Raw genomic sequence first — 72,089 nt, forward strand, 5'->3', positions numbered from 1 at the left:
CCCACGCCAACTCCGGGCCTTCCTAGGTGCGAGCGCCACCGGGCCCTCCTTTGAAGATGCTATGGCAGGAACCTCAGGGGATTCCCCGACTGATGACATTACTTTGTCAGGATTCTTAAGCACCGCCTTCACCCCTTGCTAGATGAATTGGCAAAGAGTTCCATCGCTACCATTCTTGCTCCTGTCTCCTCGGACCTGTGGTGGCTGCATCTGATCTACCTTGGAATCTAGACTCTGGCTCGTGTACCCGCTCCTCGGGGGCCTGCTTGCGCTCCAATGCAAATGGGCCGGAGCAGACTTTCCCCCAAGGACTGACGCCGCCGCCAGCAGTCCAGTCACTGCCTGTACTGCGGCCAACCCGGACATGCCATAGCCTCGTGTCCAGTCTGTCCAGGAAACTCCCAGGCCTAGGTTCTGCTGGAGGATTGCTCCTAGGCCTTACTTCGCCATCTCCTGCATTGACTGTCCCGTCTCCATTAAAATGGATAACCAGGAGTTTCACACCCTGGCGTTGGTGGACTCTGGGGCTGGTGGGAACTTTATTTTAAAACAATTAATTGAGCACTTGCGGATCTCCACCATCCGCTCCCCAGAGCCTTTACTCCTCTAGTCCATCCTTAGAGAACCTCTTCCTAGTGAGGTTACTCACACCACGACCCCTATTCAACTCTGCACAGGGACCCTACATGTAGAAACCATTTCTTTCCACATTCTGGACAAAGCCATTCATCCTGTGGTCCTGGGACTGCCGTGGCTACAGCAACACACCCTGCAGTTCAACTGGGCCACCTTACAGCTCTTTCGTTGGGGTCCCTCCTGCTATGAGAACTGCCTGGAGTTCATCTCACCTCTGCATTGCTTGAAGCCTCGCTCTCTCCTACCGGTCTTCCACCGCAATACTCTTTATTTGCTGATGTGTTCTCGAAGAAGGCCGCAGACACTCTACCCTATGATTGCGCAATAAACTTGATGCCCAACATAGAGCCTCCTTGGGGTAGGATCTATCCTTTATCGCTAACTGAGACTCAGGCCATGTTAGAGTACATCTGCGAGAACCTGGCCAAAGGCTTCATTCAGCCCTCTAAGTCTCCCACAGGAGCGGGATTTTTCTTTATAGGGAAAAAAGATGGCTCCCTCCGTCCTTACATCAATTACAGAGGCCTAAATGAGATCACTCTAAAGGACCCCTATCCATTGTCTCTGATTTTGGAGCTTACATACAAACATAGAAATGATGGCAGAAAAAGACCAATCGGCCCATCCAGTCTGCCCAGCAAGCTCCCACACTTATTTTCCCATACTTAGCTGTTTCACTGACCACCAAGTTCAGGGCCCTTGTTGGTAACTGTTTGATTCAAATTTCCTGCCATTCCCTGCCATTGATGCAGAGTAATGTTGGAGTTGCATCAAAGGTGAACATAAGGCTTAATGGTTAAGGGTAGTAACTGCCGCATCAAGCAAGTTACCCTGGTGCTTGTTTACCCAGACTGCACAGATCAATGCCTTGTTGGATGTTGTCTGAATGTAAATCCTCTTTTCCACATTTCTCTCTGCCATTGAAGCAGAGAGCAATGCTGTATATGCATTCAAAGGGATGTATCATGCTTAATTGGTTTAGGGTAGTAACTGCCTACTCCCACGCTTATTTGTTTACCCAGACTGTGTAGTTCAGTCCTTATTGGTTGTTGTCTGAATGCAAATCCTCTTTTCCACATTTCCCCTTGCCGTTGAAGCAGAGAGCAATGTTGGAGTTGCATTATTGAGTATGGGTAGTAATAACCAGGCAGTAGCCTCCATTCCAGCAAGCCACCCCCATGGCTCTTCTCTTCATTCCCATCCTCTAGCTTTTATGGATCCACAGTGTTTATCCCATGCCCCTTTGAAATCCTTCACAGTTTTAGTCTTCACCACTTCCTCCAGAAAGGCATTCCAGGCATCCACCACCCTCTCCGTAAAGAAATACTTCCTGACATTGGTTCTGAGTCTTCCTCCCTGGAGTTTCAAATCGTGATCCCTAGTTCTACCAATTTTTTTCCAGTGGAAAAGGTTTGTTGTTGACCATGGATCATTAAAACCTTTCAAGTATCTGAAAGTCTTTATCATATCACCCCTGCTCCTCCTCTCCTCCAGGGTATACATATTTAGGTTCTTCAATCTCTCCTCATAAGTCATTTATGAAGACCATCCACCTTTTTGGTCACCCTTCTCTGGACTGCCTCCATCCTGTCTCTGTCCCTTTGGAGATACGATCTCCAGAACTGAACACAGTACTCCAGGTGAGGCCTCACCAAGGTCCTGGACAAGGGGATCATCACTTCCTTTCTCTTACTTGATATTCCTCTCTCAATGCAGCCCAGCATTCTTCTGGCTTTGCTATCGCCTTGTCACATTGTTTCGACGACTTCAGATCGTTTGATACTATCACCCCAAGGTCTCTCTCCTGCTACTGACATCAGCCCTTCATCCCTCATCAAATACAGTTCTGTCAGATTTCCACACCCCATATGCATGACTCTGCACTTCTTGGCATTGAATTTCAGCTGCCATATCTTCGACCACTCTTCCAGCTTCCTTAAATCCTGTCTCATTCTCTCCACTCCTTCCGGCATGTCCACTCTGTTGCAGATCTTAGTATCATCTGCAAAAAGACAAACCTTACCTTCTATCCCATCTGCAATGTCACTCACAAACATATTGAACAGGGCCGGTCCTGACACCGATCCTTGCGCACTCCATTTAACACCGCTCTCTCTTCAGAGTAAGTTCCATTTACCATCACACATTGTCTTCTGTCCATCAACCAGTTTGCAATCCAGGCCACCACCTTGGCATTCACTCCTAAGCTTCTCATTTTATTCACAAGCCTCCTGTGCAGGACCATATCAAAAGCTTTGCTGAAATCCAAGTAGATGACATTGAGCGCTCTTCCTCAATCTAATTCCCTAGTCACCCAATCAAAAAAGTCAATCAGATTTGTCTGACAGGACCTTCCCCTGGTGAATCCATGCTGCCTCTGGTCCAGCAATTCTTCTGACTGTAGATTGTTCACTATTCTTTCTTTCAGAAGTGACTCCATTACTTTTCCTACCACCAAGGTGAGGCTAACCGGCCTGTAGTTTCTAGCCTCCTCTCTGCATCCACTCTTGTGAAGCGGGACCATCACCGCTCTTCTCCAATCACTCAGCACCACTCCCGTTTCTAGGGATCTACTGAACAGGTCACGCAGCGGATCCACCAGCACATCTCTGTGCTCCATCAGTATCCTGGGATGAACCTCATCAGGCCCCATGGCTTTGTTCACTTTCAGTTTTCCTAGCTTTTCCCATACATTCTCTTCTGTAAATGGAGTTACATCTACTCCATTCCCCTCCAGTTTCTTGTTAACTAGCGACCGTCCTTCTCCAGGGTCCTCTTTAGTGAACACTGAACTGAAATATTTGTTTAATATTTCTGCCATTTCTTCTCCTCTCTCCACACATTGATCCTTTTCACCTTTCAATTTCACTATACCACTTTGGTCTTTTCTCCTTTCTCTGATGTATCTGAAAAATGTTTTGCACCTCGCTTTACTTCTTTAGCAATCCTTTCTTCCGCTTGACTTTTTGATGTCTTGATTACTTTCTTTGTCTCCCTCAGTTCTACCAGATATTCTTCCTTGTGCTTCTCCCTTTGGGATCCTTTATATTTCTTAAATGCTGTTCTTTTAGCTTTTATTTTATCAGTCATCTCCATTGAGAACGAGATAGGTTTCATTTTTCTCTTGCTTTACATTACTTTTCTAACATATAGATTAGTTGCATTGGTAATTGCTCCTTTTAGTTTGGTCCACTGTTGTTCCACATCTCTCTTGTTCTCCCAGCCTTCTAGTTCTTCCTCCAGGTAATACCCCATTTCATCAAAGTCCGTGTTTATGAACTGCACAACTCAGGTCTTCGTGCTTCTTCTCTGTATCCTATTTGTGATATGAAACCATACCATTTGATGATCACAGGTGCTGAAGAGGGCACCCAACTGGACATTAGAGACATTATCTCCATTAGTGAGCATTAAATCGAGTATAGCTCCCTCCCATGTGGGTTCCATTACCATTTGTTTGAACAGAGCCCCTTGCAGGGCATCCACTATCTCTCTACTACTGTTAGATTCTGCAGAAGGGATTCTCCAGTCTAAATCTGGCAGATTAAAATCTCCAACAATCACCACTTCTCCCTTCTTTCCCATCTTTTGGTTGTCTTCAACCAGATCTCTGTCAAGTTCTTCCATTGTATTTGGAGGCCTGTAAACCACTGCAATAAAAATGGATGCCCCATCATCTTTTAGGTTGGCCCAAAGTTCTTCTTTTCGACAGACTTCAGGGAGTGAAAATCTTCTCCAAATTGGACCTCCAGGGAGCCTACAATTTGGTCCGTATTTGCAAAGGCAACGAATGGAAGACCGCGTTTAACATGCATGACGGACACTTTGAAAACCTTGTGATGCCATTTGGCCTTTGCAACACTCCCACGGACTTTCAGAATCTGATGAACAAGGTTTTCAGAGATATGCATTACCAATGCATAGTGGTGTACCTTGACAACATCCTAGTCTTTTCCCAAGACCTACAAAGCCACCGCCAGGATGTCTCTCGTGTCCTCCAGCATCTACGGGACAACCAACTTTATGCCAAACTTGAAAAGTGTTCCTTTGAGCAGGAGGCTGTTCCTTTCCTTGGCTATGTGGTTTCCAGTCAAGGGTTCAGAATGGATCCTCAGAAATTGAAGAGCATCCATGATTGGCCTCAACCTATGGCCTCAAGTCACTACAGAGATTCCTTGGCTTTGCCAGTTACTACCGGTCTTTAATTCACCATTATTCTACCCTGACTGCACCACTCACGGCCATGACTCGCAAGGGGGATAACCCTTCTCAGTGGTCACCCGAAGCCATGACCGCCTTCCAGGATCTTAAGACAGCTTTTCTCCATGAGCCTTGTCTCCGCCATCCAGATCCCAGGTGGCCATTTGCAGTCGAGGTCGACGCCTCCGACATTGGAGTAGGAGCCGTTCTAAGCCAATACTCGACTACCCATACCTTACACCCATGTTCATTTTTCTCCCGGTGCTTCTCTCTGGCAAAACAAAATTACGCCATCGGGGATAAGGAGTTACTGGCTACCAAGCTGGCCTTTGAGGAATGGTGTCCCTGGCTTGAGGGAGCCCAACACCAGATCACAGTGTACACAGATCACAAAAACCTTGAGTATTTACACCGTGCTCAGCATTTGAACCATTGCCAGGTCTGTTGGGCCCCCTTTTTTACCCGATTCAATTTCCTGCTGTGCTACCGACCAGCCAATAAAAATTGCTGTGCCAATGATCTCTCCAGATCCTTCGTCACAGAGGATGTTTCTGATACCCCACAGCACATAATTGACCCTGCCAAGGTCATCCTGTCCACCACTTTTCCAGTGCCACCTGGGAAGATGGTGGTCCCTCGCCAATTATGACGAAGGGTTCTTCGATGGGCTCACGACTCCTTGACTGCAGGACATCCGGGCCAGTCTAGAACTCTCTCCACACTCCAGCGGCATTATTGGTGAACTACCATGAGAAAGGACACACAGGCTTATGTAGAGTCCTGTCCCACTTGTGCCTGTCATAAACCTCCGGCGGGAAGACCATGGGGACTCTTGCAACCGCTGCCTATTCCAAGTGAGCCATGGACCCACATTGCGATAGACTTCATAGTGGACCTGCCTGTCTCCAGTGGCAACAACACCATCTGGATCACCATTGACCGTTTTTCTAAAATGGCCCACTTCGTGGCTCTACCCGGTCTCCCTTCTGCACCGCAGCTTGCTAAGTTGTTCATCCGACACCTGTTCCGGCTCCGCAGCCTCTCTAAACATATCTTCTCAGACCATGGAGTCCAATTCACTGCATGCTTTTGGAGGTCTCTCTGCAAAAAATTCAACATCTCATTAGATTTCACCTCGGCTTACCATCCCCAAGCCAATGGACAAACCGAAAGGACTAATAGAACCTTGAAGCAATTCTTGCGGCTTACGTGAGCCCACAGCAGGATGGTTGGACTGACCTCCTTCCTTGGGCGGAGTTCATGCTAAACTCTCAACAGTCCGCTTCCACTGGTTCGTCTCCCTTCCAGGTGGTCTATGGACGTCAGCCTTTGCCACTGCTTCTGCTCCCTCTGTCTGCACTTTTCCAGCGGCACAGTCAACCACCCAAGAGTTGCATCAATTGTGGAATAGTACCCAGCAGCTGCTCCAGCACACTGCTCAAAGATCAAAAAGGTTCTTTGATGCACATCATCGTGAAGCACCCCAGTTCAAACCAGGCAATAAAGTGTGGCTCAGCACCCGGTTTATCTGACTTAAGCTGCCCTCGACTCACTTCGCTCCCAGGTATATTGGTCCCTTTCCTGTGCTCCGCCGTCTGGGTCCAGTCACCTACAGACTCCAGCTGCCTTCATCGCTCAAAATCCACAATGCCCTCCACATTTCTCTACTAAAACCTTTGGTACTATCCAGATTTTCTAAAAAAAAAACCACCGGAGCCTCAACCACTGACCTCGGAAGTGGACGTCACTTATCAAGTCTGAGATGTCCTAGATGTAAGGAAATGTGGTAGAAAGTGGAAATATCTCCTTTCATGGGAGGGCTTTGGACCTGAGGAGAACAGTTGGAAACCTGCCACCAATATCCTGGACAAAGACCTTATCCGGCAGTTCCATGCCACACATCCTCGAAAAACCAAACCCCTGGGGGGGGGGGGTCTTAAGAGGAGGGGTACTGTTATGACTGTCGGTCTCAGATGGCTGCGACCGCATCTACTTATGTCTTGTGCTGCCCTTCTCCCCTCTCCGGGCCTGCTCGCAGCGGGGGCTAGCCTCTACCGCCGCATACCTGAAAGTTCTTTCTGGTGGCCGGGACGCTGCTGCCATCCATGCCGACTCTGGGCCTTCCTAGGCACAGCCACCGGGCCCACCTTTGAAGATGCTACAGCAGGAACCTCAGGGATGCCCATGACTGATGACATCACTTGGTCAGGGTTCTTAAGCACTGCCTTTGCCCCTTGCTAGCTGACTTGGCAATGAGTTCCATCGCTACCATGCTTGCTCCTGTCTCCTCGGACCTGTGGTGGCTGTCTCTGATTTACCTTGGACGCTGTACTCTGGCTCGGGTACCCGCTGCTCGGCTGCTCGGGGGGCCTGCTTGTGCTCCTTTCAGAGACCTGGTCTCCTGGCTTCCCCCACTCCTCGGGCTAGCCCTGTGCCTTCCAGAGGTCCTACTCTCCGGCCACCCTGCTCCTCGGGGTTGCCTCTGAGAACTGCCTCACTACTTTGGAAACTCATCTCCGTGCTTCCCCGCTCCTTGGGGCAGTGCCTATGTTCTACATCAGTGACTATCTGTGCTTACCCGCTCCTCAGGGCAGTGCCTATGTTCTAAACCAGAGACTGTCTGTGCTTCCCCGCTCCTCAGGGCAGTGCCTACGTTCCACACCAGTGATTGCCTGTGCTTTCTGCTCCTTGGGGCAGTGCCTTCATATTACATCTGTGACTGTTCTCACACCTCCCCGCTTCTCGGGATGGTGTCTCCATTCCTCTACCAGAGGTTTCATTGTGCGCAGCTCTGCTCCTTGAGGTTGCTAAAGTCATTATCTGGAGACTCAACTCGGGCTTCCCCACTCCGCGGGATAGCCTACGTCATAGCATCAGTACCTTCCTCGCTATGCAGCTCTGCCCCTTGGGGCTGCCTCTGCAGCACACCTCCTGAACTTCCTGCCTCGAGTTTCCCGCTCCTCGGGCCTGCCTAGCGCCGCTCTATCGGAGGTCTCTGCTCAGGTACTGCTCTGCAGCCCAATCTGAATACTGTGGGGTTCCTCTGTACTGAGTCTCTCACCCCACTCCTCGGGACCTCCCCACAGACTTTTCTCCACAAGCTCCTGCTGCACCTGACCTCGCCTCCCAATGGTGAGGACCTCTGGGGCTCCTCCCCACAGGTGGTAACAACCCTCACCTCAGCCCAAGGGTACATGAAACCCACGAATCCTAAAAGTGTACCTGAATTTAAAAAAGGCTTGGATAAGTTCCTACAGCAGAAGTCCATAAACTGCTATTAATCAATAAGGATTAGTAGCTTGGGATCTAGCCATTTAATGTTTGGGTACTTGCCAGGTACTTGTGACTTGGTTGGCCACTGTTGGGAACAGGATACTGGGCATGATGGACCCATATTATGTTCTTATGTGAATTTGCTATTAGTTTATAAGTACAAATACATGCATACACACACACACATACAAATGTTCTAGCTATATAAACCCTTTCCTTTTGTTTATACTCCTATATTGCAGGCCCATCAATCTATTAAACTCAGAAGGGGCTCTTAAAAGAGCAATCATTTTATCTGAGTGCTTTGTTTTTCAGGCTTTTAGCTACATAATTGCTACTATGAAATTCAGAGTTGCTTCTTAGTTATTCTGAATTTTCTTTTTAGCAGTGTTCAGTGTGTTAGCAGTTTATTTAATAAGAATGCCCTGTCATACCTGAAATCACTAATATATTAATATGAATTTGACTCATTTACATATAGATATGTATAAGAATAATAAAGAAAATTTTATCTCTATTGAAGACAAATTAATGAAACACCCATTAACAGCAGTTTCAGAGATATAACTTTAATGCTTTTGTTCGCATTCTATTTAATGAAATCAAAATTCATTCACAAGGTGCATTCCCTATCTCAGCAGGGTCATGATTCATAATGGACACATTTGATGTAACAAAGTCAAAAAAGATGGGATCATGGAGAGGATTCTGGTCAAACTTGTTGATGGGATACATCCCCGTCCCCCCTCCCCCGCTCCCAGTGCCCACCCCTCTCCCCAGAATAGGCTGGCTTCACTGGTCAACTCTTCACGTTCACTAACAGATAAAGCAAAAGAGCCTCTGTCTCCTTTGCCTGACATTGTGCTGGGCCCCAGGGAGCCATCAGTCCAAGTCCACCAGGCCCACTTCTACCTGGAAGCCTCTTCCTTCAGTTCTTTGTTTTTCCGCACTTCTTCTGCATGCTTGTCCTTGATGGGAAAGAACAAGTATCAGAATTAGCACCAAGATATTTATTCTCTGTTATTTTGCATTAAAACTGGACTGGACGGTGGCAATACTAGCAATCAGAACATCTGCAGAAAAATCCACAAACCTGCTGCAGACAGAAGTGCAGCTCTTTAAAAAACATTTCACAACACAATATCATAATTCAGATTAAGCAAGCCATTAGGTTAGCCAGATCTTGCAGCTCCCATCAGTGCTGCTGTTACAGGAGTTGCTTCTTTGTGGGTTGAGATGCCCATGTCTCAAATAAAATTGCTTTCATTTTTACCACTGTTGTTCACCCTCTGATTTGTTACATAAATTCATTGCTGATCAGTCTGGTTCAGAATAAAGAACGATCACATTAATAACATTAGTATTTCATACAGCATCTAGTATGCTTTCCAAATAATGCAAAGCATCTGGGAGTATTTTTTTCGTAGTTCTTGGAAGGTGCCAAGACATTACATTTTGCCAAATGTCCTACATTTTTCATCGTGGAGATGTTTTATTTAGGGTCTGATTGGTTAAGGCTTTTTTTCACATTCTGTATTCATGGGAAAAGAACTTGAACTAAGACCTTAACTGGCAAAATATGACATAACTCCCAAAATATCACTTGTCTCTAACTTCAAAAAAAACGCTTTTAAAAATGAAACCTTGTGTTAATGGTGCTCAGAGCACAAACATGCACAATGTACACCAAAAGAAAAAACAAGCCAAGAATACCAAATCCAGGAAAAGAGACATGCACATTAATTCCTTGTGCTTCCAATGAGGAATTATTTATTTTATATTCCAAATCTTGTAAAAGCCCATAACTGATATAAAGTATGCATCACCCTTTGCCAAGTACAATTCTAAAATATAACAACTGCATATAGCAAAGCATTGATCAAATGGAGAACAAGAATTATACATGATGTGGTTTCCAGGCAGGGGTAACTTGGCTTGTTTTCTATATGTAACCTCCACCTGGACAGGGCACATAAAACGTGAGAGGATCTGGCTCCTGAGTGAACTGATACCCGTCTCTCAGGAAGGTTTTAGAGGGGGATGTGGGTCAAGTAGATGGTGTGGTGGACAAGGACCCAGAGGGCAGGGAGGGCGTACAGATGTCCTTAGCTATATAGGGCTCTCTTAAGGAGAATTCCCTCTCTGACTCCCTCATTGCTCCAACACTCACAGTTACCAGAAGAAAGATATATTCTAAACAAACATATCTTTTATTTTCTAATATTACCAGTAGTCAGAGCATGTAACAGATTCGGAAAAAATCATTGATTAAATCAAGATACATACACGTTCACATTTTTACACTTCTTCTCTTTAGAAGAAGAAGTGTAAAAATCAATCCAACAAAGTACTGTCTGTGAATTATCATTGCCTCTCCACGACCATTCTCCCTTTCCGCTAAAAGACCATGAATATCACAAAATCACCACCAAGTGAACATTATAAGTCATTTCCAGTCCTTACAGCTTGTCACATAGTATGACGATAACTTTCATACCGGCGCATGGGTGCACACGTGCTTGTTCATCGGTCCACACTCAGGGATGCGGCTATTTTATTGTTCTTAAAGGGAAACTTCACATATATAGGACATCAATCACTCTCTCAATTAAAAGTAGAAATGCCTCATGCAATTTTATCAGAACAAAGCATCTAGTGGTCATCCACAGTACCACATCTTCCAAATGCAAAAAGAAGGAAAAGAACTTTGGATATTCTACCACATTTTCACAAATCTATAGCAGCATCCAAGTGGAAACCAGACAGACGTCCCCACCTAGAATTCCTGCAAGGTTTTTTTGTGACAGAAAAAGGGCTCTGTGGTGGGAGACCTATCACAAATACAAAGGGAACAATCAAGTTCAGGTTTCTTGTTGTATGAGGCTGGTAGGGATTGGATGCATCGAAGAGCCAATACACTTAATCCTGGGGAGGAAGGGAAGATGGCTGCCACTACTGCAATGACGCCTGTTGGCCAGAGAGGGCTCCTGAGAATTAGTCTCAAAGGTGATAATTACAACCCACAAGACTAGGGAAGATAACTAGAGTCATCTAGGCATGCCACATGGACTGAGAATCATAAAAGAGGAATACAGAGAGGGAGGAAAACGACATAGATATTTTGAGGCTAATCATGGGTTTCTACCACCCCACACAAAAATGGAATGGGGGAAAGTACATCAGAGACTGCATAATCAAATCTCTGTGCATACTTTACGCCTGCTCCACAATTAATTTGCAGTCCCATGGGTACTTTGCGGGCTCACAGGGAGGCTCAGTATTGACATGTCCATAAACAATGCACAAATATAGAACATTTCAGAGAACACTTTAAAGCCACAGAACTAGCAAGCAATTACATTTCTATTTTTTAGTTAAAATTGTACACAAAAGCATAATCTGTAAGAATATGTAGCAATAAAGGTCAGCTAACAAGGTGTAGGTGATACCTTTTTATTAGACAATGCAATACATATGTCACTAGTTTCTTTAGAGCTATGGGTCTTTCATCAGCTTAGTGAAAAAACAGTGCAGTTACAATGTATTTAAATTTAAATCCAGCATGGCTGTGCTGTCTCTTCATTGACCTGATGAAAGGATATAGCTCTCAAAAGCTAGCCACAGTTATTCCAATAAAAAGGTATCACTCTTGATCCTTATTTCTACATATTCATGTGGACTAACACAGCAACTACAATACCTTGGAGAAAAATATGAAGGAAATTTAGCAAAGAAAGTTTGTATTAATTTATTTCACTTCTTAATTATTTATTTTATTTAATATTTTTTATTTTTATTGCATTTCTATAATAGAAATAACACACAAAGGAAAGCAATAGCATTTTAAATCTTTTAACAGTAAATATCAAGACGATTTTCCCAAAGTCCCCTTTAATTAAAAGAAAAAAGGAAGGAGGCACAAAAAGAATAAGAAAAAACCTACACAAGGAAAAAGAAAAGGTAAAGCAATAATATTCTATTGAATATAACTAATCACCACCTTAACCAAAACTATTCCTGATAGAAACATAGAAACATGATGCAGAAAAAGACCATATGGCAGATCCAGTCTGCCCATCCATCCAATCAATTTAGCATTATAATTCTCATCACTTCCTTAGAGATTCCCCTGTATTTATCCCATTCTTTCTTGAATCTGAATACTGTTTTTGTCTCCACCACTTCCACTGGGAGGCTGTTCCACACATCCACCACCCTCTCTGTAAAGAAATATTTGTAGACAGGTATTTGTGTCCTTATGTACTGGAATTACCTTCTTACGTGAGAGATTTGAAGGATATTATTAACACAATGGAACATTTTGATGGACCTTTTGAACTTGTTAGTTTGGCAACTATTGATGTGATGTCACTGTACAATAATATACTGCAAAAAGAACCAGTAATGGTCATTCAACAGACACTCGTGAATCGCCATTCACATATTAGAGTGCCATCTACATTTATTTGTGAGTTGCTGGCTTTTGATCTTTATGAAAATGTCTTTGTCTTCAATTAAACTTTTATAAACAAATCAAGGGGATGGCTATGGGGGCCACAATGGCCCCTGATGCAGCCAACCTTTATGTTGGACAGTTTGAAAGACAATGGTTTGTTATATGCCTTTTTGAACTCATATTGCCTTATGGAGGAGATATATTGATGACATCCTGGTGTTGTGGAAGGGAGAAGCACATGAATTTGGTGAATTTATGTTAATGCTTAACCAGCATGATGTCAATTTGAAATTTACCTAAACTTATAGTAAGGTTTGTGTTTCTTATTTGGACATACTGATTTCGACAGAATAAGGTCGTTTTCAATTTCCCATCTTTAGAAAGCAGACGGACCAAAATACTTTATTGGATTGTCATAGTTGTCATCCACAAAGTCTCTGGGATAACCTACCAGTCAGCTAATTATTTCAATTTAGGTGGTTATGTACACTGCTGCCCAATTATAAAGTTAAAGCAGCTCAAATGAAGTTATACTTCTGTGAACAAGGTTATTCGATGTCAGTGATTTATAAGGCTTATAAAAGAGCCTAGTGGATTAACTGTGATCTTTTATTACAGCCCCATTCTAGTACGGTGCAGAATCGCATTACTTGTGTATTGTCCTGATATTTATAGGGTATAGCGGAGTATCAAAAACACTAGGAGACTTTCAGGGTTATCCTGTTTTGGGGAATTACCAATTTTTGCTTTTACCCAAGACTGCAATATTTGTGACATCATTGTGAGATCTGAATATTGGGACACCACAAAACAGACCAAGTTAGAACATGAGGACATCATCCATGCAGGAAGTGTTCTGTGTGCCCACAGTCATTTGATGGAGATGTGTTACCATTTGACAAGTTAATCAAGCACCATCTACATGTTTGTAGATGGTGCTTGATTAACCATATATCAGGGTATTTAATATATGATGTGGTGTGCATGCCGTTTTGTATATATTGGAAAAACTAAGAAGCAGTTGAGAACTAGAATGATCTAACACAGGAGTTCCATCATGCAGCAGAGGATTGAAGTTGTGGTTCATTAGGTAGCTCTTCAACATTCTTTTTTTGATTTCATCTTTGCAGTGATAGAGAAAGTTGAGCATAGCCCACGTTGTGGTGATTATGATTCATTTTTAACAAAAAAGGAGCAATGCTGGATACACTGTTTGAACACTGTACAATCAAATGGTTTCAATAAAGACAGAGAATGGGCAGTTTCCTGAGATATTTTGGCAGTTTTTTGATAGGTTTCTTTTTGGAGTGAGATGACTGAAAGGTCTTTACTCATCAGTTTGAGTGAGACAACTGGGTGGGAGCAGAGGAGGAGTGTATTGCCCCCTTGTTTTCAATAGTGATGTTGTGTGGTGGTGGATGTTGAGCTAGTCGCCATTTTTTGAATTTTGGACTGAAGTAGTTTGTGAGATGTGGGTCAAGTATGTAAAATGGTAACCAATTAAAAACATGCAATCATTTATAGGTAGTTGGTGTTTATGTTTTGATAAATCAAATCCCTGAGGCAGGCGTTGTGACACTGAAACATGGGCCTCTATCTGATTGGGAGTCTGTATTGAGCACAGTAGTTTTGAACTGGTGTACTGCGTTGGACAGTACTTTGAGCTAAGTGGTTCTAAATGTTACTAGTAGGAAAGGATATAGGTACTAGAGTTTGTAAAATAATTTTTTGAACCAGGAAATTAATGAATATTTGGTGCATGTTTCTAACACCGTTTGAAGCCCATTGCATGACAAGAGACAGTAGATTGCACTTAAGGCACCTATTAAAATGATCTGATGCTGTATTCAATTGTTGTAAATGATTTGGGTTCACTGTGAGTAAACAATAGTTTTCTAATATTGGACCCCTTGATAGCTGGTGATTTGGAAGAAATATTTCCTAACATTAATCCTGAATCTACCCCCTTTCAACCTCATCTCATGACCCCTTGTTCTAGGGCCTCCTTTCCATTGAAAAATGATCACCTCCTGTGTATAGAAACCTTTGAGATATTTGAATATCTCTATCATATCACCCCTATCTCCCTTTCCTCTAGGGTATAGATGTTTAGATCTTTAAGTCTATCTCCATATGTTTTAGAATGAAGACCACTGACCATTTTAGTACCCACCTTCTGGACCGACTCCATCCTGTTTATATCTTTTTGAAGGTGGGGGTCTCCAGAATTGTACACAGTATTCCAAATGAGGTCTCACCAGGGACCTATATAGGAGCAATATCACCTCCCTTTTTCTGCTGACCATTCCTCTCCCTATGCTTTTACTGACGCTTTATCTACCTGTTTTGCCATTTTAAGAACACCAGATACAATTAACCCCAGATCCCACACTTCCTTTGTGCTTAGAAGAATTTTACCTCCAATACTAAACCTTTCCCTTAGATTTTGGCATCCTAAATGCACTTCACTGCATTTTTTAGTATTAAATCTTAGCTGCCAGATCTTAGACCATTCCTCAAACTTCACTAGATCCCTTCTCGTGTTTTCTACTCCTTCCTGGCTATCCACCTTGTTACAGATTTTGGTATCATCAGTGAAAAGACAAACTTTTCCTGACAATCCTTCAATTATGTCGCTCACAAAAATGTTGAAGAAAACCAGTCCAAGGACCGATCTCTGAGGCATGCTGCTAGTGTACCTTAGGGAAAAACTACTTAACACACTTACCATAAAAGTTTCCAAATGTGAGGAATCAATGAAAATAAACATATTATTTTGAAAAATAACAACATATTTACATGGAAACTGGACTCCGGGTCTAGGCCTGACCTTACGCCAAGGCCCTGGCGTCGGGACCCGACATCCATGCCAGGGTCCACTGACGGGCTTGGGTCCATATTGGGCTGTGGCATTGGCCCCATCCTAGCCTGAGGACTAGGCATTGAGACCCGGCCTCCAGACCGGGCCCCAGTGTCAGGCCTTGATCTGGGCCTAGATCGAGGCATCGGAATCTGGCTTCTGAGATGGGCCATGGCATCACGGGCACAAGCCCTGGCCCAGGCTGAGGCCCCAGCATCAGGACCTGGCCTCTAGGCCAGGCCACAGCATCAGGCTTGGGCCCAGGCCCTAACAGAGGTTGAGGCCCAGGCATCAGGACCCATTCTCTGGACCAGGCCTCAGCATCGGGCCTGGGCTCAGGCTTTGGCCTAGGCCAAGGCCCCAGCATCCAGCTTAGGCCCCAGTGTCAGGCCTTGTCCAAGCCATCAGGACCAGGCCTCCAAGCTTTGGCCTTGGTAGAGCCTAGGCCAAGGTCACAATGACCCACTGCGACCTCGGCTGTTATGTTTTACGGATCATTGGTAGGTCCATATGAGTTGCATCACTCACCTGATGCTCCATGTAGCTGGTTTTCCTTTCCACGGCAGGACACTGCCATTGGTGCTCCTTTTGCAGGCTCCACTAGGTGCACGTGCACTGGTCTACATGCTACTTAAAGGGCCTGAGGCGGAAAACTTCTTGCAGTACCCTCTAATGAATTCATCCCTTCTAGACCTATAAAGGGCTATCCAAGACATCCTATCGTCACTTCAGCAATGGGTCAATTACCTTGTAGTGTGAGTTGCTGCATCCATATTCCAGTTCCTGCCTACCTTGTCAATCCAGTTCCTGCTTGCTTTGTTGTTCTAGTTCCTGCCTGCCTTGTCATTGCAGCCTGGCCTGCCTCTTCTCCTTCAGTCCCTGTCAGCCTCTGGCCCTACTTCCTTTGCCTATCTTAGGACTGACTCCTGGACCTGACCAATGTTTGGACCCTGACCACTCTTGGCTTCTGCCTGCCTCTGACCTCAGCCTGAACATTGAACATTTTTGTCTGTTGCCTGCCTTTGACTCAAAATTGACTCTGGACCTACACTGTACATTCCCCTAAGACACTCTTGCCTAAGACCTGCCAGCCCCTGGAACCCATGGGCATAACCTAAGGGGAGAGGAGCTGGTATAGAGATGAGGCTCCTGATCAATCTCTTCCTCAGCCAGTTCCGTCAGCTGTCAGTGGGGACCTACAGGGCACTCCCAATAGGTTGAGCCAACCCTACTGCAGCAAAAAGGATCCATGAATCTTACATCAGCCTATGCAAGGCTGAGGCTTCAGCCTGGATCCCCACCAAACCAGTAAGTGTGGCCGGGGGGGGGGGGATCCTGGCTCCATTTTTATGGGTAAAAGGGATGGGAGGCCTTGGGAGACCCCCATTTTCTTTCTTTTTTTGTTTGTTTGTTTTTGTGTTGGGTTTTTTTTAGTGTTTGATTAGGTTTTTATTTAAACAAAACAAAAAAAAAAAGTTAAACATTAAACAAAACAAAATCCGTGGTGGGGTGGGGGGGAGAACTTCCCAAAAATGAAACAAAAAACAAAATTAAATTTTTATCCTTGTACATCCCTATTGATTATTCCTTCCCCCACAGCATATTCAGTAATTAGACATAAGTGTTTATAGCTTATAGTGAAGGAAGGCTCTACATTCTGGGAGAGAGGAATAGAGAATGGAAAATCCCAAGGCTTGTGCTAAGCCATTGTCAGATGGGAAATTTGACTGTTATGATTAATTGGCATTTATTGGTTAACCAGGACTAAATATGAAGGAGTTTGCTATAATAATGAACAACTGTGCCCTTTTCAACCGGGCACATCATAAACATTTTTTTGGAGGCAGTATACCAGAAAGTACAAGTTTGATATAAATCACTAATATTCAAAAAAGTCATTTCATTTATTTTCAGGGCTAGCTTTTTTCTGGAATGGCAGCATACAAGTAAAAAAACCTTCTAACTAACCTTCTCTTGCAGGCGTTCCAACATGGCGGCTAAGTGGGCTTCCCGGTTCTCCTTGTTGACCTCCATTTTCTGTGCCAGTTTTTCCTTGGCCATTTTGATGAAGTTATTGTTCTCCTCAATAGCCTTCTGGATGACCTCACGCTCATGTTCTCTCTTTTCTGCCAGATGCTTTAAGAGTTCAGCTTCCTGATACTAAAAAGGAAATGGTAAATCCCTCTAAGTTGCAGTTCTGAGTTTGGAAATTGTGGAGAACTCCAGCTCATAATACTTTTATTCAAACACACTTAAAGCAATTCAATTTTCAGCGTGGCCAGTAGTGTTTAGAGTCAGTCTAATTTCATTTTAATTTATTAAAAGATTTTCAATAAGGCACCCTATTGGCAATTAGCATGCACATATGTTTCATCCTGCTCAAACCCAGTCAATTTTTAAACGCAAAATATCTGCATGCAGTGTATTTTAATATATGCTAGTTGTGCAGCTAAAAGTCCATGCATACACCACTTGCATTATTATTATTTTTTTATTGAATTTAATATACCGCATTTCTAATATAATCAAGGCAGTTCACAATGTAAATCCACTGTATTGAAAAATGGTGCAAAGCATGCACATTAGCAGCATGTCTACTATGCATGAACATTTTTAAAATTGAAATGTACATGTGAAGCTTTCAATCACACCACTGACAGGTTCCTTCCCCACCCCCTTTAAGCCTCTTTTCTAAGTGGCTAAAGCAGTGGTCCCCAAACCTGTCCTGGAGGGCTACCAGCCAGTCGGGTTTTTGGGATATCCTCAATGAATATGCATGATAGAAAATTTGCATGCACTGCCTCCATAACATGCAAATTTTCTCTCATGCATATTCATTGTGGATATCCCAAAAATCTGACTGGCTGGTGGCCCTCCAGGACAGGTTTGGGGGCCACTGGGCTAAAGGTTGGATGTACTTTCTGATGGCAAGTTATTGCAACTTTTTCCCATAAGGAAGATGCCAGAGTCTTAGCAAATGTATCCCTAAATATTTTTATAGTGCTAGTGGCATGCTCAGTGCTAAACAATATAAGGACAAAATTCAAATAAATCAGAAAATGGATAACTTAGTAGCTAAAGTTAGCTGGATAAGTTATCAAAGATATTCAGCAGGATAAACATATAGCTGAATATCTTCAAACAAAGTTATCTGGATACACATGTTCCCAGATAACTTTACTTTCATTGGCTACATTCAATACAGCCGCTTAAGTGATTATACAGAATTTAAGAAAGAAACCTGGTGGGCCTGCTAGCCTGATCCACCACCCTTCCCACCTCATTGAAACATTGTGCCAATTGAATAGCCTTAAAACTAGTGTTTTCCATCAGCTCTGAGTCACTTATTTGCAGGTCTTCCTGTGAGAAGCTTCAAAAGCTAAGTGGAAATCTTTGGCTTTTTAAAATTATCTGGGACCAAATAGAAAATGTGACTATTTGCATTATTATGTGCCTTTGAGGGGGTGCTGATTTAATTAAGTAATAAAAAAGGATAAAAGACATATGTTATGGCTTTATAAAAAAAGAAAGGCAGAGGAAAAAAAATCTAACTTTGTTCCTAGATCTGTCTCTAGGGACGGACTGATTGTGCCAACTGAATAGCCTTAAGACTAGTATTTTCCAACAAGTCTTTAAGCACATACTGGAGGACTGCTTTTTCCACAGTATTGCGCGGGAATGACTAATAGGGCCATCAACATGCATTTGCATGTTGCGGGCGCTATTAGTCTCGGGAGGGTTGGATGCGCGTTTTCGACTCGCTATTACCCCTTACTGAATAAGGGGTAAAGCTAGTGCGACGAAAACGCACGTCCAAATGCCGGTTAACAGTGCGCTCCAGCCTGATAGTCTTGCTTGGGTACATAATTATAGGAATTGGTAAAAAAGTTACTTTGCAAATCGTTATCAACTAATTCAAAACTGTACTGCTAGATTCCTTACCAATACCTCATAATGCTCATATAACCCTCATACTTAAACAACTTCACTGGCTACCAATTCGTCAACAAATACAATATAACATTTTGACAATAATTCACTCAATATTTCATAATACTTCTTCAGTTTGGTTATGCTGGTTATGCACTACTCTCCGTTTATATCAACCACCATGCCACCTTCATTCCTCTGAAAAAACCTACCTTGAAATACCCACTGTTAAAACAGCCCATTGAGACATCACCAGAAACTATGCCTTCTCTGTGGCCAGTCCTAAATTATGGAACTCCATACCAAAATATATCCGTCAACTTACTACCAAAAATGACTTCAAAAAAGCAATAAAATCATACTTATTTTCTATGGCCTTTCCAAACCCACAGAGTTAATTTTGCCTAGAAGTGTTTTACGTTATCTGTACCTTTGCTATTCCTTTGCTTGTTTTATCTTTGACTATTTTATTGATTTTATGCAGGTCAATTGTAAACCGCCTAGATCCACCAATGTGAGTATATGGGGTATATAGGAACCTTTTAAATAAACAAATAAATAAATAAATAAATAGATCATACTAAAGGTGTTCCATCTAAAAACAAATTAATAAAATAACTATTATTTAATGTAATAACTGTAGTGCCTTTGTCTAAAGGCAAACAATCTGGAGGCTTAGAACTTGCCCCATTTGTTTGCAGCTCTTGTCAATGAAAAAGGAGTTGGCTCAACTTAAAGCAGAATTATCTACAAAAAAAAAAAGACTAAACAGGAATTAGCAACCACCAGAGAAGTCTCCCCCACTTTACAGCACTCAAAAAATCTGCCCCCATTCCCACAGAAGATTCAACAACCTAGGAATAGGTGGTTTATAGAGGGCTATAGTAGGATAATACAATCCTAGAGGCGCAGTCCATATGTATTCCACACATTAAGAAAGGTGGAAAGAAGGCAAAACAATTACCATCATGATTAAAAGGTGAGGTGAAAGAGGCTATTTTAGCCAAAAAACATCCTTCAAAAATTGGAAGAAGGATCCATCTGAAAAAAATAGGATAAAACATAAGTATTGTCAAGTTAAGTGTAAAACATTGATAAGAGAGACAAAGAGAGAATTTGAAATGAAGTTGGCCATAGAGGCAAAAACTCATAATAAAAACTTTTTAAAATATATCCAAAGCAAGAAACCTGTGAGGGAGTCGGATGGACCATTAGATGACCGAGGGGTTAAAAGAGCTCTTAGGAAAGATAAGGCCATTGCAGAAAGACTAAATTAATTCTTTGCTTCCATGTTTACTAATGAAGATGTTGGGGAGATACCAGTTCCAGAGATGGTTTTCAGGGGTGATGAGTCAGACGAACTGAACGAAATCACTTTGAACCTGGAAGATATAGTAGGCCAGATTGACAAACTAAAGAGTAGCAAATCACCTGGACCGGATGGTATGCATCCTAGGGTACTGAAGGAACTAAAAAATGAAATTTCTGATCTATTAGTTAAAATTTGTAACCTATCATTAAAATCATCCATGGAGGGTGGCCAATGTAACCCCAATATTTAAAAAAGGCTCTAGGGGCGACCTCTATCATATCCCCCCTCAGCCGTCTCTTCTCCAAGCTGAAAAGTCCTAACCTCTTTAGTCTTTCCTCATAGGGGAGCTGTTCCATTCCTTTTATCATTTTGGTCGCCCTTCTCTGTACTTTCTCTATCACAATTATATCTTTTTTGAGATGCGGCGACCAGAATTGTACACAGTATTCAAGGTGCGGTCTCACCATGGAGCGATACAGAGGCATTATGACATTTTCCATTTTATTCACCATTCTCTTTCTAATAATTCCCAACATTCTGTTTGCTTTTTTGACTGCCACAGCACACTGAACTGACGATTTCAATGTGTTATCCACTATGACGCCTAGATCTCTTTCTTGAGTAGTAGCACCTAATATGGAACCTAACATTGTGAAACTATAACATGGGTTATTTTTCCCTATATGCATCACCTTGCACTTGTTCCAATTAAATTTCATCTGCCATTTTGATGTCCAATTTTCCAGCCTCACAAGGTCTTCCTGCAATTTATCACAATCTGCTTGTGATTTAACTACTCTGAACAATTTTGTATCATCTGCAAATTTCATTACCTCACTCGTCGTATTTCTTTCCAGATCATTTATAAATATATTGAAAAGTAAGGGTCCCGATATAGTTGTTGATACATCCTGGTCTAAGGGAGCATTCTGGTCTAAGGGAGCAATGATTTGTACATCATCTGCTTAAATTAACAGAGTAAATCCAAAAGAACGAATAATACTCCCAAGAGGGGCCAAGTAGATATTAAAAAAAGAGGTGAAAGGGACGAGCCCTGGGGAACCCCACAAAATGTTTGCCCATCCTTGAACAACTTCCCTGAAAAGATATCATGTATGATCTGTTCTGCAAAAAATAAGGTAATCATTTCAAACTGTTCCATTAATTCCTAAAGCATGGCATCGGGAAATCAAAATTTGATGATCAATTTGTTATGGTTCTGGCTGCGAGTGACACGACCAGACCCTTACCTCCGAGTTCCTGGACCTGCTCCCGCTTCTGGTGGCCTAGTTCGCGGCCTGTTTGGTAGCGTCCCTGCGGGGGCCGCGCTGCCGGGAAGCCTCCCATGGACGCCCTGCTTTTAGGCATGCGCGCGTGCCGCTTCTGCGCTTTTCTAGGCCGTTTCCCGCCAGTGGTGACTCCGCCCAATTCCTGACATCAGACGCCGTGGCCTTGATAAGCCGGCCGCGGACACTCAGTCTTTGCCTTGCAACGGGCTTACCTTCCGGATCCCTGTTGCTCCGTGCCCCGGAGTGAGCTGCCTTGGAACTCGCTCCGTTCCCGCTTGCCTGCTACAGTACCTGCTTGGTTCCTGCCTGCCAGCTACAGTACCTGCCTGGTACCTGCTTGCCTGCTACAGAACCTGCTTGGTTCCTGCCTGCCTGCTACAGTACCTGCTTGGTTCCTGCTTGCCTGCTACAGTACCTGCCTGGTTCCAGTACCCGAGTCTTGCTACAGTTCCTGCCTGGTTCCAGTACCCGGTCTTGCTACAGTTCCTGCCTGGTTCCAGTACCCGAGTCCTGCTACAGTTCCTGTCTACTGTTCTCGTCTGGTTCCAGTTTCCAGTCCTGCTTATCAGCCTGCCTGCTTCAGTCTCCAGATCATCAACCCGCCTAAGTCCCAGCGGCCAGTTCCCTACGGGCTCCTCCCGGGGGGGCTTCGGCTTCCAAGGGTGAAGCCTCACCTAAGTCCCAGCGGCTGGGCTCCTATGGGCTCCTCCTGGGGGAGCACCAGCTTCCAGGGTACAGAGCACCTCTACGTCCAGCCTGAACATCTGCCTCCCGGCCTGTGGTGTGCTAGAGACTTTAGAATTCCTTTCCCAGTCTCCTGCAGGTCGGCCCAAGGGTCCACTAAACTGAGACTCCATAACACAATTAAATCAAAAGCACTTGATAAATCAAGCAGAATCAACAAAGCAGCCCTTCCCTTATCCAGTGAGGGTAGTACTGAGTTCATCATATCCACCATAAGCACATAAGAACATAAGAAAATACCATACTGGGTCAGACCAAGGGTCCATCAAGCCCAGCATCCTGTTTCCAACAGTGGCCAATCCAGGCCATAAGAACCTGGCAAGTACCCAAAAACTAAGTCTATTCCATGTAACCATTGCTAATGGCGGTGGCTATTCTCTAAGTGAACTTAATAGCAGGTAATGGACTTCTCCTCCAAGAACTTATACAATCCTTTTTTAAACACAGCTATACTAACTGCACTAACCACATCCTCTGGCAACAAATTCCAGAGTTTAATTGTGCATTGAGTAAAAAAGAACTTTCTCCGATTAGTTTTAAATGTGCCCCATGCTAACTTCATGGAGTGCCCCCTAGTCTTTCTACTATCCGAAAGAGTAAATAACCGATTCACATCTACCCGTTCTAGACCTCTCATGATTTTAAACACCTCTATCATATCCCCCCTCAGTCGTCTCTTCTCAAAGCTGAAAAGTCCTAACCTCTTTAGACTTTCCTCATAGGGGAGTTGTTCCATTCCCCTTATCATTTTGGTAGCCCTTCTCTGTACCTTCTCCATCGCAATTATATCTTTTTTGAGATGCGGCGACCAGAATTGTACACAATATTCAAGGTGCAGTCTCACCATGGAGCGATACAGAGGCATTATGACATTTTCCGTTTTATTCACCATTCCCTTTCTAATAATTCCCAACATTCTGTTTGCTTTTTTGACTGCTGCAGCACACTGTACCGACGATTTCAATGTGTTATCCACTATGACACCTAGATCTCTTTTTTGGGTTGTAGCACCTAATATGGAACCCAACATTGTGTAATTATAGCATGGGTTATTTTTCCCTATATGCATCACCTTGCACTTATCCACATTAAATTTCATCTGGTCTCTGTACTACAACCCCTTTTGAATCCAGCTTGAGCCCAGTCAAGCTTATCAGTATTCTCCACAAATTCAGAAATCTGTGTAGTTACAATCTTCTCCAAAACCTTACATGCAAATGGAAGGTTCGCAATAGGCCTATAATTGGCACATCCCTGGGGTCTGCATCCTCTTTCTTCAAAATAGGGACAAGTAAAGCTTTTTTCAAGACATCAGGAACATCCCCTTCAGAAAGGGAGGCATTTATCAAATTTCATAATTCCTTTAAGACTGAATCAGGTAATGAGCCAATCAAAAATGATGGACAAGGATCTAGCTGTGATTGGAATTCTTGCTCATTTTACTCAATAGAGATCGAATCTCAGCCAAAGAAGTGGTTTCAAAATCATATAATTTGTCTTGTGTTACTAAGGGATCAAGCAAACAATCATGAACACAACTTAAGAGACAGAGAAGTCACACAATGGCCTGTGTTTTTAATTTCAAAAATACGGATTTTGTAAAAATGGGGACATACCTGGAAGAAGAAATAGAAGACTGGGAGAAAATGGGTGAGGTGGAACAACAGTGGGCCAAATTAAAAGGAGCTATTACAAAGGCAACAAATCTATATGTTAGAAAAGTTAACAAAAATATGAGAAAAAAGAAACTAATCTGGTTCTCAAAGGAGGTGGCTGAAAAAATAAAGGCAAAAAGAATAGATTTCAAGAAGTATAAAGGATCCCAAAAAGGGGAACACAGGGAAAAATACAGGATGAAACTGAGTCAGATGAAGAAAGAAATCAGGAAAGCAAAAGGTGAAGCGGAAGAAAGGATTGCCAAAGAGGTAAAGCGAGGTGATAAAACATTTTTCAAATATATCAGAGGTATGAGAAACTTCCTGGAATGACTGGATGGACCATTGGGTCTTTTTCTGCCGTCATTACTATGTGCTATGTTACTATGTTACTATTACACCCAATTTCCCCTTCGCCCTAAGTCTCCCAAAATATAGCAAATATGTAGCCAGCTTATAGGCCCAAAAACCCTCCCCTCCCTGACCCCCAAATTTTCATAATAGAAATTGATTGTAGGCCCCCTTCTGAAGTAATGCATATAGGGAAAAATAACCCTTGCTGTAGTTGCACAATATTAGGTTCTATCTTAGGAGTTACCACCCAGGAAAGAGATCTAAGCGTCATAGTGGATAATACATTGACATCATCAGCTCAGTGTGCTGTGGCAATCAAAAAGCAAACAGAATGTTAGGAATAATTAGGAAGGGAATGGCAAATAAAAGGATGGAAGTCACAATGCTCTATGGTGAGACTGCATCTTGAATACTGTGTGCAATTCTGGTCGCCACATCTCAAAAAAGATATAGTTGTACTGGAGAAAGTGCAGAGAAGGGCAACCAGAATGATAAGGGGCATGGAACAGCTGCCCTATGAGGAAAGGCTAATGAAGTTAGGACTGTTCAGTTTGGAGAAGAGACAACTAAGGGGGGATATGATTGAGATCTACAAAATCATGAAATGACTTGAACAGGTTAATGTAAATCAGTTATTTACTCTCTCAGATAATAGAAGGACTAGGGGGCACTCCATGAAGTTAGCAAGTAGTTCATTTAAAACAAATCAAAGAAAATTATTTTCCACTCAGTGCATAGTTAAGCTCTGGGACTATATGGCTATCTGGATCCAAGAGTAATGTTCTCAATATTGTGTATTTGACTACACATGATAGTATCCTTCCTAATGGTATCTGCTGTCAAGTATTTAGGGTGGGCGATCTCCCAACAATACTGCTCCAAAGTGCTGTTAATCTGTGCCTTGTGTGATGTTAAATGGCTGATTTAAAGAGTTTCCCTTAATGTTGATGGTATACATTCACCTATCAAAAGAGATTCTTAATCTTTTTAAGAGGTGAAAACTCATATTGCATTCCTTCAAGAAAGCTCAAACAAGATTGGCCTACCCAATGTTATGCTTTTTCTCAGAGACAAAGGGGTGTTGCCATTTTAATACATAATCTATACCTTTGAACTAGAACATAAGATAGTAGATGTCTCTGGACGATATCTACTCTTGTTGGCAAACTCACAAACATAAAAATGGTTTTCTGTAATGTGTATGCTCCTAATGTGTGTGTTCATACTTTTTTCTCTAATCTAGTTGTTGTTTTGGATCAATACTCTGGATATAAAATAGTGATAAAGGGAGACTTTAATCTCCCTGTCTCACTACAGATAGATATCCAGCCTATATGCACTAAAAGTCATAAGTCATCTGAAGGGGTTCATTTCTTGATGGAGTTGCAATTGATGGATGTATGGTGGACCTTGCACCACTTAGAAAAAGGTCACACTTTCTGTTCATCAGTTCATGACTCCAATTGTAGAATAGACTATTATTTAATCTCACTGGCGCTGTTTTCTAAGGTTGGCTCCACTAGTATTGGTACTTCTATGATTTTCGGATCATGCTCCCTTCCTGTTGGGGTTGAATATTAATTCTAAAAGGATCTCTTCAGTTGCCTGGAGAATGCAACCATCCTTGTTTTATGACCTTGAATTTAAAGCTTATTTGAAAAAGCAATAGGCTGAGTATGTTGCTTTGAATGCTTCTGCAGATGTAAGTTCTGAGACCTTCTGGAATGCTGGAAAGGTGGTAATTAGAGGACAGATTATAGCTTATGTTGCTTACAAAAATAAAATGAAGGCCAAGGAGATATTGCTTCTGGGAGAGAAGTTGCAAAATCTTAAAAGGAAGCATATCACCCTCATGCAGCCAGAAATGTTACAGCATATGAATATCATTAGATCGCTGATTGTCTTGCTATCTCAATGAGAGATGCAACATATGCAATATGTCTTTATTCAGGCAAGGGAATAAAGTCAGCAAACTCATGGCATGCTTGGTTCGAAATAAGCCAAAGCATTATTGCTGCCCTTTCTAACAAACAGGGTAAGCTTTCTGCTAATACGGAAGATATAATAAATATTATGCTTCGGTATTATCAGAAATTGTATGCTGGGAAGTTGGAACATTTTTTCACAGCGTGAAGCTATTTGAGAGCCTTACTTTAGCACAAATATCTTTGTTACAAGCACAGATGTTGCAAAACCGCATTACTATAGTGGAAAGTGTTCTAAATATCAAAATCACAGAACATATAGAAAGACATGGTTTAATGGAACAAAGTTAGCATGGCTTTACCCAAGGCAAGTCTTGCCTCACAAATCTGAACTGGTAGATGTAGTATATTTGGATTTTCAGAAGGCGTTTGACAAAGTTCCTCATGAGTGTTACGATCCTGCCCGCGCTCCTCGCGGGCAGGCCCTCACCTCCACGCGGCCAGTCGGGCCACTGACGCTGCTGACGCTGCGGCGGTCCCTCCTGGGCGTCCGGGCTCCTCCCCGGCCATCTTCTGCTCTGTGCAGCGGAGCCGACCCGCCGCGAGCGCTTCCTCGTGGTCGGGACCCCCGCTGTCTCTCCTGGCTCTCCCGGCGTGCTGCGCCACTCCTGGGGTCCTCAGCCGGCAGGGAGGGCGTCCCTGCCGGTGCCCGTCGCTGCAGTCCGGGTCCTTGCCCGGCAGGGAGGTTGTCCCTGCCGGTGCCTGCAGCCCCTCACCTTGCCTGCGGTCTGTAACCGCTCCTCCAGCTTCCCTGCAACCAGCCTTACCTCTCTGCCTGCAGTCTGCTACAGCTACCGGCTTGTCCTGCAGTCAGCTCTCTTCCTGCTCTCCTGCTTTCATCTTCGTAGCTGGAAGCCGCTCCCGCAGCCTGCCACCTCTCCAGCTCCAGGGCAGGCCTGCTTCGCTGCTTGCCTGCTTCCATGGGTCCTCCACGTGGCTGAGGATGCCACCAACTTCCAGCACTCATCTCTCCAGCTTCCTAGGGCGCGAGCACGCGCCTATCGTCTGTTCTTCAAGGGCCAGCCAGGTGTGGCCCCTGCTGGCTCCTCCCTGGGCGTTGTCCACCTCAGCTCTACAAAGGGATTCAACGTTCAGTCTGTCTTTGCCTTCGCAAGGAGTTGGTCACTCCTGAAATCCTTATTCCAGGAGCTGCCTTGTGTTCCAGCCTTCTGCAAGGTCCAGTGTTCCATGTTTTCTAGTTGTTCCAGTCCTGATGTCTCCAGTTGTTCCAGTCCTGATGTTCGCTTGTTCCTGTTCCTGCCTTGAGGTCTGATTCCTAATCTGGTATCCATGGTCCAGCCCAGATATTACAAGCCTTGCCCCTTGATCCTGAAACTCGCCTGAAAGCTAAGTACCTTGCTCTTGAATCTCTTGAAAGCTAGCACCTTGATCCTGTGTCCTCCAATGTCCTGGTACCTCACGGCAAGCCACGCCGTGGTCCGTGACCAGCCCTCGGGGCGGGCTGATTAGGGCCATCTGTGATGCAAGCCATGTACCTCGTTTCTAACTCTCTGAGAAGTCCTTGTTCCTGATCCTGTTACCTGCCTTGGCTGCCGGTGTGCAGCAATCCTGCTTTGGCTGCCGGTGTGCAGCAATCCTACCTTGGCTGCCGGTGTGCAGCAAACCTGCTTCTTCTCTGTTACCTTGATGTCGGTGCCGGATCCAGTTCCTGATCCAGTCCCATATGTTCTGCCCTTCGTCTTGTCTGGCTCCTGAGCCTTCTGGCCTGTTGGGCCCTGGAGTGGCCAACAGGTGGGATTCGTCCCTGTGCTTTGGAGCTTCCCTTCCTGCCAGCTGACGGGGCTTCGGATGTCAGTATCCCAGCATCGGAGTTCGCTTCGCCTGGATCTCTCCTGCATTTTCCCGCTCTCAGCGTGGTCCGTGACCTGCCCTTCAAGGCAGTGTTGGGGACGTGTGGGACAGGGTGGCCCTTGACTTAGTCCCAGGAGTGGTCTGAGCGGGGTGCCCTGAGGGACTATGCCCATGTTTTCCTTCAGCCCTTGTTCCTGAGTCTACATCTGCACCTTCAGTACCTCGCTTCTGAATCTACCTCTGCATCCTCAGTACCTCGCTTCTGAATCTACCTCTGCATCCTCAGTACTTCGCTTCTGAATTTACCTCTGCATCTTCAGTACCTCGCTTCTGAGTTTACCTCTGCACTCCCAGTTCCTTGCTTCTGAGTCTACGTCAGCATGCCCAGTATCTTGTCTCTGAGTCTTCGTCTGCACTTCCAGTACCTTGCTTCTGAGTCTACGTCAGCACGTCCAGTACCTTGCTTCTGAGTCTACGTCTGCACTCCCAGTACCTTGCTTCTGAGTCTACATCTGCACTCCCAGTACACTGCTTCTGAGTCTACGTCTGCACTTCCAGTACCCTGCTTCTGAGTCTCGTCTGAATCTATGTTCCAGCCTTCGCTGTCCTGGCCTCTGTCCGGCCTGCCGCTTCGTGCCGTACCCTGCGCCAGGTCCGAAAGGGCTGGGAACGGTCGGAGGACTGTTCACAAGACCAACATTGCGTTGTTGGGTCTTCCGAAGCGTGCAGATCCGGAGGAGGGCCTGTCGCCTGGTCATCACTCCAGTCTTGCTTCCGTCCTACCCATGCTTGGGCATGCCACGCCTCCCGCGGCACTCTTCAGAATCCTCTGGGGTCGAGCCGCGGCCCAAGGACACACCTCTCTCAGGAAGTGGGATCGCTCTCCGAGTGCTCCGCAACAGATTGCGAAGGCCATGTGTTCGGCGTCCATGTCCTTGTGATGGACCAGTCCAAGTTTTGGATTTTCCCTACTAAAGAATTTTTTTTTCAAAAGGAAAAAACTTCAGTCCTAGCTTTTGCTGTATCTACCTACCTGCTGGAGGCGCCAGCTTGCTTGAACTCTTGGTTTCTCCCACACCGCTAGAGGCCTAGCTCCTGTTTCACTAACAGCCTGCTTGAGACTTTTTGCTTACCCTGGGTACACTTGCTGTACGACCTGCAGGAGGCGCCTGCACCCAGGCTCACCACCATTTTCCATGCTGCAGCATCTGGTTTCTGTGCTGCACAACTATCTGGTCCAGAATTTTTTATTTTTTCCCACCGACAATGCTTGTTCATCGCCAGCGGTACCTTCTCCGTAGAGCTTACTCTACTGAAATTCCAGCATATCTCGCTCTCTGAGTTCACCATCCTACAAGAGATGCCTATTACTCGCCACCTAGTGGTACACCTCTCCAGACGACCTGCAGGAGGTGCCTGCACCCCATCTGTGGTCTTCTATCCCATGGGGCCTGGAATATCTGCCATCTCTTCCAGCTGATCCAGCAGATGTCTTCGCTCTTCCTGCTCAGCTTTTACAATGCTTCTGTTAGCACTTGCTTGCCTCGCTCTCCACCCCGAGCGTGAGTCCTGCAGCCTCCTTGGGATTCTGCTGCAAGCTTCTCCATCCAAGCAAAGGTCCTGGTCCAAGTATGCTCTGCCAAGTATCCTACTGTCAGCTGGCTCACAAGCCGTCCTGAAGATGTCCATTTCTTCGATCAGCCTAGGACCACTCGAGTATGAGTGTCAGTTAACCAAGCAACACCAAGATTCTACCCAGTCTTAGGGTTCACTCCTGATGGGAGTCACTGAACTTTTGTGCTTTTGATCCTCTGCACCGCTCTGATCCTGATTCTTACCACCAGTTACTTGAGCGACTAGTTCTACTCACCTGTGCATCAGCAGCATGTCTTCACTAAGGACTCTGTTACCCATCAAAGAACTTTTGCTTATTTCCCTTGCCAAACTCAATTCCAGCCATGACTACCGTCCACCTGCCATCCTGAACTATGCGTACCAGAAATTCACACCTGTTCGTACTATACCTAGAGACTGGTACACCCTCTGTTCACCAACCAAAGGTCTTCACCCAATGACCCTTGAACTACCTTGGGATATCTGTCACCGTGTTGACTCTTCTACACCCTAACTCACCACAGCTCAATCAGCTACCTTGACTCCTTGCAGCCACTGTGAGTCACCGAACTTCTAAGTCCTGGAACCATCAACTCAACAGCTAACTCTCACCTAGTAATCCAGCCTGCACTACAGCCTCAGCCTTAAGAAGCGTTAAGGCCGTTTGTTTAAAGTTAAGCCTTAAAAGCACTCCAGCCTCTACCACTTGAACCAAGAACCAAGATGCCATCCAGCAATTCTGCATTCTGTATCCTGCCTGATCTTTGTCTTCTGCAGCCCATGTTCTGTGTTTGTCTTGCTTGGACCTTGACCACTTCTGTCTTGTCTCCTACTCCAGCATTCTTCTCGCTACAGTTTCCCGCCAAGATGCACCAGCTCGTCCTTAGATCCTCGCTTGTCCTCGACGGGTATGGAATATCGCCTTCCTCTCAAGCTTGACCAGTGGCTTGAGGGGGGTCTTGAGGAGGGGGTACTGTTACGATCCTGCCCGCGCTCCTCGCGGGCAGGCCCTCACCTCCACGCGGCCAGTCGGGCCGCTGACGCTGCTGACGCTGCGGCGGTCCCTCCTGGGCGTCCGGGCTCCTCCCCGGCCGTCTTCTGCTCTGTGCAGCGGGGCCGAGTGGTCGGGACCCCCGCTGTCTCTCCTGGCTCTCCCCGGCGTGCTCCGTCGCTCCTGGGGTCCCTAGCCGGCAGGGAGGGCGTCCCTGCCGGTGCCCGTCGCTGCAGTCCGGGTCCTTGCCCGGCAGGGAGGTTGTCCCTGCCGGTGCCTGCGGCCCCTCACCTTGCCTGCGGTCTGTAACCACTCCTCCAGCTTCCCTGCAACCAGCCTTACCTCTCTGCCTGCAGTCTGCTACAGCTACCGGCTTGTCCTGCAGTCAGCTCTCTTCCTGCTCTCCTGCTTTCATCTTCGTAGCTGGAAGCCGCTCCCGCAGCCTGCCACCTCTCCAGCTCCAGGGCAGGCCTGCTTCACTGCTTGCCTGCTTCCATGGGTCCTCCACGTGGCTGAGGATGCCACCAACTTCCAGCACTCATCTCTCCAGCTTCCTAGGGCGCGAGCACGCGCCTATCGTCTGTTCTTCAAGGGCCAGCCAGGTGTGGCCCCTGCTGGCTCCTCCCTGGGCGTTGTCCACCTCAGCTCTACAAAGGGATTCAACGTTCAGTCTGTCTTTGCCTTCGCAAGGAGTTGGTCACTCCTGAGATCCTCGTTCCAGGAGCTGCCTTGTGTTCCAGCCTTCTGCAAGGTCCAGTGTTCCATGTTTTCCAGTTGTTGGGCTGGGAACGGTCGGAGGACTGTTCACAAGACCAACATTGCGTTGTTGGGTCTTCCGAAGCGTGCAGGTCTGGAGGAGGGCCTGTCTCCTGGTCATCACTCCAGTCTTGCTTCCGTCCTACCCATGCTCGGGCATGCCACGCCTCCCGCGGCCCTCTTCGGAATCCTCTGGGGTCAAGCCGCGGCCCAAGGACACACCTCTCTCAGGAAGTGGGATCGCTCTCCGAGCGCTCCGCAACAATGAGAGGCTTCTAGGAAAAGTGAAAAGTCATGGTATAGATGGCGATGTCCTTTCGTGGATTACAAACTGGCTAAAAGACAGGAAACAGAGTGTAGGAATAAATGGACAATTTTCTCAGTGGAAGGAAGTGAGTAGTGAAGTGCCTCAGGGATCTGTATTGGGACCCATACTTTTCAATATTTTTATAAATGATCTGGAAAGAAATACGACAGATGAGGTAATCAAATTTGCAGATACAAAAGTATTCAGAGTAGTTAAATCACAAGCAGATTGTGATAAATTGCAGGAAGACCTTGTGAGACTGGAAAATTTGGCATCCAAATGGCAGATGAAATTTAATGTGGATAAGTGCAAGGTGATGCATATAGGGAAAAATAACCCATGCTATAATTACACAATGTTGGGTTCCATATTAGGAGCTACCACCCAAGAAAGAGATCTAGGCGTCATAGTGGATAACATATTGAAATTGTCAGTTCAGTGTGTTGCGGCAGTCAAACAATGTTGGGAATTATTAGAAAGGGAATGGTGAGTAAGATGGAAAAATGTCATAATGCCTCTGTATCGCTCTATGGTGAGACCGCACCTTGAATACTGTGTACAATTCTGGTCGTCGCATCTCAAAAAAGATATAGTCATGATGGAAAAGGTACCGAGAAGGGCAACCAAAATGATAAAGGGGATGGAACAGCTCCTCTATGAGGAAAGACTAAAGAGGTTAGGACATTTCAGCTTGAAGAAGAGACAGCTGAGGGGGGATTGATAGAGGTGTTTAAAATAATGAGAGGTCTAGAATGGATAAATGTGAACTGGTTATTTCTCTTTCAGATAATAGAAAGACTAGGGGGCACTCCATGAAGTTAGCATGTGGCACATTTAAAACTAATCAGAGAACGTGCTTTTTTTCACTCAACATACATTTTGCCAGGGGATGTGGTTAATGCAGTTAGTGTAGCTGGATTCAAGGAGCAACTGGACAACAATTGGGCATGTGGGAAAAACTTTAAAGGGCTTTTGGGACAGACTGTCCCAGAAGAAGGACACTGAGAGACTCTCCCAGGGAGACAGAGAGAACCCTGGGACTGAGTGGTGAAAAGACCCAGCTAGTATCATGTGCCAGGTAGAAGCCTGCTAGTCTAACTACCAGCTTGGAAGGATTTTGGAATCCCACCTGTGATAACCATTTTGGTAACGAGACACATGCCTGAAATCTATTTGGCCTTGTGAGTGTGGTGGACCATTCTAGAAATTCATAACCTTATGAGGAAGCTGAAATAGTTACGATTGAAGGTAATGTTATATAACAGAATTGTATTATTGATATGCTGTATTATATACTAATCTGTATGGCACTTAGCGTGCACTCATTAAAGGCAGACTATAAATGTTATAAATGAATAAATAAAATAAAATAAGCTGAAATGGTTGATCGTGATGTACCCTTCTTGACTACTGTATTGTATGGAAACTGAACTAGCTCTCCTAATATAACTTTTTTTCTGTTGAAGATAATGTGAAGAAGTCTAAAATGAAGTTGAGGCCTGTGAAATTCATTCTTGATAAGAAGGTCTTATGTTGAGCCTTTGGTAGAAAATAAATCAGATCAGTTTGGAACCACCTGGGATTGAGGAGTTTGTTTCTTTAAGCATTTCTAAATCAGAATGCTTCACAAGGACTAATACAGAGAATAATTCCAGTAAAGTGAAAGCAACCTCAGGTTCCGTTCCCAAACCACTAACTTAAGATACTGAAATCCAAAACCATTCAGATGTCTCCTGGACAATAGGCTACACCAAGTTTTATCTTCCTCATTCTCTGATGAAATGTTCCTGGGACCATTTTTATTTTTTTTTTAATATTTTGCAAACTCAGATGACTTCTGTATCTATCTGTTTGACTGTAAAATCATGCCTGGCCATATATTTCTGATTGACTTTAACTATAGTTACTAATACATATGTATAAAATAATTTATCCCTTTATGATAAAGGATTATTGAGCTCCAGCAATTGCAAAATACCAGAATTCCTGTGTTTCGATTTACCGCCCACAAATGTTGATATCTACTCCAGGGGCGTAGACACGGCTGGGCCTTGGAGGCCTGTGTCTCCTCAGTTTTGGCTCAGCATCCTACCCTCGTAAGTGCCCTCTCCCAAATTCGGCAGTCTCCGGTTTTGGCTATAACCAGTAGGTATGTGAATCGTTTTTCTGACGATTGAAAATATCATACGATATTTTCAAACTCATCAGAAATCGGGGGCTCCCCGAAACCGATAGGAAAATGGTGCGGGCCAGCCATTGCTCCCACCATGTGACAGGGGCCGGCCAATGGCACCGATAGCCCCTGTCACATGGTAAGGGCAAAGGGCCATCGGCGCCATTTTGATTAGTGGCAGCCGACGGCCCGAGAGCGGGAGATCGCTCCCGGGACCCTCACTGGACCACCAGGTACTTTTAAAATGTTTTGGGGGGGGGGGGTTGGGAGGGTAGGGGAAGCTAAAGGATGTGTTTTAAAGGGTAGGGGTGGGTTTTTTGTTTTTCGGCTCGGACGCAGCCGATAAAGAAAAAACCAATCGGACTGCACGCAAAAAGTTTCCCGATAGTCCCCGAACCTGGAATCGGAACCGGAATCGGTTCCGATTCACACCTCTAATAACCAGCAACCAATCTGATGGGGACAGAGCAGCTGCAGTAGGCAGGCAGAGCCATTCTGTGCTGCTGCTGCTGCTGCCGCTACCAGGAAGAGCCACTGAGGAAGCCACCCGCTGCAAGAGGTGAAGCACTGCACCTTCAAAATTTTAACAAAGCCCCCCTACCCCCGAAGGCTTTTGGACAGCCTCCCTCCTTTCCTCTTACTTCTTCTGCTGTGGGTCTTCACGGGGCAGAAGCAATCCTCGGTCACTCCTGCCCCACTGGTGCCTTCTCAAAACAGTACCAGTTGGTTCCATTTTCAAATTTTTATCATACAACAAAATGGTGCTGTGAAATGGATGGGGTAAGAGTTAGGAGTTGAGGCTCGCCACAGTGCCCTCCCAGGTTAACCTTGGGCCCCCTCCCAAAAAAAAAAAAATTCAGTTCTGGCTGTGCCACTGATGTACTTTAATGATTGCTTGTCACTTCTGTTTTTTTCAATTATATTTCTGACCTTGCAGTTTTCCAGCCCGGGGAGTAAAAGCTGGGCTCAGGAATCAACTCCAGGTCATCCAAACCACAGTGCACAGCAATGCTGCTGAGCCACCTGGCTGGCCCTTGTTTGCCACTGCTCATTGGTCATTGATATTTTCGAGTAAGGGGAAAACTAGAGACTTTGTAGGCTGTGACACCTTTGACAGGACCAGCAAAATATATACCCTAAGTACATTCGCTTTACAGACCACATAGCTCCCATTTTCAGGTGTGATATCCGAAGGGCATCAAAACCTACCAAAATCCCTCTTTTACACCATGAAAGCAATTCACTTTTCTTCATTTACCTTCCGCCTCTCCTCTGCTGCCTCCAGCTTCTTCTGAATCTCTTCCAGAGATGGGTCTCGCCGCCGGGGAAGGGAGGCATTGAACTCTGGGATTCCATCCAAGGAAGGTGGCTTCAAGATGACCTCGAAGGACTGACCAGACGTGCGCTTGTTTAATTCTATTACTTCCATGTCTGATATCACACACCAGGTGAGATCCACAGTATCTGATCAGGGGAAAAAAATACCACAAATAAGAAGTGTTACATTTTTTCCAGCATCACTTAAGGCTTTGAAAGAGTGACAGCCATACAGCACATTTAAAAAAAAAAAAAAAATTGTCATCCTATTGACACTAAGAAAGTATGACAAGAAGGCCCAGCATGCTTTGGGATGTGAAGTAATACACCAGGATGTCAGTACATTGCCCCAGTGTTCATGCACAACATTTGTGCACAACTTAAAGCTGTAGTACTACACTGAGCACTCAAAACACCAACTTACCTGCTTTCTTAAATTAATTGCTTCCTCTAATGGTATTTTCCCTAGCTATCCTTTATTATTTATTAAACTTTATATCATTTCATTGCAAATTATGAAAGAGCGTACAGGTTTGATTAAGCTACATCTCCTATTATGAAAAATGTTCTTTCTCAAAGTCCACATTTTCATGGTATCCAGATGATGCCTGCGAGGGCCTGAAGGACAGGCTGAGCAACATTCTGATTTACTTAGGTCATAATGGAGGGTGTGACCAGTCAGGAGGTGCTTTAAAGTAAACTTTAAACACTAACATTGCCTCAGGACTTAAATAAGAGAACAGCATAGGGGCATCCAAATAATTTACTTTCTTTAATTTCTGTTCTAAAACCTTCTAGGAGTTTTCCCGACATGAAACAGCAGTCCCCTAGCCCTTATGATCTTGAGTCAGGTGCTTATGTTACTCCAACCTCTTCTGAAAGGAGGAGGTGGAGAAGAGGGGAACTTTAAGGTGAGAAACACAGCAGGGAAGGAAAGAAAAATAGAAATGCACATAACATACCTTCATATTTATAGGCTGGTTTATTTAAGGGATCTGCTAGGAAGCATGAGCAAAAGAGAGACACCAGAGGGAGCTCCTTCATCTTCTCTTTGTAGGCTGCAGATTGAAAATTGTTTCAAAGTAATTCAGAGAGTGGAAGAATAACTCATTCTCCATCTTTTTTTTCTTTTTTCAGATTACAGTTTATGGAGTGAAAGGACATTTTCAACTGTGCACAAATGTGATGCTCATTTTCCCCATTCACCAGTAGGATATTTTTTCCCCATAGAATGTATTATTAATACAGTCTGTCACCAGGAGAGTGCAGATCATTTCACATGGCTACAGTGTGTCTGCCCCAAAGAGCTTTGAACGTAAGTTTGAGACAGGAAGTTAAGTAAAGTCATTCAAGGTCACAAAGGGACTGGAGGCCCCCAGGGAATCAAACTGAGGTTTATTGATTCCTAGATTTGAGCTCTCATCACTCAGATGTGCTGCCAGCTCCTGAATCTATCACAAGATAGCATGACTCTGCTAAATATAGCAAGTTATCCCATGATCAAACAGTAGCAGTGTCCCTGCATGGCAAAGATGGAGGGGAATGTAATATCATCAACAAGAAAATGGTCAGGTTTGTCCATTGCCCACTACTAAAGAGGAAAGCATTATATAGCTCTTTGTATGCTAATGGTGCTATTCTATACAAATATCTTGTAATTATATACTTCATGAATGGAAAAAAAAAACCACTGTTCACATTTCACATTTTTACACAACTCAGAAACCTATCTATGTAAAATAGATAGGTTTTTGAGAATTTTTCTAATATTCTCTAAATTAATTTTGATAAACAGTAGAAAAATGCATATATTCCTTTTTTGAGAAACTACTATCTTTAGAGTTCTAGCAACTGCCGTGCAAGCCGGTTATGCCAGGATAATGTATAGGCAGCATGGGCCTTTACACAATGAGAGACCTTTAAAGCTAGGGTAGGGTTGCCAACTGGGTTCATTTTTTATTTTCAGGATAGGTTGATCCGGTCCGGTTTTTATCCTGCTGCCTGCATGGACTTGTAGTTCTGATGGTTCTTTTTCATTTCCCTAAGAAAAGCAGGACAAGTTCATGCAGGCAGTGGGGTAAAAGCCGGACAGGATCAACTGGTTCTGAAAAATCAAGAATTGGTAACCCTGAAATGGCATAGACATGAATCTACTAGGTTGGCCTTTGGTACATGGGGAGAGACCACAGTGAACTTCAGAGACCAACAGGGGATCTATCAGTGACAGATGGAAGGAAGGGGCTGGTACAAGAACAAGGAAGAGGTGATGAAGCGTTTTGCCGTTAGTGGCAACAAAACCCTTAGTATTTCACTCTGTCTTGGAGTTATGTACTCGTACTTTCACAATTCTTGAACTTTACTCTGTTAGGACTCAAGTCACGCAAAATCTTTTCAGCCTCTGGATGGCAAATAGAAGGAAATGTTCAGATTTTTTTCCCAATTAGCTACTTTTATAAAAGGAAATGTTCATGGGGTGTTTAGAAAAAATAAATAAAAAGGAGTAGTTGGCCATCATAGATGCTCTATTAACACTGTTCAGCCTGCACCCAGACATACCCACAAACCAAAATTTCAATGAATAGCTAAACAGCTTTTATTCACTTCTAGGAGCTCACACACCTGAATATATTTATTTCCACATGAGGCCTGCGTAAATCCAGACCAAAGTTTAGTCAAATATATTTGTTATCCCTAGTCCCTACTGAGTTGGTTTGGGTATGGGATAGTGTGTGTGTTGTAGCTGTACAATCTGCATTGCAGCTCTCCTATACTGTTAATCTCAGAACCTGATGGCTTTGCTGTTTGAAAAAGATGACCCATCCCTTTCTCCATCTCTCTGCATTTTTCTCTATTAGACTGATGTTCTGATTAGAGCAGCTGAGACCTGTCAGAGCACCCTATCCTAACAGTAGTACAAAAAAATGTTTGTAAAGGGATTGTTCATATTTGTTGTGCCTTATTACTGATAAGGCAATGAAAGCAAGGCAAAATATGCAAAGGGGTGATATACTGTATTTTAATTCTTGGGAACTCTAAATACATGTGCGTCATCCTTAAGGCATATAGAGTATTCTCTCTCTCTCTCTTTTTTTTTTTTTATCAATTAGCATAGGGGCATATTTTAAAAGCCCTATGCGCGTAAATCCAGCTAGATTTACGCACGTTGGGGGGGTTACACGCGCCGAGCCTATTTTGCACAGGCCCGGCAATGCGCGCAAGCCCCGGGACGGGCGTATGTCCTGGGGCTTTGTGAAAGGGGCGGGGAGGGGTGGGACCGAGGCCTCCGGCACAGCGGCCATGCCGGGAGATAGCGCACCAGCACTCAGCCAGCGCGTGCAACCTACACCTGCCCAGAGGCAGGCGCAACTTGCATAATAAAGGATGGGGGGGGGGTTAGGTAGGGCTGGGGGGCGGGTTAGGTACGGGAAGGGAGGGGAAGGTAGGGGGGCGGAAGGAAAATTCCCTCCGATGCCACTCTGATTTTGGAGCGGCCTCGGAGGGAACAGGAAAAGCCATTGGGGCTTCCCTAGGGCTCAGCACATGCAAGGTGCACAAGTGTGCACCCCCTTGCGCGTGCCGACCCTGGATTTTATAACATGCGGGCACATGTTATAAAATCGGGCATACAATTGTGCGCGCCAGGTTGCGCGCACAAATGTACGCCCATGCATACCTCTTTAAATCCGCCCATAGTAGCTACACAAGAAGTGAAAGATTTCAATTTCTCTTTCTTCTCTCTTTTTTCCCCATAGAATACTATGAATTTGGACCATGTAATTGGTTTTGAGCATATTTTAATAAATGGAGTAACTGAAATGTGGGCAATTTTTGCTTTTTGCCCTTCGTTTGAGCTGACATCACATCAGAAGCATGCTAAGTCTGCTTCCTCTGCTCAGTTCCAGATGTTGAAGCCAACAGTAGAATAACGTCACAATCTTGATTACTTTTTCTGAAATTCGCATGCTGTAATGAAGCTGGTAATATACTATTACAAAATTCCAAGCTAACTCTAGTCTAAAATGGCATGTAAGGGAGCTTGTTTGTTCTGAGATTCTTGGGGACTGCAACTCATATTTTCATATCATAGGATTCAATTATTTTGTTCACCACACTTGGTAAATAATTTCCGAAGTTGACTGCTTAGAGTCCTTATGTCTCGATCGAAGGTCTTATTTCCAGCAAATACCAAGTAGCTAACTATAGCTCATAGTTATTTTTTTTAAAGTGGATGAGAGGGCTGAAATAATTTGTTTTCCAATGAAGGACCTATTTGAACTTTGTAGGTTCAAAGTTTGGCAAAGGAAACAAGACATTTTGGTGTCTATATTTCCTCTGATTTGCATTTTTTGCTTTAGCTGATGTTGTTAAAAGCAAGAAAATGTTCATCCAATAAAAGGGCTATTATTGAAATTAGATTTTATTATATGAATCTTTGTAACCAATGTTAATGTATTGGCACTTTATATATTTTATTTTACTCATTTTAGATATTTTATGTTATTTTATGTGCCCTGATGTAAACCATTATGATGGTAAATTACTTAATGACGGTATAGAAAAGCTATTAAATAAATAAATAGTATAGCTTTCTAAAGTTTCTAACTGGCTGAAGATGCCACGAGTCAAGCTATTAATTAAATTAAACTTCTCTTAATTTAACCCAATACATTTAATAGAAGCTCAGCTTAATCAACTCCAATACCTTTGGTTCATTAGAGTTGAGCTCTTACTAACTGTTCCATAAGTTCAATACAGATGTGGCTGTGGGATCATTTCCCTGACAACAATAATTCTACAGCATGCCTTTGTCACTGAATGACATTTTACTATACAACACCCAAATAAGAAAGACCTAGCAGCTGATGAGTCCATTAATCTGTCTCTTGTAGACACTGGTGTTAGTATTCTGGAGTGCAGTTAAGTTCTTTTTTGTGGTTTCTCAGAAGGGCAGCATCAGCTTCTTCTGTGTAAGCATGGTTTGTAGGTGCTCATGTGCCTGTGTGTATGAACTCTGTTTGTTATTCCTACTTTTATACCTCTTCTGCTTCTCTGTGGAAGGCTATTACTATGGGATTTTGGAATACCATTCATCAAGAATTGTGGCTACTATAACCTTTTGGTCGGTTGCTATGTGCTCATAGGTCGGTAAGTCAGACTCTGGTGTGGCCTCGAGTGAATGAGACTTACAGTTCAGCCACAAGCTTTTCAAATTGGCAGCATTTATTTATTTAAAAAAGGTTATAGACCACCTATGTCCAATTCTAGGTGTGCTATAAGCCCCTATAAAGCAGCTCTGTTTTGTCAACCAATGTGAGGATGAGTCACAGGCTTGCAAAGGTACCCTACCTTAGGTCCAACATTCACTACCATGACTGGAAGACAGGACGTTTCATAGAACATCCAGAAGTTTTCAAAACATTCAAGAAATTTCACAAATCCCTCCATCTTCTCTGAGTCCTTCCATCCCTAATGGATGTAATGCTTTTGCCTAGGTACATACCAGCAAGGGTCATGGTGTTGAGGTACTTATTTCGAAGCCTGAGAAAGAAATATCGAAATTCAATTGGACCTGGAAATTAAAAAAAAACAAAACAAAACATAAAATAAAACTAGATGAATTTAAAAAACATGGCTTTTTAACAAGGCAACAGGAGAATAGAATAGAAATTATTCAAGAATAAGCAGATAAGCACCGACACACAGTACTTAGGACGATACAGTAGAGTAGTCTATGAACCCCACATCACAACTAGCATATTGATAACACTATGTATGATAAATTTACCCGTAAAAGTACCTTCAGCACACTCGGTCATGACCCACTTCTCTAAAAATTATTTTGTCTAATGATATATTGTAACCGAACCTTTGACGGCACCTGTTAGAATGTACTATAGTACACTTTTACCTACATTAAATATGTGCCTACATGTAAACTGTTGCGATGGTATATAACTTAGTGACGGTATCGAAAAGATTTTAAATAAATAAATAAATAAATAAACAAATAAATAAATAAATTTAAACCATGCCCCCAATTACATTTTTGTTTTGCATTCCCTCCTTACCACCCATGGACCCATGCGATGTTTAATATAATCTAAATAATTAGGAATTCTTTAAATGAAAAATTTCGGGTATATGCAGTGTTGATGCTGCATTTTACTACTCCAGGTGAAAATATAACTGAGCATTCACATATACAAAGTCAGGGGTGGCCAGCTCCGGTCCTCAAGAGCCACAAACAGGCCCGTTTTTCAGGATATCCACAATGAATATGCCCGAGATAGATTTGCATGCACTCCCTCCTTTGTAGGAAAATCTATCTCAGGCATATTCATTACAGATATCCTGAAAACCAGACCTGTTTTTGGCTCTCAAGGACTCAAGTTGTTCACCCCTGTACTAAGTGGACTCAATTAGAGTCAGAAAGCAACTGGCAGGGAAGAATCACATATCTGATTTTGCCAGCAATAATCTCTATAGGTTAATCTCTTTCCAATCCTTTTCTGATAACCGTATACATTTTCAGTACAGAGGTTTTATAGAACCCAAAATATTTTGACTATATATTGATCCAATGCTTTACACACAACTCAAAGTTGGCAATGCTTTCAACAAAGAATTTATTTCCAGCTATAACTTTCTCTGGAACAACTGGCAAATAATTTAGGCTTGCTTAGGCCCTCAACCTAAATGGGGCATATTGAGATACAGAATCTCAAGGGAATTATTTGTGTTGTAAAAAGAAAAATTAAAATTCACTATTTATCTTTCTCTAGTATTGCTTCTACAGAAATCAATAGTTGATGTGCTCACACCAGTCAAAGCTGAATTATAATAGTATTCTCATCTGTATCATATTTTTGAAGTATATGCAGTTATATAATCCATTAATTTACAGAGTGGGACAGCAGAAATCATGGAATATAAAACAGTACACCACATAATAGATAGTCACAATGGCTGAAAAATATTAAGTGGAGGAGTACAGAAGAGTCAGTATGCAACAAACAGGAATAGAGGTTTGGGGCATCTCATTATTAAAAGCTTTATAGCCAGTGATGGATGTGGGTCCTTGGGCTATGAGCTGGTTGACGCAACCTAGTAGGCAAACCTACTAGCCCATGCCAGCAACAGATAGACGCGTTCTTACTAGGATTGGATCAGGGGTTTCACCTATACCAGCCCTGTTCCCCATATGTTGAGCCCTTGAGTTTCAGGGGCTGACAGGTCTTAGACAAGAGTCCTGTAGGGAATAGTCAGATGTAATCAAACCTTGGTAAATGGTCAGGGCAGGCAATAAGCAAACAGTATCCTGGTCTAGACCAAGATCGAGGTCCAAGCTGAGGTCAGGGCAGGTGGTGAGAAAGTGGTATCTGGGTCCAGGCCAAGGTTGGGGCAGGCAGCAGGTAGGCAGGTCAAGGTCCAAGCTGAGGTCAGGGCAGGCGGCAGTACAGAAGAGAAGTCAGAGTCCATAGCAAGGGTCAGAACCAGGAGTCAGGCAGAGATGGACAGACAAGACAAGACAAGGCACAGTGGACCAAGACATAAACAGCACAGACAGGGCAAGGTAACAATGAGGCAAGGCAGGAAAGGTAACAACGAGGCAAGGCAATGAGGAAATGAGGCAAACAGGAAGCAACACGCACTGCTAGGGCTGCAGAAGGACCTGTTGCTAAGACAAAGATTCAGGGATCCATCTGGGTTTAGATGGCCCTAGGGGCCTGATGTCACCAGAGTCATGTTTCCCACCATGGGACCTATATGAGCATGCCTAAGAAAGGCAGCAGTGAGGGAGCTGCAAAGCAGCTGGTTGGCATCCTGGGTAAATGTGACTGGTCGCAGGAAGCAGCCCACAACCAGCCAAACATTACACAGCCTGCAAGAAGGTGTAAATAGGATTAATGTGTTAGGCATATGATCTGTTACAGATAGACTGATCAGGCCTCTAGGATCGATCATCCCGAAGCACAGGGTTTGGGGATTCATTTTCATTTTTCCCATCCAATCCTCTGATTGCATGTAGGACAAAGATCAAGATGTGACGGGCTAACTCTTGGACATTGTGACAGGCTTCCCATGATGCTGGTGACATTATGCAGGAAATGGAACCTAGCTGAAAAAAAGTTCAAGCTCTGTGAGATGAATTCTTTTGAGGCAATAATTCAATATAAAGAAATTTCCTGCCCTTTCAATTCAGCATGTTCAAATGCAAATTAAGTCTTTAGAAATATAACAAGGTCCTACCCTTCTTCTTACAGGGTTTAGTTTTAGCACACTCAGATCAAGAAATTTGGTATTTTTTCATCTTTTACTTCAGTGTGTGGGTAGAGGTTGGTTATGAAGCTCTCTAATATTCAGATTTTATGTTCAAGTCTCGGCCAGCTGCATTGAGTCTGTCCTGGTTTTTGACTTCCTGTTTCAAAATGTTGAAAAACCAAAACTGACTCATTTGCTCTGTGTCCTGTGCAGCCAGGTAGTCACCCTATATTAAGAACTGTGTTTACTGAATGTGCCGCACATAGTACTAATTTTACTGTTATTTTCATACCAGGGAATTCACTGTATCAGATTCCTATTGCAGATACACTACAGGGAAGTCCATCAGTGAAGAAGCAGCATAGCACAGATGTTCACAGGACATTGAGTATTGGATAAACCAGACCTGGTAGGGGGTTGTGGCAGTCAGAAATAATCTCACAACTGAGGCACTGCAATACAGAGAACTGAGCTAAGAGCCTCTAATCCCTCAGACAAGTGCTTAGTAATTACAAGTCACCTCTCTCCTCTATAATTCTTCACTGTTCTCTGATTAAAGACTTTCTGGTCATAAAAAGTGTGCAATTCTCAGTACCTTCTGGATGATCTGGGTGCATGATCTGAAGGCTCAACAGCAGTTCCAGCTGTACTGAGCAGTTGCCACACAGTTCTGAATATACTTCAAACTGCTTCATCAGTTCATTTAGGGATCGTGTATATATAATTATCATTTATTTTCCTACTGTGGCCAGCTTTCCAATACATATGATTTTGAGGGATATTCTGGGATGTATGTGATGTGAATGAGGAACATGTCAAAGCCTGTTTGATATGCACTGGACTACATTTTATTTTCAAGGATAGAGTGGAGAAAATGAATATTTTTACCAAAATATGTGATTCTCCCTCTTAATACAGGACAGCTGGCCTATGTATTCATTCCTGCTAACTGACTGTGGATTTCCTGCGCAGATCTGTTTTGTCTAGCATTCTGGTGTTGCCTGTTCTTATTCCTCTTTTTAAAGATCATCTCTATCCTCATTCTCCAGCATGCAAGATTTCAATGTTTCATTTTGTGTGGTGGTGGAAAGGGGGTGGTTAACAAAAGTTGAATTCTGCTTTGGCAATGATCCTAACATCATCTTGTCTCCAATAAGGTCAGGTGACATGGCATTAACCCTCCCCTCCCTTCGCCCCTTCCATTCAGCACAGGTTCTCAGTCTCATCAGCAGGTTCAGGGCCCCAGATCATGACTCAGATCCTGCACTTAGTTCTTAGCCAAGAAGAGGCCAAAACATGAGGACAGGTATTGTGTAAATTCTCTAATTATGAACAGCACTATACAAGAGAGTTCAATCATGCTGCAGGAGATGCTGATGTTTATCAAGAATCAAATATCCAGTATCAGATAGACTCTTGCATGCTGAACGTTTTGGGGACTCCTGAAAAATTCAGAATGGCGTGTGGCATTGTTGATGACACTTAATAGAGTGCAAAAGATAAGTGCTAAAGGCTGAAGATTTGAATGGTTTGCCAGGAAGTTTATGACCTCTCATGGTCATCAGGGCAGGATGTAACTAAAAAAAGAGACTAAGCTGATCACTGAACCCCAATTTTCTGCTTCACGGGTGCAAGGCATTTTCGCAAATTGGGAAAGAACTCAAAGCATCGAAAGATGTTGAAATTAAAATTACAATTAAAACATATCAAGGGGAGGGGTTGTAGCCATTCTGAAGTTATAAATTCAATTGATGACTGTTAGACAGTTTTCTTTTATTTCATGTCAGCTTTCTCTTGTTCGATCAGTTTCAATCCCCACAGAGATGGGGGAAAGGCAAACATCAGGCTGTGGAAATTCTCAACACAAAACGTATTTCCTGATCTGGGTAAACCTGGAAATCTCTGAGCTTTGTGAGCTCAAGTTTTCTCTTCTTGACATTGCATCTTATTAGGAATGTGGGAGTTCAGGGCCCATGACACTGGTCTTGCCATCTTTCCCTTAACTCTACATTATTATACGAAAATTGATATTGCATGCAGTGCTGTACAAGGTGCATATGCAGGTAAGACTGGACAAAGTAGCACAAGGATATACAGTAGTGTTTCCCAACCCTCTCCTCGAGGCACATATTACCAGTCTGATTTTCAGGACATCCATAATGAATATGCATGAGATAGATTTGCATACACTGTAGACCCAGTGTATGCAAATCTATCACATGCATATTCATTGTGGAAATCCTGAAAACTTGACTGGTTTAACTGTGGCTCAAATAATTCCCTGTCAGATCTGAAAAGGTGCAGCCATTACAAACCCCTCATTAATTTCTCCAACACACAAATCTTTATTAATTGACTTAACCTTTCAGCTTATGTCCCCTGAAATTGCTGTCTTATCAGAGCATTACTCAGTCTGACAGCCAGAATTGTGTCATACTCTGTTTTCAAAGCTCTACATACCTGATTAGGTGCAGCCAGTCAGCGTTTTTCACTGTTCACCATTAGTTCTAGGGTCATCAAAAATCTCTTACTTTTACCAATGCAAACTACACCAACATAAACCTGTTCTCCCTTTCCATAGAAGAAGCTCTCAACTTCATCAGCGAATCTCTAGGGTGATCTTTGCATTTTAAGTCAAGGCTTGTAATCATTATATTTATCAAAAAACAAAAGGTATCACCAGTATATTTTTTATCACTTAACAATATATGCAAAAGCCCAAATGTATGTAGGCCCCTTACTTACAGAGTCTGTATTATGTAACAGACACTATTTTTGTATAGGGTCACCTTGCTTTAATTTAAATTAATCATCAATAGTCCATTTTTTGTTAGAAATTTTTCATTATAATAAAAACTAATGTCACACACTCCAAGAAAAGGGACACAAATACTCATCTACTCCGTAGTAGTAGTGCACCCGACACAGCTGTGTTTCGGACGAGGTCATCCTGCTTCAGGGGGTGTCCTTCAAAATTTGCTTTTTTTTGAGAGCGTCGTAGGGAAGCCTTGTAATTCCTTGGAATCGCATCTTTTTAATAATCCATGGCAGCCCCGTTGGACTGCATCTCCTGTGTAGTAGTAGTACACCCGACACAGCTGTGTCGGGTGCACTACTACTACGGAGTAGATGAGTATTTGTGTCCCTTTTCTTGGAGTGTGTGACATTAGTTTTTATTATAATGAAAAATTTCTAACAAAAAATGGACTATTGATGATTAATTTAAATTAAAGCAAGGTGACCCTATACAAAAATAGTGTCTGTTACATAATACAGACTCTGTAAGTAAGGGGCCTACATACATTTGGGCTTTTGCATATATTGTTAAGTGATAAAAAATATACTGGTGATACCTTTTGTTTTTTGATATTGTTGGTAGACTATTCGGTACACTGGAGTACAGTGGATGTGGGTTATTTTGTTGTGATTGATATCATTATATTTATAACAGCATTACCTGGACCAGAATGCATTGGGATAGCAATACAAAGAAGAAAAAGATAAGGCCTCATTCATATGTGGGGAGACCTCTAAATATGTGTTCCATTTCCATTGTAGTTGCACAAGATATTTTGGGTGGGAGAGACTCCAAGATTCACATTGATTAAAATTTATCTAAAATGCTTTAACAGTTTGAGTATATAATGCTCCTAAATGATCACAGGATGGCATAAGTTGTGGGAAGGATCTATATGATGTCTTAGTGTTGTGGATACTGGATGATGTATTCGTCACTTTAAATCCTAAGGATGGTCTGATTGAATGAGAGGCTTTCCAGGGAAGGAATACATTTGGGAGGATTTGGTGGGAGTTGACATTGCCTTTTCTAGGTTGGAACTGGTGGAGAGAGGGACCTCCAAGATGTAGGGAGCCTACAGTAGCCAGCCCCAGTGGTATACTAAGGGGTGTGTGGTCTGCCCCAGGTGACAGCCAGGAGGGGGGTGCCAGCCGGGAGGTCGGCAACTGTGAGCGGAGCCCATTCCACTCGCAGTAAAAGAAGAGAGAGGCCTCCGGGACACGAGTGGTGAGAGCATTGGGTGGCTGCCTAGAGCGCCACGGGTTGGATCCAGCAACTGCATAGCCTTTTCTTCTTCCCACCCCCCACAGCCCAGAAGAGGAAGCGGTGCGTCCATGCGGGCGGGAAGAAGGAAAGGTCATGCAGTCATGGCCCGAAGCAGGAGGAAGAGCAACAGCGCTGCTCCTCACCCTCCCCACCGCAGATGCAGGGAGTAGTGCCACGCCAGCCCCCGTGCTGCCTCAAGAAAAATGAAGAGTCCCCATATGTCGCGGGGGCTGAAGGATGAAACTGCTGCTGTGCTTCTGATGGCGAGCAGGGTAGGAAGTGAGAGTGAGTTTGTGTCTCTGTGTGTGTGTGAGAGAGAGAAAGGGAGCTGTGTGAAGGGGTGTGTATGTATGAGAGAGAAATGGAGGGAGCCTGTGTGCAGGGGTATGTGAAAGTGTGTGCAAGAGAGAGGGAGAGAGCCTGTGTGCAGGAGAGGGGAACCGGAGATCACTGGGCGGGGGAGGGAGAGGTGTGACGGAGAAGGGGGGAGAGGAGGGACAGAAAAGTGAATCGGGGGGTGGGGTGGGAGGTGCCAAAGGAAGTATCCACCCCAGGTGCAAAATACGGTACTTTAGGTACACCACTGGCCAGCCCATGGGCTCATGCAGTCCATAATCTCCTACAGTACGGAGAGGGCCCTGCAGGAACTGTTCCCCCCAAGGGAAAATGCCCAAGGCCATGGTGTGGAAAGGATAATTCTTCCCATTGAGAAAAGGGTCCAGGAGCTGAAGAGAAACCCAGGCAGTACCTTCATCTGAGGAACAGGCTGAAGAGGGAAAGAAGGAGTGGGATTGGTCCAAGATGAAGAAGAAGAACCCCTTGAAGTCCACAGTGTGGAGGAAACCGGGGAAAGCTTACACATTGCTGGTGTAGTGATGCTGAGGAAACCCGCTGGGATGTAAGTGGTCTACGGAGGTGTGAGTAGTGTGATGGGGGGTATGCTAGTGAAAGGAGGTGAATCCCAAATCACATAGTGGAGAGCGGGTGTTTAAAAGGAATAGGAAGCAGGAAGTTAGTTCTCTCCGGTCCTTATAGGCTAGGGAGGTTGAATGTAGCGGGGGTGCAAGCTCTGCCTCTTGCCAAAGATTATGGAGGAATAAGAAGAGTCTGGTACCAATTAGAAATTGGGGGGGGGGCTAATTTCTGTTCAAGTGAAGACTGAGAGACTGGTGCTCTTAATCCTGGGTGTCCAGTAAACATCTGTGTTGCATGGTCAATATCTGATGGTACTTCCATGAACTCTGATATTTTCAGTATTTATTATATTATCTTCTACTAAAATGCATATAGTTGCTGGCTGGAATATCCAGAACAAATAAAAGCTGGACATTGGTTAAGCTAGTGAGTTGGTGTGGCTTTGTTCTGAGCTTGTACTCGTGCCAGCACTAATGCAGCGATAAGGGTTCATGGAGGGGAGTGTACAGCATTCCCCCCCCCCCAGTCTAAGAGCAGGGACCCTCTACTCATCTGCCTTTAACTGGGTCCACTTCACCATCTGCATGATCCCAAGTTAGAGCCCACAAAAGTAAATTAGAGAGCCCACCTCATTCCTAATGGGCCAGAACCTCTTCTCATCTTATGTACCCTGAGAACAGGGCTGCACATGAAGGTGGGCAAGTTGAGAATGTCAATGTATTTCAGTGAATTTGCTCAGCTCCTCTGTAGTATATTTGCTTAACCTCTTCAGGCATATGTTTTGGCTGCAGTAAGCACTGTATTAGCTTAGAGGGAGATTTTGCAAGATTGTAAGAACAAAGAGCTCAAACAGCCTAGCCTGAGGCCTCACTGAGGCTGTCATAAAGACATATACAATAGTTACCCAGTTCCCACACACTGGTGACCTTTCTTAAGCTTCTCTTGCCAGGATACTATACATAGAAATGTAAGATGTATCCTGGTTGTGGCATGGATATTTCTGGCAATAGGAAAAAAAAAATCCCCTTCCCAAACCCAACCATAGAAAGCACAAGAAGCCATAATGACTTCCCTCAAAAAGAGGTACAAAAACGTAAAGCCAGAGAGACAGCACCCTCCAGAAAGATTAGCCTAATTTGGCAACTGTTATCAAGTGTGGGAACTGTACTGGCACAGTTCAGAGGATGAAGGATTGTTGTAACTACTCCATTTTAAGCACTCTTTGCTACTTTTTACTGTAAAATGTAATTGTGACCAAAGCATTTTACTGTGATTATGGCTATGTCTACATTGCATGACACTTCAATGTTTTATTTTAAAAAAAAAAGAGAAATAAATGAAATAAAGCATTGTGGGAAGTCCCACACCTTTCCATGTACCCAAAAGTGATACTTTTATTTTAGGTGTTCTTTATGAAAGGAACATAACAGTTCATATCCATTCCTCTGTGACTTTGTGTAAGCAGGGAAACCAGCAAATGGATGTTGATGAAATTGCATATTTGACAGTTGAAAGCAACTAAGAGTCAAAATGATGCTTTCCAACTAAGTCTATGAAAAACTAATTGGCATTACTAGTAAAGAATGCCATTGGCACGTCTGGGTACAACCACTGGGAGTACACCTTGCCTACTTGTTCTGACCATTGCCTTTCTCTGTGTGCATAACCTCCCCATGAGTGCACAGTGGTCCCTGCCCTCTAGTCAGGAGTGCTTCACCTTTTTATGTGATTAGTGGTTTGAACATGAGAAGGAAACTCAGGGCTTCATTCAGAACTTAATAAATTCTAATGCAGGCTTTTTTGGTCTACTTATGTCAGGGCTGGTACCTATGCGCCTCAGTTATTGGTATATTGTAAGTTTAAGGGACTGTTTTATTACTAGAGTGGCAATACTCTAGTATTGTGCAGGTTACTGCACATTTGCCAAGATATTCTCTGATGGGGTCAATATAATGTAAAATGATTTTAAAAAATGGGCCTTAAGCATTTGTTCTACATGAGAACAATGGCTTAAATGTAGCTTGGTATCTTGAAACAAGACTCTGAGGAGATTCCAAAATATCCCATCCATGGGAAGCGTGCCTAGAGAGGTTAGAGCAGTGGGCTATGAAACAGGGATGCCAGGATTCAAATCGCACTGTCACTCCTTGTGACCTTGGGCAACTCACTTCACCCTCCATTGCCGCAGGTACAAACCTAGGGCCTGATTTACTAAGGCTTCTCTCCCATTCTGTGTCCATGGGAAAAATGCTTTGTAAATGAGGGTCTTAGATTGTGAGCCCCCTTGGGACAGGTGAAATATCTACAGTGCTTGAATGTAATCTGCTTTAAGGTGGCATATAAATAAAAAATAAAATACATTTAAAAATTCAGAGTATATTGCTCTGAGAATAGCCTTTTATTTAGATTTATATTTCGCTTTTTGCACTTTTTTCAGCACTTCAAAGTGGATTACATTCAGGTAATTCCCTATCCCCAGAGGGCTTACAAAATAAGGCCTGGATTTATCAAAATGCACTAAATATCGCATGCGATAGGAAAAGGGGCGTGTTTTATGGTAATAGGCAGTTTATCACAAAGGGCACTATCTTAGCGCTTTGCATAGGTATTAGCGCAAACTGTTACCCAGGTAGAGAGTCCATCATGCTAGGTTGAGAGAACATTGTACAAATCTCATCTTTGGGTGAGTTCCCTCACTCCAAAGGTCATCAAATCTTCACAAGAGTGCACTGTTCTGTTCGTACATCGTACTCTGATTGTCAAAGTGGCCCCTAATCTCTACACTAATACCTAAACCTCACCTCGAGTTACTAGGTAGGCCTCATATAGAGGTATAAATACCTACCTAGTATGAGGGCATGCCTCTCTCTCCCCCCCCCCCCTCCTCCCATGGTTGAGGAAGGGAACTCCTCCCCTTTTTCTAATTTGTATCGCACTATGCGTTATGGCATTTTCGCATGTGTTAAAGGCATTTTTTTCATGCGAAAATGCCATATAGCACTTTGATAAATGACCCCCTAAGTTTGTACCTGAGGCAATGGAGAGTAAAGTGACTTGCCCAAGGTCACAAGGAGCGACACTAGGACTCGAACCCCGGTCCGTAGCCCACTGCTCTAACCTCTAGGCTACTCCTCCACTCAATGGTTAATAGTTAGCCTGACGAACCATTAACGCTGCATGCCCTGCCTTTTTTTTTTTTTTTTTTAAGGGTGGCTTTTCCTAATGTCCTACAGCTGTGTTTGGTGTTTACACTGCACAGTCTGTGAGTATTGAACATTTGGCTTGGACTATTCTGGTCACTAGGCACTGACTGGTATTTAAGGGGTTCCAGGGAACTGGTTAGCTCATCTTCTCAAACCAAATGTAAATTGTTTCAAACAAACAGGACGTCAACAATGGCTACAAAGGAACAAATGGAGCTGAAGAGCAAAAGCTTGGCATGAGAAAGAGAGATGCTGCTCTACTGCAGTCAGTTTTAGAAAGAATTGATTGTTTCCTGCAGCTGGAAATGGGATACACTAGGAACGTAAAAATCAATTGCAATCACGTTGCAGCTCAGTGAATAGAATTCAGATGCATGAGAAGGCCCCGGCAAAGGCTCTTGCTTTTTGGAGTGGGCCTACTGCTTTAGTAGTAGGTACCACCAAACCCACTCAGAAGCGAGAGACAAAGAGTGAAATAATGCCTGTGCCAGTCTCGCAAGTATCTACGCTACTCTTGCTAGTTAATTTTCTGCACTTTCACCCTAAAGCAGGCATGATATCCCTTCACGGTGATGATGCTGGTCAATATTTTAGTTTATATTTTTTCTCTTTACAATTCATCTTTCCTCAGATGTCTCATTTATTTCTCCGAGCTAATGCCACCTGTAATCTCTCTGCCCTATCCACACATAACACCTGCCAGACCTGCCACAGTCAGCTTTCAGACTTTGCTTTCTAGCAGGGATGGATTGGACTATCAGCACAGGCCAGTCATGTGGTTGCGGGGCTAGCTTGTGCCAGGTCACATGGCTGAAGACAAGAGGCTGTCGTTGGCTGGGTTGCATAGCCTTCTCTTTTCTGCCTCGCAGCCCAGCTGACAGGGGCCTCTTTTTTTCAGCCGCATGGCAGCTGGGCTGCGAGGCAGAAAAGAGAAGGCTGCAGTCTGTGGGGCTGCACTACCAAAGAGAAGAAGCCCTGTCAGCTGGTATGTTTCGGGGAGAGAGAAAGCAAGTGTGTGTGTGTGTGTGTGTGTATATATCTGTGAGTGAGAGAGAGCATATGTATGTGAGATGGAGCATGTATGTATTTATGTGAGAGCATATGTGTGAGCAAATAACATGTAAGAGAGCATGTGGGTGAACATGTGTAGATGCATGTGTGATTGTGAGCAAATGGCATGTAAGACTGCATGTGTATGTGAGAAAGAAGCTGTGGAGGCCCGAAGAAGCCTCTATTTATATGTTCTGGGGAGAGAGTGTGCATGACAGAGAATGTACACACATGTATGTGTGTGAGAGAGCATATGCATTTGTAAGTGAGAGAGCATGTGAAAGAGAACGTGTGTGAGGATGTGTGAGTAAGCAAGTGTGTGTGTGTGTGTGTTGGAGAATATGGGTATGTGAGAGAGGAGAAAGTTGTACCACTCCCTCCCCGAACTAATCCATGACAATCTCAGGGTGACTTGAAATCAAACGTTCCCAGGTATGGCGAGCTAGGGATTTTTTTTATCCTTATTAGTTTTAATAATTGGGTGTTATTTAATGTCTTCTGTTTTTAAATATTTTATTTATTTTGTTTATATTCTGTGTTTAAAGGTATTTGGGAATAATAAAAAAAAATAATTATTGAGTATTCTTTTCATCAGTTGTTTTGAATATTTATTCTTTTTATGATTATGGTTTTACCATTATGATTGATTGTTTATATATCTTGATTTTATTGTTTGATGTTTAATGAGGAATAATGATGTTTCTGTTTTTACATTGTTGCAGTGCATACAGACTCTGCCTTGCTACAGTTTCCAATTCAGTTTTTGTCTGCATGTTTCTAGTTATACTTTATCTCTTTATTCTGTATTTGGTGAGGGTTCATCTGTGTTCTGCATGTGTGCTAGCATGTAGTTTCAGCTTGACTTGTTCTGTTTTCCTAATATCAGGTGTATTGGTGGTTTAGGGCCTGGTGTAATATTTGAGGTGTTGCCTTTTCATAGGTATGGCTGTTACTGTTTGAGTGCTGGCAGTTAGTGCTATTTTCATGTGGGAGATCTACTATATTATAATTAAGTTTACTTAAAGCTTTCTGAGGGCTGACAAGCTTTACAATAGTCCCAATACCATATGACTGTAGGTGTCTTTTTTGTAGAGTTTTCCGGTTGGTACCACCAGTAGTACATGTAAATGATATATATGTTTTCAGTGATATTTTTACCTTAGACCACTGAATATTCTTTTTCATGAAAAATCTTACTATAAATGCATATTTTTTAAATTATTTGTGGGAAGGGTGGGACCAGGAGTATGTGCAAGGCTGTAAGGTTCGTCTATGACTCCTAAGACCCTCGCACCCGCTCTGTGTTGCGCTCCCTGGCTGCGCCGGTGCCACGACCGGGCCTGCTCACCTCGGGCTGCCCTCCATGGGCTCCATCCCGTCCTCCCTAGCCGCAGCAGCCAGCTCTCGGCGTCCTCAGCGCCTGTCCCGAACTCCTCCTGCTTCACAGGCCTCACAACGGAGCTCCCGCAGGGGCTCTGCGTTCTCGGCCCCACCCCAGGCACGTGCATGGCCAACGCTCCCTCATTTAAAGGGCCCAGGGCGGGAACCTCGGCCCGGATGCCTCCCGATGACGATACATAGGCACAATATATAAGGCAAGGCCCTTCTCTCAGTTCCTCGCCTTTGCAATCGGGTCATCACCTCTGTGTGAGCTAGTTTTCCGTCCTCATTTCTGTGCTTGTTCCAGTGTTCCTTGTTCCTGTGCTTGTTCCAGTGTTCCTGCATTTCTTGTTCCTGTGCCTGTTCCAGTGTTCCTGCCTTGCTCCTGTGTTCCCATGGTCCATCCTGTGTTCCAGCATCTGTTCCTAAGTTTCTGCGTTCCTGAGTCCTGTCCCTCGTCTCGCTACCCAGGTAGTACTTCTCGGACTAATACCTGGAACTGACCTCTGCCTGCCTTTTACCACACCTGGACTGATACCTGGAACTGACCTCTGCTCGCCTTTGACTACGCTCAGACTGATACCTGGAATTGACCTCTGCTCGCCTTTGACTACGCTCGGACTGATACCTGAAACTGACCCTTGCTTTGGCTGACCATTCTCGGACAGATACCCTGGCTTTGACCCTTGCGCTCCATTCGGACACTCTGCTCCTCCCGTAATCACCAGGCCTGCCTGCCTCGACACCAACTGCAGCCTTCTTCGAGCTGGACCACTAGGCGCTGCCTATCCTACCTGGAGGACCTTCAGTTCCTGCCTCATTCCAGTGGTCTCAGGTACTCTTGGTTCCAGTCTAGCTCGCCTGTTTGCTGACAGCCACACACCTCTCCTTTTGGTGGGCACACCTCTCCGTCATCTCTCCGGGAGACCCCCAAAGGCCCACCTAAGTCCAGGCGGTCCGGGAATCCAAGGGCTCAACTCACAGAGCCCCCGGATTGCTATTGGTGAAGTTCCTGTCAGCCTCTGTCTCCTTGTGTGCTCCGCCTCCTGGCGGCAGGCGCCCTCTGGAATCCCTCAGAGGGCCGTACCAATCCTGCACCAGGCCAAGGGTCCACCTCCAGCGCAACGCTCTGGCTGCACTGGCTCCACAAGAGAAAGCAGGAATCCATCTGGAGCTGTACTTCTTTGGGTTAGTGGTTCTCCCCATTCTTGGCCAGGGCTTAATTTTCTGTTTTTATAAGCCCGGGGAAAAGTAAGGGGTCACTTCTTGTCCTCTCTCCCCTGGAGTTGGTAGGCAGAGCCGAGCCTGGGGAACCATAAAAGCAGCAGACTGTGTAGCCTGCAGTCAATGGGAATGCACTAGAGTAGTGGGAGGGTTGTGGAGAAATGGAGGCAAGCTACAGACACAATTCAGAAGGGGGTAAGCCAGGAGAAAGTGCCTATGCAGTGTTGGGGAGGTTTCTGACTGAGGTAACTATACTGAACTCTGAGAGAAGCAGCTGACTCTGGAACCAGTGAGTTTCTTAGAGAATGAGATTGGGAAAGGTAGGGGCTGCTACAGAATGGGGAAGGGCTGGCAGCAAGCAAGAATTTTACACCATGATGCAGCAGTGCTGGATTGGGGGCACTCACTATGTGAGCACATAAGCAACAGTACATCAGTAGCATGACAGAGAGTTTTGGTGTGTCTGTGTCAGACAGAGTGAGAGACACACTCACCCATACACACTTTGTCTGTGAGAGAGAGTGTGTGTGTGTGTGGGGGGGGGGTGTCTTTTTCTCTGACACAGACAAACACATGTACTCTCAGTGTTTCGGTGTATCTGAGAAAGAATATGTGTCTTTGTGGCTGTTCATGTGTATGTGCCAATAAGGTTTCTGCAGTCTAAAAAATCTGTTTGTGACTGAGCATGCTGTCTGATACTGACTGGCAGTGTCATTACTTGGAACTGGTTCAAGAGCCAGACCAGGAATCCATAAAATATCTCTATAAGAGATATAAGCAGATGTGTAGGGGGCCCAACCTATTTGCATGGATGGAATGGGGGCTGCAACTCTGCTCACCCATGGTCTCTAGAATATGTTCAACTTCTTAGTTACTTAGAAAAGATTAAGTTTATTTTGGAGATAATCTGGCTCAATTCTGCTGGGCTCCAGGGTTGACTTAGTGTGTTTTTGGGAGCTGTCGATACACGTGCTGCAGGGAAAGTGCATAAAGGTGTCAGATACCCCATGGGCCAGTTTTGAAAATACCCCCCGGGCCATTATTTTCCTGCAATCCACCCCTGTCTCGTTGCATCTTTCCAGCACCCTTTTAAAATCTAGAGGCACCACCATATCCCTCTGCAGCCACTGAGGCCTCTTGCTCTTATTAAATTAAATCTGGAGTGGGGTGTTTAGAGAGAGAAGGAAGCAGTGTGACTGTGTGTCAGGTGGGGGTGTGGTTAGGTAGGTGTCTATGTTTGTAATAGAAAAACAAATTTTGAACATTCAGAGTAGTTATGGTTAAGAATCAAGATATTTTTAGGCAACTAACATGCTATGTTTCAACGGATAGGAGTTAAATTAATAAACATTATTTTCAGATTATAGAGAACAACTTTTTGAAAGGATTTCGCAGAGTAGCTAAGTCATTAACCATCTAGATTGCTCTGGCTGGAATTTGTCCCGCTTTCACTACGCATGTACTCTCAGCCAAATTAAAAAGAAGGGCATGTTAAGATTGTGGGAATGCACAACATGCACACCATTGCATTTTTTTAATGTGCACGATCTGTTTTGCCGCTGTTCTTCTTCCTGCAGAAATAGCAGGCACAGAGTAAATCATGGATACTTTGTTCACTTGTACCTTGCTGTAAAATTTCAACTGGAAGCCGCCTGGGTAGGTACAATCCCTTTCAGGCCGATTCCGTACGACGAGGCGTTTCGGGGACGTGCCGCGGCATTTCGGGGACGTGCCGCGGCGTTTCGGGGGCGGGCCCAGGGGCGTGGCACCGGCCCGGGGGCATGGTCAAGGCCTCCGGACCAGCCCCCGGGACTGAAGGATGGAGCGGGGCTGCCGACAAAGGTAGGGGGGTTTAGATAGGGTCGGGGGGTGGGTTAGGTAGGGGAAGGTGGGGGGAGGGCGAAGGAAAGTTCCCTCCGAGGCCGCTCCGAAATCGGAGCGGCCTCGGAGGGAACAGGCAGCGCCGCTGGGCTCGGCGCACGCAGGTTGCACAAATGTGCACCCCCTTGCGCGCGCCGACCCCGGATTTTATAAGATACGCGCGTATCTTATAAAATCCAGCGTACTTTTGTTCGCGCCTGGTGCGCGAACAAAAGTACACGATTGCGTATTTTTTAAAGATCTACCCGTAATAGCGCCCGCAACATGCAAATGCATGTTGATGAGCCTATTAGTCCCGCGCGATACAGAAAGTAAAATGTGCAGCCAAGCCGCTCATTTTACTCTCAGAAATTAACGCCAGTCCAATGGCTGGAGTTAATTTTGGCCGGCCCCGGGAAAGTGTACAGAAAAGCAGAAAAAAACTGCTTTTTTGTACACCCTCCGACTTAATATCATAGCGCTATTAAGTCAGAGGCCCCAAAAATTAAAAAAAATAAAAATCGTAAAAAAAAAAAAAAAAATCAGCCTGCAGCTCGCGGATTGGAAGATGGACACTCAATTTTGCCAGCGTCCGTTTTCCGGACCCATGGCTGTCAGCGGGTTTGACAACTGGCACCGGTAAATTTAAGCGCCGGCTGTCAAACCCACTGACAGCCTCCTTATTAGCGCAGGCCCTCATTTGAATACTGGATCGCGCGCCCAGGAGAGTGCCCTGGGCGCGCGTCAGGAGAGCGGGCGCTTGCCTCGGAGCGCCGGCTCTCCCGCGCATTTTACTGAATCGGCCTGTGTGAAAATACTCTAGAAAGTGGTTGGGTAGTACTAATGTTCCCTTATTTTGCACCTAGGCAGGCTACTCAAAATTGCCCCCATAGTATTTATTGTGCTCCTTGCACAAGGTAAAAAACTAGCCAACGAGATTTTTTAAAATCTCCAAGCTTGGTGTTGATGAAGCTGCTTGACAAAAATTAGGATGGCAGCGCTTGCCTTAATTAAACCAAATAGTGTGTCTAGGAACTGATTTTTCCAGAGAACCTTGCAGCTAAAAGAAGCCAAAAGGTTAGAATCAGTGGCTGCTGCATCTGTAACAATAGGACATAAATGTAGCTATTTATTTGACCAGAATGCATAAGAATGGAAGTCTGAAAGACAGGATTGACCTAAAATCTCATATGAATATAAAGATAGTCTAGCAGTGCTACTGTTGGGATACATAGTCCATGCATCTAATAGGTTTTACAGTCCTTAAGCATCCACAGAGGAGTCTTAATTCTTCAGCTCAGCATGTCTTTGACCTATTGGCATTTGATAAGATCCACAAGATCAGGGATAACTGATTGATTCTTCATGCCAATCAGGGTTGCTTGCTCTCTGAGAAAGGGCAGGGCCGGGACAGCTCGGTGATTCTCATTACAGGGTTTCTGACAGGCTGACATGCAGATTCTAAAGGCTGTCAGGGTTAGAGAAAGGGGGCTGTTCTGATTCACAGGAAACTGCGAGCAGACACCATAAGCAGGCTCATTCACATGTTTCAGCCTTTCACTTTAATTTTATCTTTCCTCCTATCCTTCACTTTCATCCTCAACTATCTACCTTTTCCAGAGTGTCTCGTACAGTACTGTAGATTCTAGAAGGACGGGTCTCTCACCTTTCCCCTCTGCTAGAGTAATTATCTGTCAAGTGTCTGGACATAGAAATATAATTTTAATTTCCACTATTGTACTGTCCTTCTAGCTCAATTCTGATTTAGGGGAGGCCTCGATATTAATCTCTACCTGCTGACCTGTTTAACCTCATCAACTGATGTTATACTGAACATGCAAGATAAGGGAAAACGCATAATGTACACTGATTTGCATAAGTATTTGCATAACCTTTTATTCTTCTTTACTAAATTCTGGTCCTTCCTTCACCTCCTTATTTTATGCTCTAGAGATGATTTTGATCTGTTCTCCATCATGTGATATACTATTTGGCTTTTCAGCCCTTGTATGCTACTGTATGTGCCTGATTTATCAAGGGCATTCCTCACTGTACAATATGAGAATCCCTGATCAAGGTATCTATTGCCCCTGCTATGCATAGTATTATTTAAGAATATATGAAGCCAGGCACTTCAGTCAGTAATTTATAACACATTTTTACATTAAAACAGAAAAAAATGACATTTTGATTCCATAAATGGTTCTTTCACACACACACACATATATATATATATATATATATATATATCTATGAGAGAGGGAGAGAGAGGATGGGCAAAACAGAGAACAGGAGAGGTAAGTGGTAAGGGTACCATGAAGGAGGCTGGTTTCCTAGCAAAATGTGGGGAAAAATGAATCACAAATTACTAAAAAAAATGTAAAAAATGTTCAATAATTTAATAATGAACTCCAATTATTTTAATGCATTTGGAAGGTTCGAGAAACAGCGAGTATGATGGCAACTCACAATCAAAAAGCTCATCCAATCTACTGATTTTCCTGACTGCAATATCACAAACTCTGCTTGGTCTCTGACTTCTACGTCTTCAATAATCCTCAACCCCCTTGACCTCTGCCCCCCACCCCATACTTGTCCTATGTTTTTGGTGAATTTTGATACCAGTTTTGGTTCCAATACTAACTTAGAGGCTATTCTGTGCATCCACCACCCTTTCTATGAAGACACATTTTCTTTCCATACTCCTGAATCTACCACCTCCAGCCTCATTTCATCATCCATTGTTCTAAATGATCCTTTCCCCTGAAAAATACTTGCCTCTGATGAATTACATATGCTTTTGGGGTATTTGTAGGGATGGTGCATCCCAATAGGTGAACTAGCCGGTCGCCTAGGGCACCAGCCATTAGGGGGCAGCAAAGAGCATCCATTTGGGGCCATGAGCAGAAACTATCCCACCCATGGCCAAGAGGAGTAGAGACTTGGCGGTCCGCGAGCAGCATCCATCCTGCTCGCAGTCGAGACAAGCAGAGTCTAGGTGTCTGTGTGCGTGAGTGAGAGGGATTGTATGTGTATGAGAGAGCAATGATGTTAGTGAGACAGAGGGAGGGAGCCTGTGCAAGGGTGTGTGTGTGAATGAGAGAAGTAACCTAAGTGTGTATAAGAGAGGGCCTCTGAGTGAATGAGGTCAGAGGCAGAACCCTGGCCTGGACTGGGGGGGGGGGGAGGGGGAGTAGGCACAAGGCAGAAGGTTCACCTAGGGCGCCTAATACTCTTTCACCGGCCCTGGGTATTTGAATGCATTATATATCTCTCCTCTAGGGTATACACATTTAGGTCCTTAAATCCCAGCTCATAAGGCTTGTTGTGTAACATGGATCATTTTCATGACTCACTTCTTCTTGGTTTACATCCTCCCAGGGATGTGGCCTCCAGAATTGGACATAATGCTACAGATGAGGTCTCTGCAATGATTTGTACACAGGAATTACCTTCTTTGCTCTGTTAGTTACAACATCTCTATGCGCCCTAGGATTTATCTGACATTGCCTACTTCTTTTTACACTGTTTAGCAACCTTGAGGTTATCAGATATGATCACCTCCACTTCCTCTCTTGTTTGGTACTCCTTAGTACCTTTTGCCCATATCATGTACTGCTCCCCTAGGGGTTTGCACCCCAAATACATGACTAATTTTTTTGGGCTTTAAATCTTACCTTCTAAACCCTCAAACATACCTAAAAAAAAATTGGGTTTTTTAAAATTATTCCTTATTTTTCCCATGCACTCTGGCATGTTTAAGCTTGTTTCAGATCTTACTAGGTGTAATGTTTGAGCAGTCTGGGTAGTTTCAAAATATCGAGAGCAATCATCAGGGTTTTATTCATGGATACTGATCCTTCACTCTGCTTTCATAAACACTTTCAGCAGCTAACGTTTGAAGCCTTGATTATTGGCACTGCTATTCAGAATTTTAAAACGTGTGCTACTTCAACATTTTGTTTGCGTATTTTCCCACGTGTTCAACACGTGCACTTTTCTGTGTAAAATATCAAGGAGAAATGGATTTTTCCGATCCTCAATGTAAGCACAGCAAGAAGGTATAAATTAGTGGTCACAGCAAGGAATCAGGAAAAAGCACTTTGCTGAGCACCAAGAACCTAAGATCAGACCAAGGGTCTGTCTAAGCCAGCGCCCTGTCTGCAAACATGGCAAGCAGCAGGTGCTTCGGGATGTGCCTAAGGAACAAGGCGTATGCTTAATCTTCATCTGCCAGTCTTGACTCAGAATCTGTGTAATCTTTTTTTTTCTCTGTGCCTCAGTTCATCAAATGATAAGTAGCAATTACTATGTAATGATAGTGTTTGTAAGGGCTTTGTGGCAGAGAGCATGTTGTGTAATTTTCTTGTGCAGTGATGAGTGCACTGTCAACATTCTGGAAATTTTGAAGATTATTATTATTATTATTACCATTGTAAAGTAGAGGGGACTTTAACTGCCAGTGACTAAAGGTTTTACAAATCTGAGAGCTTTCTTTTCATTTTCTGCCCATCCTTCCCTGCAAGTCTTCCATTGTTATCCCCTTTTCACAGAGCCTCAACTCATATAGCCCCTTCAAAGCCCCAGCACATCTTTGCCACTTGTGAGTTCATGTGAATTTCCAAATCTTCTCTTATCTGAGATCCCAAAATAGATACAAATGACTTTTGCTGCTCCTTATAACCTTGGGCAAGTTACTTCACCCTCCATTGCCTGAGGTACAAACTTACTGGGTTATTTATCATTAGGGCCCTAACGCACGTTAAACAGCTGTAATGTGATTTCAACTCGGGGGGGGGGGGATGGTTTACATACACAGTGAGAGGAATTAATTGTAAATATGAATTCACTGAAGAATTTCTATCATTTGAATCGATGAACGGTACCAACAAGAGGAGTTGATTTGTATAATGTAGTCTGTAGCTAGCTTGGTTGAAGCTAGCTAGAGACTCTCTCATAGCATTTTGAAAAATCTCTCAGTTAGATTGTGAGCCCTCTGGGGACAGAAAATATTGATGGCATCTGAATGTAATGCATTCTGGGATAAGCAGCAAGGAATTTATCTACCACTTGGGATCCTGTGGATTGGCCACTGTTGGAAACAGGATGCTAGGCTTGATGGACCTTTGATCTGACCCTGTTTGGCATGTTCTTATGCTCTAAGGTAGATCAAGTCAGTGGGTGAAGGGCACATCTACCTCGAAGGGTAAGAAAAGTGAAGACCAAGGAAAAAAATATATGTGGTGCATTTTAGAAATATACTGTAAGCAGATTGACAGGATATCTGAAGATTGTTAGCAATCCTACCCAACAGAATCTACCTGTTCAGCTACCTTCAGGTTTCTGGTTCAGAAGTGTGCAGTTTACTTATTGAAGATTCCTATTGCACCCTCTACTGTTCCAGGAAATCAGAGCACTCAGCTCAGAAAATGCTCTTCCTGGACCTGACTTCAGAATATTGTCATCTCTTATCTGATGATGTCAACTATTGACTGAATGATACATGCCTGTCAACCCTGAAGAATACCAGTGAGCCGGAAAATCGTGTGGGTGAGCAAGGGAGTTTTCTAGTTTTAAATTCAGTAATTGAGTGTTTACAGCAGAGACTTTAAGCAATAAATCGAGCAGTAATAAAGTGGAAGTCATGGAGCAAAAACATCCTCATTTTCCCTTTATAAGGGAAGCACACTTTTCAGAAACATCCATTTTACTTTATTGCTGCAAAAAATTATATTGTCCTGTGCATTTCCAGTAGGTGGGGAGAGAGATATAGGGCTTCTGTTTTATGGATGTGCCCTTACCTATGCTTTTTAAAAATTGTATGTGTATATATATAATACTGTCATTGGCAGTCACCCAAATTTCTTCCAAGGAGAGTTAGGGCTACTATATTTCCAGAACTGAAACCCAGGACATTTTGTGTGAAGGTTGGGAGCCTTGCTGAAGCCTGCCAGGAGAGATTAGTTCCATCGCTGCCCCGCATTCTTTCCAGCATGTACAGAAAAGGCTGATCAGAAATGAGCATAGATTTCTGTGGTGTTTCAGTACAAATACTAGAGGAAGAACAGACCAATGGGGCCAGATGAAGCTTGAACAGCACAAGCAGGCACTGGGAAGACTTGGGCTACTGACCAGGTCTGCTGACATAACTGCAAACCTGCTGTAGAGCAAAAACTGGAACCCCCTACCACCACCCCACGTTGCTATTCTTGACTTTCGAAAGTAGTATCAACAAACACAGAGGCCAAAGTTAGGATTGCCACAATAAAAGCGACAAATAGTGGCATCATCTACAGAAGAAAAGGAACTGGAGTCTGTGCAGGCTGTGATACCTGTTCATGGACCGCTACAAACCATGCTGCACTACATGAAGTGACGGGCACTCACGGGTCTCATCTTCAGATGTGTGAAAGGATCTAGGTAATCCTGAAAGCTCATGGTTTTTGCTGGTCCATGGAAAGGCATCACAGTCCTCACTGGTCTGATAACTCTTTTCTCCAAGACCAACATGGCTACTAAAACTCTGCACCAGTAGAAAAAAATAAAACAGGCAGGGGTCCTTTGCATACAATACATGAAAACATCTCCTCCTTCCCACATTTTCCCTGTGCGGCAGGATCAGAGAGGAAAGAGTCAGAATGAAGTCATTTCAGTGTGGTGGACTCTCCAGCCAGTAATAAAAATAGCATTGCTGATCACTGTTGGGGCAAAGTAGAAAAGGTGTCCCCTTCTGTGACAGAAAAGTGACATATGCAGCTAGGGTATAGTGCATTCCAGTGCAGCTTTAATTATTTTGGTGACATAATCCTTTTGCATTTGTTCCACAACATTCAAACCATCTTTAAAAAAAAAAATAGTTTTTCAATAGGTGTATTTTGCACTGATGATTTTAGGCATGTTCCATAAAGCCCTAAAATGGAAAAAAAACAAAAAAAAGGAGCTTCTCTTGGTCACTGCTGGCACTCGTTTCCTGTCTGAGCCCAGGACAGCATTCCCTCCATCACCGTCCCTTGTACTGTTCTGTGTGCTGCACTGCCATGCCAGTGACTGATCCAGCAGCACCTCATATTTTTCTACCCTCAGTGACGGGTTCCACAGTGGCTCTTGAGCCGCTGTTCCTTTCCTGCACAAGGCGGCTCCCTAGCGGATTACAGAATTCCTCTGCGTGAACTGCTAGTAATGGGGGAGGGAGGAGGGAGGAACCACGCGAACATACAAGGAAATCATGTGTGTCAGCCACGAGGCCAGAACCTGAATTTAAAAAAAACAAACATGTTTTTAGAAGTTTTCTAACACCCTTACGCTCGACAGGGCCTTCACGGTTTAAAATTATCTTTTGTGTTCAGTTGAAGATCCCATTGACCCTGGTAACAGGAACTGCCAAACTGTGCTCCTCAGGCAGATCCGCAGACTTGCCAATAATTTTCAAAGTCAAAGTACCCGCAGACCTTTACTTTGCAAATTAGCCCTCAGCGCGCTCGCACAAAGTTACACCTGCTAACGGCAAGGCGTAACTCACCTGAGTGGACTTATGCCCATGCTTTTGAAAATCAAAGGCATGCGTAGAAATCCAAATTTTGCCCCAACTCCGCCCCCAGAATGCCTCTTTTTTGCACACATAAAAAGTATGTGTGACTCTGATTTACATCTCTACTTTTTGTGCACAAGGGCTAGCAAATTTTCTAACATGCAATTTATGTCCATTAAACCCAATTGCATGCACATAAAAAGCTTTGAAAATCCAATCCCTGAAGGGCAATAAAGATTTTGTTTATTATAATTACAGCGTGAGAAAAGATGTGGTAGAACAACAGCAATGACTGTGCTAATCTGTCTGCCTAGAACAGGGAGCCTGATGCACAGAGTGAGGTCTTCCTTCCTTCCATTTTACATCTGCATCCTTGTCATTCCGTCCTCTTTTTTGAGGTGGAAGATGCAGAGCTGAGAACTCACCAGATATCACCTGGAGGTTTCAGATTTAATAGCCCAGTCCTATGACTCGAGCAGTTACCCTACTCTCTCTGGGTAGGACAAGGTATGTGGCACCGGAGGCAGGAATGTCCCCTCTATTCCGTCCTCTCTTTCTCCCTTGCCTTTCTTGCCCTCACTCATTCTTTCATCTTTTTTTTTTTTTAAAGAATGAAGAGAAATGCAAAGAAGAAAGCAGAAAGATCTGACCTCACAGGACTGAGGGATGTGGAGCCAGGGACAAAACAGCTTGTGCGGTGCCCCCACCCCCCTCCCTTTCTCTGGACCCTCCTCCTTCCCCCATCCCACACATTCATTCCTGTCTTTTCTTTCCTCATCCCTCTGGGCACGATCCATTCCCACTGCCCTGTACTCCTCTCCCCTCCCTTCCCCAGTGCAATCTGCTCCCCCCACTGCCCCCTCCCCACCCTTAGTGCAATCTCCCCTCCCTTCCAACAGCTGGAGGAGAGCAGTGCTTCTTACCTTCATCTTCCTTCTCCTCTGCCGGCTTCCATTTGAAGTCTGAATGTGTAGTGCCAGCGGCCTCATGAAAATGTGGTTGAGACTTCAGATAGAAGCCATCGGGGAGAAGATAGTGCTACTCTTCTCCTGCCATGGAAGGGGGGGGGGGGGGGAATGTAAGAGGAGGATTGCATCCAGCAGGGGAAAAGAGGCTGCTGCCACTGCAACATCATAAGGACTTTGCTGCAGGCAGGCTGTCTGGGTGCTTCACCGGTTGAGAAGCACATGCTTGCCCATGCATGGTGCCCCGTAAAGAGCTGGGACTAGGCCCATCACCCTGACTCACCACTGCCCTAGGGACAGCCCAATGAGATTCACTCCCAAACTCACAAGAGAAAGAGCAGTGGCCTCAACATGGATCAAGGTTTTCTTCACCAAGTAGATGAGCCAACTAGGGTTGCCGACTGGTGCCAGATTTTCAGGACAGGTTGATCCAGTCCTGGCTTTACTCCCCTGCATGCAGGTACTTATAGTCTTGATTTTCTTAGGGAATGCAATAGGTAAATCAAAATAAGTTCTAGCATGCAATGGAGTAAAATCAGGACTGGATCAACAAGTCCTGAAAATCTGGAGCCTGTTGGCAACCCTAGAGTCAACACAAGCTAGAGATTCTATATTCTACCCAATCCCAAGACATTGGAGCAGCCACACCAAAGCAACATAACACAGATGAAGATTTCTTCCCCGCCCACAAGATACAGTACTTTTCTTTTATGACCTAGAAATTTCCTCCTTCACTTGGGGATTGAACTGGAGACCCTTTTGCACTGAGCCAGCGGGGTGCCCTCTCCCCAACAGTCCTTGAACTGTGACATCTCTTTTTTTTTTTTTTTTAATTACCTGAATATAAGATGTAACTTGTGAGAATAAGTAAGGCTGGGGATGTGCTTGTGAGAATAAGTAAGGCTGAGGGATGTGCTTGTGAGAATAAGTAAGACTGAGGGATGTGCTTGTGAGAATAAGTAAGGCTGGGGATGTGCTTGTGAGAATAAGTAAGGCTGAGGGATGTGCTTGTGAGAATAAGTAAGGCTGCGGGATGTGCTTGTGAGAATAAGTAAAGACTGAGAGATGTGCTTGTGAGAATAAGAAAGGCTGAGGGATGTGCTTGTGAGAATAAGTAAGGCTGGGGATGTGCTTGTGAGAATAAGTAAGGCTGAGGGATGTGCTTGTGAGAATAAGTAAGGCTGCGGGATGTGCTTGTGAGAATAAGTAAAGACTGAGAGATGTGCTTGTGAGAATAAGTAAGGCTGGGGATGTGCTTGTGAGAATAAGTAAAGACTGAGAGATGTGCTTGTGAGAATAAGAAAGGCTGAGGGATGTGCTTGTGAGAATAAGTAAGGCTGGGGATGTGCTTGTGAGAATAAGTAAGACTGAGAGATGTGCTTGTGAGAATAAGTAAGGCTGGGGATGTGCTTGTGAGAATAAGTAAGACTGAGGGATGTGCTTGTGAGAATAAGTAAGGCTGGGGATGTGCTTGTGAGAATAAGTAAGACTGAGAGATGTGCTTGTGAGAATAAGAAAGGCTGAGGGATGTGCTTGTGAGAATAAGTAAGGCTGAGGGATGTGCTTGTGAGAATAAGTAAGACTGAGAGATGTGCTTGTGAGAATAAGTAAGGCTGGGGATGTGCTTGTGAGAATAAGAAAGGCTGAGGGATGTGCTTGTGAGAATAAGAAAGGCTGAGGGATGTGCTTGTGAGAATAAGTAAGGCTGAGGGATGTGCTTGTGAGAATAAGTAAGGCTGAGAGATGTGCTTGTGAGAATAAGTAAGGCTGAGAGATGTGCTTGTGAGAATAAGTAAGGCTGGGGATGTGCTTGTGAGAATAAGTAAGGCTGGGGATGTGCTTGTGAGAATAAGTAAGACTGAGGGATGTGCTTGTGAGAATAAGTAAGGCTGGGGATGTGCTTGTGAGAATAAGTAAGGCTGGGGATGTGCTTGTGAGAATAAGTAAGGCTGAGGGATGTGCTTGTGAGAATAAGTAAGGCTGGGGATGTGCTTGTGAGAATAAGTAAGACTGAGGTATGTGCTTGTGAGAATAAGTAAGGCTGGGGATGTGCTTGTGAGAATAAGTAAGGCTGGGGATGTGCTTGTGAGAATAAGTAAGGCTGAGGGATGTGCTTGTGAGAATAAGTGAGGCTGGGGTTGTGCTTGTGATAATATCCCAAGGTTGCAGATATAAGATTGCCAGAAAGGAGGAGCATAGCTCCAGAATGAAAATAAAGTGGCTAAAACAAAGAAGGGAAAAGTGAAAAGAAAGGTGATGGGAAAAAAATCATAAAAAGAAAAGAGAAATTTATTGAAATACAATAAAGGAAGCCCTAAGCAATAAACTAGAAAGGTAAGAGCAAAATAAGTAAAAAAAAACAAAAATTGTAAGAATATATTTTTTTGGAGGAGAGAGGTGAGGTTGGGACTGAAAAGGAGCATTATACTGGAGAAGTCCTGCTCTGTGGAGCTTTCACTATGCTTCTCGCATTCATTATGAAAAAACTCATCTACTATGAAATCACATTAAAGCAAAATATGCCTTCTCCACTAAGCCGTGGCTTGAACAGCTCTGGAAAGATTCAGTATAATCTAAAAACAAAACACTATTTTGTTGGGGAATAACATGTGCAGTGGGTTAGTACAGGATCTTTGACATCTCCGGTCCTGTGTGCAATCCTTGGCTGTAGTCCCAAATGGAATGAATTTGATGGTGCTCAGCCTATGCAATCCATAGAAGTAACAAGGGTAGTAAAATGTTGTCTGCATCACAAAACTTCCACTTATCAGTTTGTGTGCAGGAGAGGACCAGGTTTGGGCAAGCCGGACAAATGCAGGTCTGGGTTATGATGTTACTGGTTCAGCACTGTTATGTCCTAGGGCTGAAACAGTATAGGTAGTGAAGGTCAGCAGGTTGGCGCATGGATGGAGCTATTGCAGAATAGCTAGCCCAACCTCTGCCCATACTATACTTACACTACTTCTAATTGGCAGTAATACACCCTCACTTTTTAAGAACAAAAGATATAATATTTTAATTCATGTTATTTATGGACCCCAGCATGGTCTAAGGGAAAAAAAAGTAGTATGCATTGGCATTGATTGTGAAATAATTCCACGTCCCACTGTACCATAGAATCCACCTTACATTATCTCACACCGGTTAACGAGGGAGAGAAAGAAAGATCTGCCTGCGTAATGCAGGGTGACTTCATCTGGAGCTTGCAGGAGCAAGGCCAGTGCCCTCGAAAGTGAGCTCATGGCTGACAGCAGGGCAAACTGGAATCAAAGAAAGGCAATCAACTGCCTCCCACCTGTTGTCTCTGGCCCCCTTCCCCTCCGCCAGCGCACTAAATTACAGATTATTAGACTGTTGGCCTATTTCGTTGTGTGTACGGGGCAATGGCTGAATTCCCTTCTTACCTACAAGACGAAATAAATATTTCAAGCTGAAAGGGGAAAGGAAGTTCCATGCCGTAAATAAATAATGGATAAGGTTCTTCCTTTCGGCCAAGACCACTGCTTGCTGCTCTCCTCTCTTCTCTGACTGAGAAAGAAGTTGCTGGGAGGAGGTGGTGGGTTTGCTTTGCATTATCTGTAGGGGCGCTTAGTCGTGTTCTCCTACATGCACTATCTCTGAATGGCCTGCAGGCTAGCTTTCCCTTTGTACTCTACAGCAAGATTGAAAAATACTTCCTGCTCACTGCTAAGTGCAGCTGCTGTAAAAAGCACTTCTTATGATCATGGTATTTAAGGTACGCCGGAAGCTCATAGATTACTTTTACTGACTGGAATCCAATACATAGGTTTTTGAGCTGCCCAATCCCTTTTTTTGGGGTGTGGAGAGGGAGGGTGTGTGGAAGAGAGGGAATTGGGCAGTTCCCTCTGTCTAAACCCTAACTCTAGAGTGTGCATTTGAGTGTGATTTAAAATAAATACTGACAAACCTTTGTTAAAAGATAAAACCTTCTCCTGCAGTCATCCCCCCCCCCTTAACCATCTACCTATTTCTTAGCCCTTACACCCCCCCCCCCCACACACACACACACTTAGAAGAAATGCAAACAGTGTACATCAAGGATGGACCAGCGTGCACAGAGAAAGTGTAACTGCTGATGCAGAGAAAATATACAGAATAAAAGGAAAGAAGGAATGAAAGACACAGGAGAGAGAGAGAGAAAAAAGATACCTTGCAAAAGAGAAAAACATAAAATGTGGACAGTCACATTCTTGCTTTTTTAAAGGCAGCCACAGTGCTTAACGATAATTTCTCTGTCACTCAGGTCCTGGGCATGGTCACAGTTTGCCTGCTTAGTTGGTGGCGAGACAAAGGGGCAGGGAGGTCATGTTGCCAGGGGGAAGGGGAGGGGCCATTCATCACACCCGCGCCCAGAGCATTGTTTGGCACTGCTCCCTCCCCCCCCCCGACCACCACCAAATAACCATATTGAGCTGGGTGACCTGAATCGCCCCTCATGTGTGTCTTGACTGTGCAAGGAGTCAGGGAACGGCTGTGATGTCAACGGGTGCCCCTCAATGCAGTGACACCGGCTGTCTTTAGAGGACAGCGCTTGTGCTGTCAGGAGCTACTAGCACACAGAGAAGACTCCTTGCCCTCTACAAAACAGAAACAACAAAACAGCTGCACTACAGGTACCCCAAATGCTTCTTTCTAAGCCCTTTCACACAGAGCTTCCACCCACCCTGAGGCAGAAATTTGCACAAAGGTAATTTTAAAAGTCGGTATTACTTCACTGCAGGGACTGCTTTTTCCAAAGAAGTACTTATGCAGGAATCCTCCCTACTAAAATGAATTTTTGCTGTGAAGTTCCATGGCATATGGTCTAACAGACCCCGCCTTTTAGCTGTCCTGAAATACTGAATAAAAAAAAAAAAGCACGGTTTTTTATATTCAGTTTTTCAGTTTCTTTTTTATTTGTCATGCCCGCTCCTAGCCTCATACATGTTGTAAAATAATGTTGGAATAATGTTCTGCTTACCCTGAGCCTGGTACCCTGGATGCTGCTCTCAGCTTTACTCGCTCAATTTGTGCTTCTAAGGGCAGATCCCAGCATCAGCACCACCGCCAGGCTCCCACCATGACATCACTTTCAAGCTGTCTGATTGGATGCCAGAAGCCTGCTTCCCAATTGGGCAGCATCTTCTGGGGAACCAGGGCTTGCCTGAATAATAACTCTTTGCAAACCATGCCAGGGAAGACTGATGTCACTCGAGAACCTCTGTTTGTTCAGCAGTGAAAACAGATAGCATTAAAAAAAAACAAAAAAAAACCTTAAGACAGATGCTGGTGAGACAGACAAAATTGTCCTTTAACATTTGCATTAATCCACATTAGAATGCATACAGAGAAATATATCTCTGTGAATATTTTTCTTGCAAGTACAGCATCCACCATAATTTACACTTATTTCTGTAATTAGAAAACAAAAGCTTAGTGGCTGGTGTAATGCTGCAGATTAGAGAATATAGGAGGCACAGGAGTGAGACAAAAGTAATTTTAATTCTTTAACTTTCTCTCTTCTTTATTGTTTCTCACCATTTCATTTCTTTTTTTTTCTTCCATTTATTCTCGTTTTTGTTTTATTTCCTTGTCTGGTTGTTCTTTTCTGTTTTCTACCCTATTTTCTGAGTTTAATTTTTCTTTCTCTTCCTTTGTCTCTGATTTGTGTTTCATTTCATTTATTATGATTTATTGTTTGCTCTGCTTTTATCTTTCTGTCTTTTTAGTTGACTTCTTTCCCTGTTTATTCTTCTATCTTTTCATGTAGGCTACCTCCTGTTGTTTTTTCTGTTTAATTGTGCTCTTTATTTTTCCTCTTTTATTCCAAATGGAATAAAATAAAAATGGCCTATAGAAAAATATCCAAACATTTTTGGGTGTTTTTGTATTCATGGCATTTTTTTTAATAAATGGGCTTCCTATGGCCCTCAACTACTCTGCCACAATTTAACTAGGGACCTGGGCATGCCCAA

General features: G+C 44.0%; 1 protein-coding gene across 1 annotated transcript; it reads right to left on the reverse strand.

Moving 5' to 3' along the window:
- Window positions 1–8,891: 8,891 nt before the first annotated feature.
- Window positions 8,892–41,229, reverse strand: STMN4 (stathmin 4). Its single transcript, XM_029596203.1, has 5 exons — window positions 41,165–41,229; window positions 36,627–36,722; window positions 35,606–35,811; window positions 17,394–17,585; window positions 8,892–9,077 (listed from the first exon to the last, which is right to left on the reverse strand). Exons 1-5 carry the CDS (start codon window positions 41,175–41,177, stop codon window positions 9,018–9,020), a joined length of 567 nt encoding a protein of 188 aa, XP_029452063.1. The 5' UTR covers window positions 41,178–41,229; the 3' UTR covers window positions 8,892–9,017.
- Window positions 41,230–72,089: the final 30,860 nt, after the last annotated feature.

Source organism: Rhinatrema bivittatum, chromosome 3 (genome assembly GCF_901001135.1).
Source record: "Rhinatrema bivittatum chromosome 3, aRhiBiv1.1, whole genome shotgun sequence".
Lineage (NCBI taxonomy): Eukaryota > Metazoa > Chordata > Amphibia > Gymnophiona > Rhinatrematidae > Rhinatrema > Rhinatrema bivittatum.

Excerpts from the sequence above, each read along its gene's own strand:
- STMN4 (XM_029596203.1), bottom strand. Across the intron at positions 35,812-36,626 it reads ACCAGCCTATAAATATGAAG|ATACTGTGGATCTCACCTGG; the intron begins GTATGTTATGTG and ends TCCCCTGATCAG. Across the intron at positions 17,586-35,605 it reads CAGCAGAGGAGAGGCGGAAG|TATCAGGAAGCTGAACTCTT; the intron begins GTAAATGAAGAA and ends TTTCCTTTTTAG.